Source organism: Lepus europaeus, chromosome 22, assembly GCF_033115175.1.
Source record: "Lepus europaeus isolate LE1 chromosome 22, mLepTim1.pri, whole genome shotgun sequence".
Lineage (NCBI taxonomy): Eukaryota > Metazoa > Chordata > Mammalia > Lagomorpha > Leporidae > Lepus > Lepus europaeus.
In genome coordinates this window covers 31,949,298-32,018,991 of record NC_084848.1, presented here as the reverse complement: position 1 = coordinate 32,018,991, position 69,694 = coordinate 31,949,298, and the positions used below count along the sequence as shown (strand labels likewise).

General features: G+C 52.7%; 2 protein-coding genes across 3 annotated transcripts in view; both read left to right on the top strand.

Moving 5' to 3' along the window:
* SLC39A9 (solute carrier family 39 member 9) overlaps positions 1-14,043 on the top strand; it is a 52,955-nt gene extending 38,912 nt beyond the window's left edge. Inside the window, exons 4-7 of one of the 2 annotated variants that reach the window (XM_062181769.1) lie at positions 2,355-2,423; positions 3,673-3,758; positions 6,100-6,229; positions 10,155-14,043. In XM_062181769.1, coding sequence (XP_062037753.1) covers positions 2,355-2,423; positions 3,673-3,758; positions 6,100-6,229; positions 10,155-10,366 — 497 coding nt within the window. In that variant the 3' untranslated portion in view covers positions 10,367-14,043. Of the gene's footprint in view, positions 1-2,354; positions 2,424-3,672; positions 3,759-6,099; positions 6,235-10,149 lie in introns of both variants that reach the window. The other variant, XM_062181768.1, reaches the window with a different exon arrangement.
* Positions 14,044-30,231: 16,188 nt separating this feature from the next.
* Positions 30,232-67,866, top strand: PLEKHD1 (pleckstrin homology and coiled-coil domain containing D1). The gene is made up of 13 exons (XM_062181299.1): positions 30,232-30,448; positions 46,600-46,693; positions 46,891-46,980; positions 47,122-47,198; positions 47,855-47,946; positions 48,841-48,893; positions 59,701-59,795; positions 61,514-61,607; positions 63,426-63,577; positions 63,939-64,071; positions 64,364-64,508; positions 64,901-65,050; positions 65,353-67,866. Exons 1-13 carry the CDS (start codon positions 30,300-30,302, stop codon positions 65,523-65,525), a joined length of 1,497 nt encoding a protein of 498 aa, XP_062037283.1. The 5' UTR covers positions 30,232-30,299; the 3' UTR covers positions 65,526-67,866.
* The last annotated feature ends 1,828 nt before the right edge of the window (positions 67,867-69,694 follow it).

Below are 69,694 nucleotides of genomic sequence, written 5' to 3'. Positions count from 1 at the left end.
GGGCCATAGCAGAGCTGGACAGGAAGTGGAGCAGCCAGGTCTCGAACCGGCGACCATATGGGATGCTGGCGCTTCAGGCCAGGGCATTAACCCACTGCGCTACAGTGCCAGACCTGGAACAAAATTTTTAAAAAGGGAATAAAAAAGGATTAAATGCCCTGGAATTTATTTGACTAATGCCCGTCTGTCGTTTGACCTGGCTTTTTGATGTCCCCTTCATTTCACATTACATCATATGTATATTATTTACTTGCTTATTAAAATCTTCATGTGATACTTATAAATATTAAATCTTTGTACCCTCCAACAAAGATTTGGTAAGCAGCATTGTTGGGTGCTCTGTACTGTGCTATATTCTGTAAGACATGATGGAAAGAAAAGTACAGTCAATCTGGGAATCTAAGACATATTTAAGTAGAAATGATGGTGATAAAGAAGAACCACTGGACTGCACAGAGCGTTGGCAGGGGGAAGTTGTTTTTCATTTTTAAAATTTATTTTTGTTTTGTTTGAAACACACAGAGAGAAATCTTCCATTCACTAGTTCACGCCCCTCAAATGCCTGCAACAGCCGCTGCTGGGCCAAGCTAAAGCCAGGAGCCTGGAACTGTGTTGGGATTTCCTACATGGGTGGCTGGGACCCAGTACGTGGGCTGTTACCTGCTGCCTCCTGTGATGTGCGTTGACGGGAAGCTGGGATTGAGTGCAGAGCTGCGACTGGAACCTAGACCCTCCAGAATGGGATGCAGGGTTCCCAAGCAGCACCTTTTTTTTTTTTTTTTAAGGTTTTATTTATTTATTTGAGAGGCAGAGTCACAGACACAGAGAGAGAGGGAGAGACAAAGGAAAAAGGTCTTCCATTTGCTTGCTCACTCCCTAAATGACTGCAATGGCCAGAGCTGGGCCAATCCAAAGCTTGGAGCCAGGGGTTTCCTCTGGGTCTCCCACACGAGCTCAGGGACCCACGCACATGGGCCATCTACTGCTTTCCCAGGCCATAGCAGAGAGCTGGATCAGAAGGGGAGTAGCTGGGACTCGAACAGGTGCACATATGGGATGCCAGTGCTGCAGGTGGCTTAGCTACTACGAGTGCCACAGTACCACCTCCCCAAGCAAGTAAGTGCTACACTGAACCATCATCTCAAGGGGAGTTGTTTTGAGTTGGGATTAATCTTTGATTCTGTCTTAGGGATGGTGGTCCTAGGATTAGACTTGGAACAATGTCTAGGTTTTGGATCTACCAGATGGAACACTGAGTACATGCCAAGAATTAGGGGTGAGGCGATTTGGGAAAAGGAAAATGAGATTGTTTTGTAAGAAGGTGTTAAACTGGTTTAACTGGACTGGGTAGTGAAAAGCAAGGTGAAATGAGTTGATAAAGGGATTAAGAACCTACCTAGTAGAGCAGTTGGGACTGAATTTGAAAAGTAGCAGATTCTTTTGTTTGTTTTAAAGGTTTATTTATTTCTTTGAAAGTCAGAGTTATACAGAGAGAGGAGAGGCAGAAAGAGAGAGAGGTCTTCCATTTGATGGTTCACTCCCCAGATGGCCACAATGGCCAGAGCTGCATCAGCCTGAAGCCAGGAGCCAGGAGCTTTTTCCGGGTCTCCCATGTAGGTACAGGAGCCCAAGGACTTGGGCCATCCTCTACTGCTTTCCCAGGCCATAGCAGAGAGCTGGACAGGAAGTGGAGCAGCCAGGACTCGAACCGGCGACCATATGGGATACTGGCGCTTCAGGCCAGGGCATTAACTTGCTGTGCCACAGTGCCAGCCCCAGCAGCAGATTCTTAACTAGTTAACTGACACATCACAAGAGTGGGGTTCTGAAAGATGCAAGTGACAGGGATGTGTAGGATGAATTGGATTAGGGAAAAATAAGAGGAAACCCAGGGGAGCCTACTGCTAATTTAGGTTTGAGTTGATGAAAATTTAGGTTAGGATGGTGGCAATCACAAGAAGAAAGGCAAATATGACAGATTTTAGAATAAAAGTTTCGGGATACTGGAAAAGAGGAAGATGTAGACTGACAACTAGATTGGTTGAGGAGAAGTGGTCTGAGGCCACAGAGCACCTTCACTGGAGAGGAAGGAGACCGTGGGTCTGAGGGAGTTGCCAGCTGGGTTATGCATCTCATGAGTTTATTTGCTAAAGGAAGATTGGGTCGAATGAGTTCCCTCTTGCCCTCCTCTTCAGAGCAGGGGAGAGATCTAAGTGTTTGAAAGAGAAAGGAAAGAGACAGCAGTAAGGAAAGTAATAATCTACTTTAAGAGCTTTCAGAGAATTCTTCCAGCTTCCAGACCGACGTTCAGTTTCTGTCTCACATTATTGCTGTTCTTCTCATTTTCACTCCAGATCCAGAAACCCCAAGGCCTAGCACTTCCAAAATCACCACCACCCTGGGTCTGGTCGTCCATGCTGCAGGTAGGCTTGAATTACAGTGAAACCTTGCGGGGTTTGGTCACCGGGGAAGGCTTGTGTTTGTATTACAAGGACCATCCACAGTGAATGCTCTTGGGCTAACCTTGGGAAACGCTGCTTAATGAAGTCCTCCAGCACAAACCCTGTGTACCCAGTGTCAGAGTTTGCAAGCTAAGAATAGTTTCTATTATTTCTGTTGGTTAATTTTTAAAAAAGACTGTTTCATAATTCAATAATTAGTTTTATTGGAATACAGCTAGGTCCACATGTTTGTGTATTTTTTAGAAACAATTTATTCTTTGGCTCATCCCCAAATGTCCATAATGGCTGGGCCTGGGCTGGGGCCAAAGCCAGGAATTGAGAAGTCAATCCAGGTCTCCCATGTGGATAGTAGGCATCCAGTTACTGGAGTCAGAAGCCCAAATGGGGAATTGAACCCCGGCACTCTGGTTTGTGACAGGAACTTACCCACGAGGCTAAATGTCTGCCATTGTGGCTGCTTTTGGGCAGCAACAGCAAAGGTTAGTTGCAAGAGACCAAGCAGCCTCACAAAGCCTAAAATATTTACTGTCTGACCCTTCAAGAAGAAGTGTGCTGCCTGCTGCTCTAGAACCTCGTGGCGCTGCGATTCTTGGCACGTCAGTGCTGAGCAGGCCCGCTGCCCAGTGCGTGCCTCCAGCTGCAGTTTAAGCAGAGGAGGTCTGTGAAATGCAGACGTCTCAGCGTTGCTGATGGGACACAATTCAGAATGTAACTTGAAACTTAGCCCCAGGAGAAAGACTGTCTCAGTGAGTGCCAAGCAAAGGCGTGTGAAAGGCGGCACACTGGTGTCCTGACGTGTAGAGTAGCACGCTTCCCAGCCAGCTTCTTCCATTCAACCAGCATCTGCTCACTGCGTAGAGATCATCTTTGCAGGGTCCTTCAGTGTTTATTTTGTCTCATCCGTAGCATGAAGAGATGCTGCCTTTGAAATCCTTCTTTGGCATTGTTGTTACAATTTAGCCATGGATTTTTGAGCATCATACTTTTTCTGTTAATGACACAGAAGTAACATATGGGAAACTCTGGGCCAGGTGCTGCGCTCTTTACATATGAGACCTCATTTAACCCTCATGAAAACCCTAAGAAATACATGCTTTGTTGAACCCAGCTTTCCAGAGTCAAATCCAGCTGTACCTGACCCTAAGCCTGCACACGCAGCCACTAGACTGTTGTTATTTACAATATTTTGTTTCACTTTTTCCAAATTCAGCTGATGGTGTTGCTTTGGGAGCAGCAGCTTCTACTTCACAGACTAGTGTCCAATTAATCGTGTTTGTGGCAATAATGCTACATAAGGTAAGCAGAATTTGGTGGAAAATTTATTAAATGAATTTGTTCATAATTAAAACTTCTCTTGGTCTTTAATGTTTTTCTAGATGGGAAAAATAGTTTTGTAATTGCTATCATTTTGGTGAACTGACTAAACCTATTCTTTTTTTTTTTTTAAAGATTATTTATTTGAAAGTCAGAGTTACACAGAGAGAGGGGAGGCAGAGAGAGAGAGAGAAAGAGAGAGAGAGAGGTGTCTTCCATCCAATGGTTCACTCTCCAATTGGCCGCAACGGCCAGAGCTGCATCAATCTGAACCCAGGAGCCAGGAGCCTCTTCCGGGTCTCCCACGTGGGTACAGGGGCCCAAGGACTCGGGCCATCTTCTTCTGTTTTCCCAGGCCACAGCAGAGAGCTGGGTTGGAAGTGGAGTAGCCAGTACTAGAACTGGCACCCACATGGGATGCCAGCGCTTCAGGCCAGGGCATTAACCTGCTGCGCCAGAGCACCGGCCCCTAAACCTATTCTTAACTATTTTTTTTTTTTTTTGAAGATTTATTTATTTGTTTGAAAGGCAGAGCTGCAGAGGGCAGAGGCAGAGAGAAAGAGAAAGGTCTTCATCTGCTGGTTCTCTCCCCAGTTGGCTGCAACAGCTGGAGCTGAGCCAATCTGAAGCCAGGAGCCAGGAGCTTCTTCCAGGTCTCCCACACAGGTGCAGGAGCCCAAGCACTTGGGCCATCTTCTACTGCTTTCCCAGGCCTTAGTAGAGAGCTGGATGGGAAGTAGAGCAGCCAGGACTCAAACTAGCACCCATATGGGATGCCGGCACTGCAAGCGGTGACTTTAACCGCTACCCCACAATGTCAACCCCAACTGTTTTTTGCTACTGTTCTCAAGCTTTTACTTGAGGAGTTTTAAGTATTTTTTGGCCATATATACAAACTGTTAAATTGTCTATGGATTTTTGTATTTCATAGTAATTTTTGTCCACAAGGATTTTTCTTCTCCTGACTGTTTCCCTTGTCTACCATCCAAGAAATACTCACAAACACATGCGCGCGCGCACGCACACACACACACACACACACCATAGGATCTTTTCTTAGCTTTTAATTCCTAAAAGGCAGAGCTCAGTCTGGGATACTGGGCCTGGCTTTTTGGTTTGAGAATTCAGTCATATAGCTTTTTCCTCTCTTTTTTTTTGAAGAGATTTATTTATTTATTTGAAAGGCAGAGCTACAGAACACAGAGGCAGAGTGAGAGCGAGAGAGAGAGAGAGGTCTTCCATCCACTGGTTCACTCCCCAAATGGCCACAATGTCCAGAGCTGGGCTGATCTGAAGCCAGGAGCCAGGAGCTTTTTCCAGGTCTTCCTTGTGGGTGCAGGGGCCCAAGGATTTGAGTCATCTTCTCCTGCTTTCCCAGGCCACAGCAGAGAGCTGGATCAGAAGTGAAGCAGCCAGGTCTCAAACTGACGCCCATATGGGATGCCAGCACTGCAAGCAGTGGCTTTACCTGTTACACCACAGTGCCAGCCCCTGTTCCTCTCTTTTTTAAAAGATTTATTTATTTACTTGAGAGGTAGAGTTACAGAGAGAGAGGTCTTCCATCTGCTGGTTCACTCCCCAAATGACTGCAATTGCAGGAGCTGGGCCGAAGCCAGGAGCCAGGAGCTTCTTCTGGGTCTCCCACACAGGTGCAGGAGCCCAACCACTTGGGCCATCTTCTACTGCTTTCCCAGGCCCTCAACAGGGAGCTAGACCAGAACCGGAGCAGCTGGGACTCAAACCAGTGCCTCTATGGGATGCCAACACTGCAGGCAGGTGTTTAACCTTGTACACCACAGTGCCAGCACCCCCCCCCCTCCCCTTTTTTGGTAACTTACTGTTTGTGAAGTTGAACTTCTTCCTTGGCTATGCTACTCGCTCTGCTCATTTGTAATGTCTTCTAGCTGGATGACAGGAATTCTTTTTTTTTTCCCCTTTTTTTGTAAGATTTATTTATTTGAAAGAGTTACAGAGAGAGAGAGAGAGAGAGAGAGAGAGAGAGAGAGAGGAAAAAGTGATCTTCCATCTGCTGGTTCACTCCCCAAATGGCCGCAGCCGCCAGGGCTGGGACAGGCCAAAGCCAGGAGCCAGGAGCTTGTTCCAGGTCTCTCAAGTGGGTGCAGGGGCCCAAGCACTTGGGCCGTCTTCCACCATTTCCCAGGCCATAGCAGAAAGCTGGATCGGAAATGGAGCAGCCTGAACTCAGACTGGCACTACACCACAACACCAGCCCCGACATGTTCCTCTTGATATAGAAACAACCCATATTTCTAGAATGATAATAAGGGATAATTTCTTTCTTTATTTTTTTTTTTATTTCCAGGCACCAGCTGCTTTTGGGCTGGTTTCCTTCTTAATGCATGCTGGCCTAGAGCGGAATCGAATCAGAAAGCACTTGCTGGTCTTTGCACTGGCAGCACCGGTTATGTCCATGGTGACGTACTTAGGACTCAGTAAGGTAAGTCTGAGCATCCCCAGCCTTTCTAGGCGAGCTTGTCCTTCATTCTGTGGTCTATGGGAACTTAATGATTTCTTTTAAATTATTTATTTGTAGGGCAGAGAGAGTAGACAGAGACCTCCCATCCGCTGGATCACTCCCTCAATACCCACAACAGCCAGGGCTGGGGTGGGGCCAAAACTGGGAACCAAGAACCTAATCCAGGTTTCCCATGTGGGTGGCAGGAACCTGGTTAATTTAAGCTGTCAGCCCTGCCTCTCAGGGTCTGCACTGGTGGGAAGCTGGAGTGGCAAGCTGAAACCAGGAATGGAATCCAGGCATTCCAGTGAGGGACAACAAAGGTGTCTTAACTGCTAAGCTAAATGTGCACTGCTTGTGATCTCTGAGTGCTGATTTTTTTTAACAAAATTACCCTCTTAAAGCATCAAAGTAAAACCTCTGTGAGGTATGTGTCTTCATTCCAAGTCAATTCTTTTCATTAAAATTTAGCATTTCCTTATTTTTTATTAGAAAATTTCTTCCTTCTCATTTCCAAGAATATACAAATACATGATAATATTTATAATAATATTTATCCAGTTTTGTTCATTTTATTTGACACATGTGTAAGTCACAGCCACCCATGCTTATTGCTGATTGAGGTGGGCACATAAAGTGTTAGTTGCAAGAGGTCGGGTATGAGCAGATGGTGGCATTCAGCTAAGACCCAGGTTGCTCTGCCAGCTCTCCCATCGTTGAAAATCAAAAGTACAATTCTTTATCATGGTCCTGAACCTAGCTGCAGACCTGGTGTGACTTGTGTCATTTGTCAGCACAGAGCCTGGGCGATCTGTTGTTTCTTAGCAGGGCCTTTCCATGCCTGGTAATTCTGTCTACCTGGGCTGCTGTGTAGCAGTAGCCCTGTTCATTTTTGCCTTAAGGTCACCTGGCAGGAAAATCTTAGAACCACACTGAGAACTGTATTTCCACATGTCCTTTCTGAAGGTCATCGACCTCTGAGTGTCAAAGCAGTTCAGTATTTGATAAAATAAAACTTGCATTAAAAAGGATATATGGGCCGGCGCCGCAGCTCACTAGGCTAATCCTCTGCCTTGCGGCGCCGGCACACCGGGTTCTAGTCCCGGTTGGGGCACCGATCCTGTCCCGGTTGCCCCTCTTCCAGGCCAGCTCCCTGCTGTGGCCCGGGAGTGCAGTGGAGGATGGCCCAAGTGCTTGGGCCCTGCACCCCATGGGAGACCAGGAGAAGTACCTGGCTCCTGCCATCGGATCAGCGCGGTGCGCCGGCCGCAGTGCGCCAGCTGTGGCGGCCATTGGAGGGTGAACCAACGGCAAAGGAAGACTTTTCTCTCTGTCTCGCTCTCTCGCTCACTGTCCGCTCTGCCTGTCAAAAAAAAAAAAAAAAAAAAAAGGATATATGACACAGGAGATGGTTAATTTCCTGTTAATCAAGGGGTTGTTGATCTCAATTGCTAACAAATGAGTTGCTATGAAACCCTTTTCCATTCACCTCAAGTGCTCTGCCATCTGTCAATCAAAGAGCATTATATAGTTCCTTTTAAAATATTACTGTGGCTGGTGCTGTGGCGTAGCGGGTAAAGCTGCCACCTGCTGTGCCGGCATCCCATATAGGCACCGGTTCGAGTTCCGGCTGCTCCACTTTCAATCCAGCTCTCTGCTATGGCCTGGGAAAGCAATGAATGATAGCCCAAGTCCTTGGGCCCCTGCACCCACATGGGAGACCTGAAAGAAGCTCCTGGCTCCTGGCTTTGGATCAGTGCAGCTCCGGCCATTGCAGCCAAATGGGGAGTGAGCCACTGGGGGAAGACCTCTCTCTTCTCTCTGCCTCTGCCTCTCTATAATCTGCCTTTCAAATAACTAAATAAATAAATCTTTAAAATAAAATATTACTGGCATTGCTTCTCAGCCCTTTGGCTAAGATCAAGTGTAAAATATTACTCTGGGGCCTGGCGTTGTAGTGTAGTGGGTTAAGCTGCTGCCTTCAGTGCTGGGCATTCCACATGGGTGCCCATTTGAGTCCCAGCTGTGCCACTTCCAATCCAGCTCCCTGCTAATGGCATCTGGGAAAGCAGAGGAAGATGACTCAAGTCCTTGTACCCCTGGGGTACCCATGGCACAGCCCCAACTATTATGGCCATTTGGGGAATGAGCCAAAAAGAGAAGACTTTCTCCTTCTCTGTAACTCTGTCTTTCAAATAAATAAATCCTTTTAGAAAAAAAAGATGATTTAAAAAATATATTAATCTGGCCGGCGCCGTGGCTCAACAGGCTAATCCTCCGCCTTGCGGCACCGGCACACCGGGTTCTAGTCCCAGTTGGGGTGCTGGATTCTATCCCAGTTGTCCCTCTTCCAGTCCAGCTCTCTGCTATGGCCCGGGAAGGCAGTGGAGGATGGCCCAAGCGCTTGGGTCCTGCACCCGCATGGGAGACCAGGAGAAGCACCTGACTCCTGGCTTCGGATCAGCGTGATGTGCTGGCCGCAGCGGCCATTGGAGGGTGAACCAACGGCAAAAAGGAAGACCTTTCTCTCTGTCTCTCTCTATCCACTCTGCCTGTCAAAAAAAAAAAAAGTTAAAAAAAATATTAATCTATTATTTCATAGTTCAGTGTAAGTTTTTAGAACTTCTTTTTTTTTTAGTATTTATTTATTTATTTGAAAGACAGTTAACAGAGATAGGTCTTCCATCTGTTGGTTCACTCCCCAAATGGCCACAACAGCCAGGGCAGGGCCAGGCCAAAGCCAGGAGTGTCTTCTAGGTCTCCCACCTGGGTGCAGGGGCCCAAGCACTTGAGCCATCCTCCAGTGCTTTCCCAGGCACATTCACAGGGAGCTGGATCAGAAGTGGAGCAGCCAGGACAAACCAGAGTCTCTGGCAGCACCTTAACCCACTATACCACAGCGCCAGCACACCCACCCACCCACGCCCCTCTATTTTCTGAAAGGCAGAATCAGGGAGAGACAGGTCCCACTGGTTCACTCCCCAAATGCCCATAGTGGTTAGAAGCCCGGAGCTTGGGAGGTGGGGTATGGACCCAGTTAGTTGAGCCATCACTGCTGCCTCCTGGGGTCTGCATACCAGGAAGCTGGAGTCAGGAGCCAGAGGTGGGTTGAACCCACGCAGTCCAATGTTGGTCACAGAAGTCCTTAACCTCTAGGCTAAACAACCTTTTTGCATGTTCTTTTCTTAAATTTTGATCAGTTGTCTTATCCATAAGTCCACTTATTTAAGAGGAAAAGTTGAAATCAGTTGGATGATTAGGTTATGAAGTAGATTTAAGCTGTGTGAGAGCAGTTACTACGTCTTGGTTGCCTCTATGTCTCAAGCACCTGGCCTAGGGGCTGGTGTGGAGGGAATGTTCGTTAACTGTAAGCATGCATGAGTTCATGTCTGAAATACAACATCCACGTTAGTATGTTGTTGATTCCCTCTCCAGCGTCATGCAGGCCAAGCCTGTTCAACTAGCCCTTGAAGTTTGTTTTAAAAGACAATTGCAGTAAAAATGGTTCATAATGGTATGTTATTACATACTTCAAGATTGCAGAAAGAAGAAATTTCATGTTTTTATCACAAAAAAAGTGTACATATTTGAGGTGATAGGTTTGTTAATTAGGTTGATTTAATTCTACATTGTATTCACAAGTCATAATATTACTTTCTGTACCCCATAAATACTCATATACACAATGATAAATTGTCAGTTTACATAAAAAATTTTAAAAAGCACTAATATTCTCCAACCCTTATTTGGAAGCTTCTTTCCAGTAACATAAAATCACTGTGAGTCCAGGAGCCCCTGTGTCCCAGGCGCCCCAGGTGTGAGCGTCGCGTGTGTTCCATTGAGACTTCCTCCCTGAACTCATTGACTGTTTGCCTCTTTCTCTCTTGTAATTCACAGAGCAGTAAAGAAGCCCTTTCAGAGGTCAATGCCACTGGAGTGGCCATGCTTTTCTCTGCCGGGACCTTTCTTTACGTGGCCACAGTACATGTCCTCCCCGAAGTGGGCGGAATGGGGCACAGCCACAAACCGGACACCAGCGGAGGGAGAGGCCTCAGCCGCCTGGAAGTGGCAGCCCTGGTTCTGGGTTGCCTCATCCCACTCATCCTGTCAGTAGGACACCAGCACTAAGTGTTCAGGCGGCAGCCCCGGCCCGGGGCTCCTTGCCGTCCACTGAGAACAGCCCAGCACGTGACAGCTGCTCGCCTCCTCAGTCTTGTCTGGCCTTGCCCATCTCCACCTGTATTCCTAGAGTCCAGAGGGAGGTGAGATGAAAACCTGGAGACATGGGAACGCTTTTAGAGTAGAAACAACACATTACAATTAGGTGTAGACATTCCATTGTGTTGTCTTTTAAAGGGCCCTTGGCATTTTGAGTTTTGATGTTTCTCTTAACCCTATTCTCAGGGAAGATGGAATTTAGTTTTAAAGAAAAGTGGAGAACGTCATACTCACAATGAAATAGTAATTATGAAAATACAGTATTCTGTAATTGAACTGAATCTCCTTGTTAGTGTAGAGGCTCTGGCACCTTGCCCATTGGTGTGTGACATGGCTCTCGCCGTGTAAGCCTGGTGCTCTAGCATCCGTGCCACATGCCTTGATAGAAGGTCACAGCACCCACTCTTCTTAGATGCTCACGGTGACTGCAGTCCACTGGGGGTTGGAGTCGGGAAGATGATGCGGGCCACACTGACGGTGACTTTGTGCCCTGGAGAGGGACATCTACAGAGACGGAAAGAGCTCTCTCTGCGTGGGCCTCTCACAGCCTGCCATTCCAGTGCGGGAGCAGCTGGCCTCCAAACGGGGCAGGACCAGCCTCTGAGGAGTGACTAGGCCTTTGTAGCATTTCTATTCAAGTTTTCCTTTGCAGAATACCTGCCCCCAACACATTCTTACAGAGGAGCCAAGTTCTAGTCGGCTCAGGCCTAGGCTTCCTTTAAACAGATCACAAAGTATCTTTGGAAATGAAGGGATACATTTTAAGGGAATTTGGGTAGTTATTGACATCTTTGTATAATCTTTTTAAAATAAGACTACCAAAATTCGTGGGATTTTTGTTGTTGCTGTTTCTTTCACATGTTTTTCCCTCTGGCTAAATACTTGGTCAGCTTGGGGTGTGCTGTGTCTGCTCACATCAGCACCTGTAGCAGTGAAGCAAGTCTGTGTGTGTCATAGTGGGCAGTGTTGGCCTGTTGATTTAAAGCTTGTTGAAATCATGTGTCTTGTCCCGTCCTCTCTCCCATGCTTCTCCCTAACTTTTCCCTCCAGCCCCTCCTCCTCACACTTTGCTGCTTACTGCCGGTGGTGATGCTAATACTTGTGTGAGAGGAGTTCTCTGAGGACAACCACTTCTTGAACTGTGATGATGAAGATAACAGTGTCTCTATCCTCTGTTCCATTCAAAGAAGTTACCTTTGTGTCAAGTGCAGCTTTGTTAACCCCTTAAGATATCACCCCCTGGTGTGTGAGTTGACTCAGTCACCTATTCAAACAGCTGAGATAGCAAAAATGTTTAACAAGCTAGGGTGATTTTTTTCATATTTGCCAAAATCTGCCTAAGCCCTGTTTTGTCAAATAAGTGTATAATATTGTATTATTAATTTATTTTGATTTTCTGTACCATTTCAAAACACACCGCATCAAGAGGGAACCAAGACTAATTTCTTCAGGGCAGTGAATTTAGTCATTTGTAAAAATGTTTTATAAAACGTGATGCAGAAGCCAGCATGCCTGTGATTGCTTTTTGTTCTTTTATAGATTTCTCACTGAGTCAGCAGCTGTGGAAATAAAACTTGTGAGCCCCCTGCTGGCCGCAGTGGAGGAAGCAGCATAGTAGGTTGTGGTTCTGCATAGCGTCTGGCAACCACTGCACAGTTTTCAAATCAAGAGGGACAGTGTGGAAAGTCTCAGTGACTCTCCTGTGTAGATGGCCACAGCTGGCTTATGAGAGGCTTGGGGTCCCATCTAGGTTCCGCCACGGGTGCCTTGATTCTCTCTGGAAACTGACTTTGTCACATAATCGCAGATTTTAGTGTCTGGTTTGGTTTGGATAGTAGTGTTTTCTATAATATTGACGTGTGCAATGGTCAGAAGTTTGTTCTGCTGGCCAAAGCCTCCCGCAGCAGTGCCTTGCCATCCTGCTTAAAAGTTTGGCTAGAGTATCTTGCAAGAATTAAAACATCTGACTTACAAATTTGCCTTCCCCTGTGGACCTTACTATTAACAAGCAAACCTTTCAAGGCCCTTTCAGCTCTCGGAAGCTATGGGCTTTCCCCGATTTTGTAGCTGCTGCCCCAGGAACTACTCATTTTCTGTCCTGGGCAGCAGGCAGAAATAGCCATATAAATCTTACAGGGCTCACATGCAGCTGCAGGCAGCCAGGAGGCCAGCAGCACGGCCGAGGCCGCCTTCCTGGAGGGAGCACCCGCTCATGCGCAAGAGGCCACATCCGTGTTCACTCGGGCACGTTCCGGTTCCTTCCTCCGGTTTCAAACTGCCTCCTGAGATGTGGATGCCTTAACGTCCCAACACATTGGAAGACACTGGCAAAACTGAAGTCGCTGCCATGATTACAGAAGGAATTATTGGCTACCAAAGAGACGCGGTTGATGGGGAAAAGCATGGTCCTTCCTCAGAACCAAAGTTAATGAATTGCAGTTCCACTCCCTCTTCCTGGTAGAGATAGTCTTCAGGTTCCAAGTGCTCTCCTACAGGCCAATGAAGTAGAGCTGTGTTAACCCGCCCCCTCGCTGCAGCTGTCCGTCTCAGCAAAGCAGTGATGTTCCGGGTTTGGTCCAGTTTTCCTGTGCATGCTGTTGTCAGCTTTCTGTGTTTTGGGCAAAGTTTCTGCACCAACACATAATGCTGGAAATGGTACTACCTAAGAGGCTGTGTGTTCTCCCCCCCCCCCCCCCCCCCTTGCCTTTTTATTTCCCAGCTCAAAGTAGCTGAGTCCGCCCTGTTGGAGCATTGGGAATCATTAGAAAAAAAGAGAGGGGCTGTTTGGAGGTGCCATTTCTTTGTAGAAAGGAAAGTGTAACTTTTTGGTAGCAGCCTACTTCTTAGTGTTTTCTACCCAATTTTTCTCCTTTTCAAGGTGTAGAACTAGGAGGACACACCAGCACTGGAGTGTATTAAGCCCCTGACACACGGTAGCTAGGTACTGAACATGGGAACTCTATGTCAACAGCACAAGCCCCCAAAGAATGTTCTGCCTTTCGGACCCCTTGGAGAGACTGAGAACAATGACCAGATTCACCCGCCACTGCTGCAGTTCCAGGAGAGAGCCCTCCTCAGGTGCTCTGCGGGGGAGCTTCCTCACGTCCGAAACTTTCTGCCCAGTATAGAACGGCCCACGTCACCCACGAGCACTGTTGGAATTGCTGTGAACTGAAGACTCAGGATGTAACCTGTTTATACCGGAGACTCCCAGAGTTACCTGGGAGACCTGACGGAAGTTGTGGCTTGTGAGAAAGGACTAGACAAGCACTAGGAGATCTCTGCGTGGGCTTAGCCTAGCGCAGTTGCCCCACACGGGAGGCTGGCGTTGGCCTTTTTTCTGATGGCATCTTCCAGCAAGTTGGAGTCTCGTGGGATAGCGGGATAACGCGCAGTTCCCCTGGCTCGGTGGCCTGGGCAGTGGTTCTAAATGTCCCTTTTTCTGGATCCTTTGTAAACATGAAATCATTCCATGGATGGCTGCCTTATAATTTTGTCTCTTTCCACTTTAATTGTGAATGGTTACAAAAATTGCTGTTTTCTGATTTGTTTTATGATATTAAATTTTTATTAGTGCATACCTTATGTGACTGGCGTATTACTTATCCTGTTAGCAGTTTTTCTGTTTGAAGACCAGCCTGGACCTACCTTTGAACATTATACAAGGTAGTGAAACGCTGTGGAGGCGGAAGGATGTTTCTACTACACGCACATCCTTCAGGGGCGAGAGGAGGGAGGCAGGGAAGGAAAATTCAGGATGCAGTACAGCATCTGTTCCCAGAAGACACAGGTCATTGTCTTAGGTTTTACCTTGGCATATATTTTTTTTAACTTTTGACAGGCAGAGCGGACAGTGAGAGAGAGAGCGAGACAGAGAGAAAAGTCTTCCTTTGCCGTTGGTTCACCCTCCAATGGCCGCCGCGGCTGGTGCGCTGCGGCCGGCGCACCGCGCTGATCCGAAGGCAAGAGCCAGGTGCTTCTCCTGGTCTCCCATGGGGTGCAGGGCCCAAGCACTTGGGCCATCCTCCACTGCACTCCTGTGCCACAGCAGAGAGCTGGCCTGGAAGAGGAGCAACCAGGATAGAATCTGGCGCCCCAACCAGGACTAGAACCCGGTGTGCCGGCGCCGCAAGGCGGAGGATTAGCCTGTTGAGCCATGGCGCTGGACTTGGCATATTTTTTTAAAGATCGGCCGGCGCCGTGGCTTAACAGGCTAATCCTCCGCCTTGCGGCGCCGGCACACCGGGTTCTAGTCCTGGTTGGGGCGCCAGATTCTATCCCGGTTGCTCCTCTTCCAGGCCAGCTCTCTGCTGTGACCCGGGAGTGCAGTGAGGATGGCCCAAGTGCTTGGGCCCTGCACCCGCATGGGAGACCAGGAGAAGCACCTGGCTCCTGGCTTTGGATCAGCACGATGCGCTGGCCGCAGCGGCCATTGGAGGGTGAACCAACGGCAAAAAGGAAGACCTTTCTCTCTGTCTCTTTCTCACTATCCACTCTGCCTATCAAAAAATAAATAAATAAATAAATAAAGATTTATTTATTTGACAGGCAGAGTTATGTAGAGAGAGAGATCTTTCATCTGCTGGTTCACTCCCCAGATGGCTGCAATGGCCGGAGTTGCGCTGATCTGAAACCAGGAGCCTCTTCCAGGTCTCCCATGTGGGTGCAGGGGCCCAAGGACCTGGACCATCTTCTACTGCTTTCCCAGGCCACAACAGAGAGCTGGATCAGAAGTGGAGCAGCCGGGACTCGAACCGGAGCCCATATGGGATGTCATATAGAGGCGGCAGCTTTACCCACTATGCTACAGTGCTGGCCCCCTACCTTGCCATTTTAAAACAATATTTATTAACAGGAAGGCAGAGAGAGAGAGTTCCATCTGCTAGTTCACTCCACAAATGGCTGCAACAGCCAGAGCTGGGCCAGGTCAAAACCAGGAGCCAGGGACTCCAGGTAGGTCTGCCATGTGGTTGGCAGGAACCATCTGCTGCCTCTTGGGCGTATTAGCAGGACGCTTCCAGCACAGAGTAGCTGGGACTTGAGCCAGGCACTCTGACACGGTATGCGTGTGTCCCGGGTGGCAGCTTAACCTGCTGCACCGTGCTGCCTGCCCCCTGGCCATTGTTAGCAGATGCTATTTATGAAAGGAGCTCTCCCAGAAAAGACAAGCAGCATATGCCAATCAAAGTGGGTTCACTTGAAAGGGCAGAGCTATCTATGTCTTTATAAATGCTGTGAGCAGCTGACCTTGGACACAGAGATTTAAATAGAAGTATAAGTTGTGAATTTGATAAATGTTTTCTCCCACTGTGGACTTTAGTGCTGGGGCCCCTTTCTACTTAAATATAATATGTGCTAGATGTGACTGTGTGTCATAGAAACAGGTAATTTTTAGGTTCAGTCATTAGATTTTTTTTTTAAAGATTTATTTACTTGAAAAAGTTGCACAGAGAGAGGAGAGTCGGGGGGAGAGAGAGAGAATCTTCCATCTGCTGTTTGACTTCCCAGTTGGCTGCAGTGGCCGGAGCCAGGAGCCAGGAACTTTCTCCAGGTCTTCCCATGCGGGTGCAGCGGCCCAAGGGCTTGGGCCATCTTCTACTGTTTTCCCAGGCCATAGCAGAGAGCTGGATCGGAAGTGGAGCAGCCGGGACTTGAGCCGGCACCTATATGGGCAGCAGTTTTACCCACTATGCCACAGTGCTGGCCCCTCAGTCGTTAGATTTCATGAATTATTACTGGCCTGCTTTATGCCACTTTTCTGTATGTCAACACGCATGCTACAGCTGGTTATATATTCTGCCCTGGGCATTATATCTTGCTTGAAAACCTTGCTTCATGGAGCAAACCAGCAAAGGAGTAATGGTATTTATGATTCCTGCCATCTCCTCAGAAGCCTTCCAGCAAAATGCTGCCTCCGTCTTCTGCCTGGAGCAGTGGGCTCTGACATCTCAGGAAGTCCGCGTTATGCCCATTCACACCGCTGCCCTGAGATCAGAGTGATCACGGGCATTGAGCCCAGAGGTTCTGGGTTCGAGTACCCGCTCCTCTTCCAGTTCCAGCTTCCTGCTAATGCACACACTAGGAAACAGGTGATGACTCAACTAGAGGGCCCCTGGCACCCTCATGGGACACCCGGATTGGGTTCCCCGCTCTGGCGTCCTCCTGACCCAGCCCAGCTTCTGCAGACATTTGGGGAGTGAACAGGTGAGTGGAAGATCTTTGCCTTTTTCAAATAAAGTGGAAACATTTAATAGGGGTGGGAGAAAGGGCTTCACTAGGGTTGCCAGCGGTTCTTCACTTTGTGTTGCTTTTGTAGCGTAAGAAGCAAGCAGCCCCTGTCTGCGTTGTCCCTGTATCTGGCTTGCTCTTCCCCTGCCTCCTCACCTCCTTCAGGTCTGGATCCAAGGTCTAATTGAGTTAGGCCTACTGTGGCCACCCTGCTTGAAACTCTAATCCTGTAACCTCCACCCTCCTGCTCCTTACACTGTTGTGGTTCTTTTTCTGTAGTGTTGATTACTTTCATTTAAGATTTTATTTGAGGGGCTGGCGCTGTGATGTAGCGGGTAAAGCCACCACCTGCAGTGCTGGCATCTCATATGGGTGCCAGTTGGAGTGCTGGCTGCTCCACTTCTAATCCAACTCTCTGCTGTGTCCTGGGAAAGCAGTAGAAGATGGCCCAAGTCCTTGGGCCCCTGCACCCACATGGGAGACCCAGAAGAAGCTCCTGGCTCCTGGCTTCAGATCAGTGCAGTTCTGGCCGTTGCGGCCATCTGGGGAGTGAACCAATGGATGGAAGACCAACACTCTCTCTCTCTCTCTCTCTCTCTCTTTCTCTCTCTCTGCCTCTCTGTCACTCTGCCTTTCAAATAAATAAATACATCTTTAAATTTTTTTTTTCTTGAAAGGCAGAGTGACAGAGACAGAAAGATCTTCCATCCACTGATTCACTCCCCAAATGCCTGCATCAGTCAGAGCTAGGATGGGCCGAAGCCAAGGGCCAGGAGCTCCATCCAGGTTTCCCATGTGGATAGCAGGAACCCAAGGACGTGAACCATCATCTGCTACGTCCCAGGCATATTATCAGAAGCTGGATCAGAGGTGCAGAGTGGCTAGGGCTAGAACCAGGCACTCTGAAGTGGTGTGTGCATGTCCCAGTCAGTTGCCCAACTTGCCCCATGTTTTTTACTTTATTCCTCTTCCCCTCTAGGGTATCAGCTCCAGACAGAGAGGTTCTGAACCCATGTTGTTAAATGATTTGGTCCGCTCTGCGGGGCCACTTTCTCTCATTTCTACCTCGCCTTTCCCTAGCTGCTGCCCTGACCCCCGGCAGAACCCCCCACTGGCCTCTTGGGGAGCTCTGCCTTGGCCTCACACTCGCGAGTTGGCTATGGAAACGGGCATCAGAGAAGTCAACGGGGGAGGGGGTGCCGTGGCGCAGCGGGTCAGTCGCCACTGGCGATGCTGGCGTCCCGTGTCAGGACGTCAGTTAGGTCCTGGCTGCCCTGCTTCTGACCCAGCTCCTTGTTAATACACCTGGGAAAGCAGTGGATGATGGCCCAAGTGCCTGGGCTCCTGGCTTCCACCTGGCCCAGCCCCAGCCACACAGCCATCTGGGGAATGAATGTCCAGGTGGGAAATGAACCGGCTTCAGGTTCCTAATCTAGTATGAACCGCCCGTAGGTTGTGTTGGACTGATTCGGGCATTGGAAGACCTGGATCCCATTTTTGGCTCAGCTACTGGTCTCTGTTGCAGCATTAGCATTGCCCAGTTTTACAGTTTTTGGATGGGAATGTGAGGAAAACATGTGTCTCAACTCACTCTGGCTGCCACACTCAAGAGGGGAACCCTGACAGATTCAGAAGCCTTGAGAAGAGAAAGCCCCCAGGCGAGGGGGGTGAATGAGGTTGGAAGGAACTGGATTGCTTGCCTGTGACTGGAAGACTGGGGCAGGACTTGATAACCAAGGTCCCACATTGTCCAGAGGGTGGCCGGGGCTGGAGGCTGGGTCCCGTGCCTCCTCCATTTCATTCAGCAGGGCTCAGCGAGTCCTTTTAGGGACCCAGCTGTTAGGTGGTGAGTAAGTCACTAACAGCCCTCAAGGAGCTGGTGGCTCAGGGATTCACAGGAAAAACACGGTGCGAAGCAGTGAGCAAAGTGCCAAGACAGGCCAGCTCAGGGCCCCGCGGGCTGTGTGGGGTAGGGACTCAATGCGTGTCCAGGGGGCTGTGAGACCTGGGCTGGATCCCAGGGTTGAGCCCAGTGGGCAGGAGACCCTTCATGGGCTAAGGCCTAATGGCTGCCGGGAACATGGGCTCTGCGCAGGTGATGCCGCTGGCTGCAGGAGGTGGCCTAGAGGCAGACATGAGTCGTGTCAGTTCCTTGGAGGACTTCTAAGCTTCCGGATTCAGCTCATTGGATCTAGCCTCGGTCTTTGTAATCCCTGCCGCAGCTCTGACCAGCATCACTTCTCACCTATGGTCCTGTCATCGCACGGGAGACTCAAGGATGTGAGGATCAGCAGGCTCCAAGTCCTTGCCCGCCAGGGGCTCCCCCGACCCCTAAGGTGGAGCTGGCTCGTTGGGCCAAGGATTCCAGGTTCTCTCTGGCACATGAAAGAATTCAGGGATGAGATGTAAAGGTGAGCAGTAGCAGGGGAGTATGATTTATTAGCAAAGCGAAAGTACACAAGAGGAAATGCAGGCAGGCTCAGAAGCGGGCTGCCACCTGTGAGGTTTGGGGTCATGCCTTTATGTGATCTGGAGACATGGGTGCTGCTTTGGGTGGGGTTTCAGGAATTTGGTGACTTCCCATTTTCTGGCCTTTTAGGAAGTCTCAGAAGTGTCATGGTAGGAAGTGCATGATGGGAGTAGGAGTGTCAGCCATGGTGATTTTGCTATAATGGTATCATGGCAGGATATAGGTCATCACAGGATGTGGTCAGCACCTTTGCCGGATATTTTCAGCTGGTGCCTCCCAAAGGTGGTTTTGCTACAATAGCAATTTTCAGGTTGCTGGCTGTGGGAGGAAGAGGAGGAGTGTTTTTGTTTTTCTTTTACAGATTTATTTATTTTGGGGCTGGCGCTGCAGTGCTGGCATCTCATATGGGCACCGGTTCTAGTCCCAGCTGCTCCACTTCTGATCCAGCTCTCTGCTATGGCCTGGGAAAACAGTAGAAGATGGCCCAAGTGCTTGGGCCCCTGCAACCACGCGGGAGAACTGGAAGAAGCTCCTGGCTCCTGGCTTCAGATCAGCCCAGCTCCAGCCGTTGCAACCACTTGGGGAGTGAACCAGCAATGGAGGATCTCTGCCTCTGCCGCTCTGTTACTCTGCCTTTCAAATAAATAATATAGGGGCCAGCGCTGTGGCGTAGTGGGTAAAGCTGCCACCTGCAGTCCAGCATCCCATGTGGGTGCCAGTTCAAGTCCCAGCTGCTCCACTTCCCATCCAGCTCTCTGCTATATCCTGGGAAAGCGCTAGAAGATGGACCAAGTGCTTGGGCCCCTGCACCCGTGTGAGAGAACCCAGAAGAAGCTCCGGGCTCCTGGCAGCTCCGGCCATTGCGGCCAACTGGGGAATGAACCAGTGAATGGAAGACCTCATTCTCTCTGCCTCTTCTTCTCTGTGTAACTCTGCCTTTCAAATAAATAAATAAGTCTTTAAATAAATACTTAAATAGATAAATTTTTAAAAATAAAAAGATTTGTTTGTTTGAAAGTGTGTCAGAGGGAGAGAAACAGAGAAAAAGAGAACCTGCATCCACTGGTTCATTCCCCAAATGGCTGCAACAGCTCGGCCTGGGCCGGGCGGAAACCAGAAGCCAGGAACTCCATCCTGGTCTCCCACGTGAGTGGCAGAGACCCAAAGTACCTGGGCCATCTACTGCTGCCTTCCCAGGCACATTTGCAGAAGCTGGATTGGAAGTGGAGCAACTGGGACTCAAACTGGCGCTCCAATGTGGTATGTGGATGTCTCAAGCTGTGGTTTAACCCACTGCGCCACACCGCTCCCCCCTGGCTGCTGCAGGAGGAGTTATAGAGGCAGCCCCAGGGGAGGATGTTGTGACCTCACTTATCTTCCCCACTTTTTGGTTGGGGCCTGAGGCCCCTCATCCCACCCTGGACATCTGTGTTGTTATGTACAGAGGACCAGCCTCGGCTTGGAGAGGTGCCCACCCTACCTCCCATCCTTTGGTTCTCTCTCCCAGCATTCCTGTACCCTCTGCTCCTGGCTTAAGGGAACACGCCTTGGATCGGGAAGTGTCCCTGCCCACCACCTTCCGACACTCCAGCCTCCACCACTATCTCCCCAAAGCCTCCACTCCCACCTGTGTTTCCTTCTGCTTAGTGTCTGAATTACATTTTGCCCCAGGGCCAAGGGTGCAGCAGGAGTAGAACTTGTGTTACATTTTCTCTTCTGGCTCTTGTTCATCCTGCTCAGTACTTAGAAAAACCAGAGGGCCAGTGCCATGGCTCACTTGGTTAATCCTCCACCTGCAGCGCCGGCATCCTATATGGGCGCCGGGTTCTAGTCCCAGCTGCTCCTCTTCAGCTCTGCTGTGGCCCAGTAAGGCAGTGGAGGATGGCCTGAGTGCTTGGGCCCCTGCACCCATGTGGGAGACCAGGAGGAAGCACCTGGCTCCTGGCTTCAGATCGGTGCAGCGCCAGCCGTAGCGGCCATTTGGGGGGGGAACCAATGGAAGGAAGACCTTTCTGTCTGTCTCTCTCACTGTCTAACTCTAGCTGTCAAATAAAAAAAATTAAAAAAAAAAAAACAGAAAAATAAAAACAAAAATGTGCTATTGGGCCTGGAAGAAATATTCCAAAATAATACAGAGTTGGAAGCCACAAGAGTTTCAAAGTCCACGGCCTTTTCACTGAGCGGAAATGGAGTGAATGCTCATCCCCTGCCTTTGGCACCTGATCCCACGAGTTGCACTTCTGTCCTGGATGAGGGTCCAGCACCCTGGCTCTCCAGTAGCTGTTGTAGGAGGGCGTGTGACACTGGAACAACAAATGGCTATGGGTTTATGGGCCAGATTCAGCGCATCTGTCTCCCACCCCAAATAGAGGACTGTACTTGCTGCTAGAAGCCAAATTAAGGTATCTGTTTTAATGCACACATCTCCCACAAGAGGGCGCACAGAGCCTTCCGAGTTTCCGAGCCCTGGGCGGCTCACAGCTTTGCCCTCAGACACCAAGAACCCACATCAGTGCCGTGAAGCGGCTGGTGGCTGGTGGTAGGCCAGGAACGTCCTCTTGTCAGCCCCAGAAACACCTGCAGCCTTGGGTGTGAGCAGTTGGGCAGGGAGAGGGCAGAAGCCCAGCAAAAGGCTGACCCTGCTGCTGAGAACAGAACCTAGTAGGGGTCTTTCAAAAGTTCACGGGAAATGCATACTATGTAAACACTGGACATGGATTTAAACAAAATTTTGCAGCAAAATAAAGTCTTTTAATTCCATTATTCCACCAGCTTTTTGAAGTCCCCTTGTATCTAGTCTAGTGCAAGGGAGCCCAAGTGGAGAGAAGAGCTGTCTCACCTGGGGCCTTATTGATCTATTTCTTGCTACTGTAACAATGCTGGAGGCAGCCCAGCTTTCTAGGTTCATTTAACTCCCTGTTTGGGATCCTGAAAATCCAAGCAGCACGGTGGAGGCCCTGGCCAGCCCCTCCCCCTGGCTGTGTCCCTCATGGCAGGTGACAAGGGCAGCAGCGTCACAAGGAGGGGTCGTATCCACCAGACAGGAGGCCACGCCACCTCAGGGCTCAGGCTCGAGCTTGTACACCAGCTCGGTCTCACAAGGACTCAGGATTCCCACGAAAGTGCCTTAATCCCTTCCTAGGGCAGCTCCCCCGGTGAACTAAGGAGCTCTTCCTAGGCCCACCTCTTAAGGGTCCCACCCCACATGGAGAGCGAAAACTCGAACCCAGGGGCCTCTGGGGGCCACACCATAGCAGGGGCTGCCGGTGTGGCTCCAGCCGGGGCTGACCGCTCTCATAAGATTGGGCGGCACTGAGCCACTTGATCCGGGGCCCTGGGTTAGCACACTGCTTGTTTGGCCTCCTGCAGAGCTATCAGCCAGACATTCAGCGCCCCCACCAGCCTGGTGGAGAACACAGGGGGCGCAGAAGCGGCTTCTCCCAGGGCTGACCTGGCGCCACCCAGAATGTTTCATAGAGGGAGACAGAGGCACCCAAGTGCCCATCAGACTTGCACTGCTGACTTCAGGGCTACCTTAATCTCGGGTACCAGGGTCTGTTCAGGCGTCCGGCACGTGGAGGGGGCAGGCAAGGATTGGGATATCATTGCCACTGGAGAAAAACCCTTGCCCATTTGCGCCATTGGAGGCCCCCAGCCTTTCCTGGGATCAGGTGGACTCACTCGCTCCATCTCTCCGGCAAGGACTTCTTCCGGATGACGGCGGGTACCCTGCCCTCTCCTCCCGTTTTCCCCACAGGTCTATGCTCATTGCTAGTTCTCACCACAAGCAGCCCAGGCTGCCACTGACGTGATTCAGCAGAAAAGGAATGAATTTGCTTAAAAGGATGGGGCAGGGGAGGGTGGTGCAGGCCTGCAATGAAGCTTCCAGGAAGGACGCCCAAGAGCAAGAGCAGGAAGCCGCAGCTGCCACCGGGCACTTCCTGCTGCTGTTCCGGGGCTGCGGGAGCCCGTCTCCCCGTGGCTACACTGCAGCCGGAGCCAGGGCTGCCGCTGCACCAGGAACACAACCATGCAGCCACAGCTGAGGCCAAAACAAGTCAGATGCCTTTGCCACCGCCTTCCCTTGAGAAGCACCTGGGCTTTCCTTGTGTTTGTCGCCTAGGACTCCAGTACTGCCCCCGTGTCCGTGATGAGAAAACTCCACCCACAGGCCCAAGCTCCGGAGACCCAGGAGCTCTGAACTAGAAGGGTTTATTGAGCTCACAGAGATGCTAGCCAGATAAGGGCCAGGTCCCCAGACAAGTTCCCGCAGCTACGAGCAGCAAGGCTACAACACATGCCCTGTAAGCCAAGAGCGTGTATAAGGAAACTCAGGGCAAGGAACGCATTCACTGTTTACATTCACGCTACACTGGCTCTGGATTAGAATGGTGAGAGGAGGCTCTGGGAAGGCAGGGGGTGGGGGGTGGGGTGGGGTGGGGGTGGGTACAGTCCCTAGAGAAACACGTGCACTCCTGGATTGACTGGGACTGTAACTGGGACATGGGGGCTGCCTGGGTTTGGTGTCTGCATACGTTCAGAAATGTGAAATAGTTCTTTTTTTTTTTTTTAACTTTTATTTAATGAATATAAATTTCCAGTGTACAGCTTATGGATTACAATGGCTTCCCCCTCCCATAACTTCCCTCCCACCCGCAACCCTCCCCTCTCCCGCTCCCTCTCCCCTTCCATTCACATCAAGATTCATTTTCAATTCTCTTTATATACAGAAGATCAATTTAGTATAAAGATTTCAACAGTTTGCACCCACATAGAAACACAAAGTGAAACATACTGTTTGAGTACTAGTTATAGCATTAAATCACAATGTACAGCACATTAAGGACAGAGATCCCACATGAGGAGCAAGTACACAGTGGATCCTGTTGTTGACCCAACAAATTGACACTCTAGTTTATGGCGCCAGTAACCACCCTAGGCTGTCGTCATGAGTTGCCAAGGCTATGGAAGCCTTCCAAGTTTGCCGACTCTGATCATATTTAGACAAGGTCATAAAAGACAGAGTGAGGATAGTAACCAATGATCCTAAGAGTGGCATTAACCAGGTCTGAACAATTATACAGCATTAAGTGGGGAAGAGGACCATCAGTACACACAGGTTGGGAGTAGAGCCATTGGTGGTAGAGTAGAGGTTATGATTACAAAGGAATGAGGCCCAAGTGTGCTAGACAGGGTCTAGAACAAAGGACAGAGTCATTATTAGAGGAGCTAAGAAAGGTGCTGTCTAAGCTACAATTAAGTTTTCTGATTGAGAGGCAAATAGAACCTGATAGAAGGGGCTTGATAATAATCTGGTGGGCTTTAGGCCTTGTAAGTTAAGAGGCCCAGACCTATCTATCTCTTCACATGGGGTATATCCTAAGGGAGGTGTGAACCTCCTAGGGGAAGGCACTCTGTTGACTTTCATTACTTGGCTGGCCTGGGAGGAGAGCTGGCCAGGTAAAGGCAGGTGGCATCTCTAACAAGCAATTTACAGTTCTGCCTGCAATGTTGCTGACCCTACTTGACCATCCCCTCAGCTGCAGTGGTCACTTTGGAAGTTGGGCTGAGTGAAGGGCTTTTCAGCTTAGAGCCAATAAGATCTGTGGCTCTGACCTGGGCATCCTTCGACTCCAGGGCAGGTCCATTTCCAGTGATCCAACTCTTGGCAGAGCTGCCAGGGCTCTTCACAAGCTGACTTCTGCTGAAGCCCAGGCTTACCACTTTGAAAGCCACTGCAGTGGACTGGCCTGTTGGGTCTCCTTGAGGGCAGATCACTGTACAGATCAGCCATTAATAGGCCTGCCACCCATTGCTTCTGATGCCTAGCTTTCTTTTCCTCCTGGTTTGTGTTCAAGCAGACCAGAGGATGCAAGTCAAAGGAGTGCCCGTATCCCATCTCTAATCTTCGGTGGCCTGAACTACAAGTCTATAGTCACAGGCTTGTTCTGTAGTAGTTTTTCTAAGGTAGACAATGCCCATGAGGAAAATTATATTCTCACTTTAAAACTTTCTTTCCCTTTGGTCTGAAAGGGAGGTTTTTTTCTACTTACTGTATTCTTGGCTGATGGCGAAGTGAATCTAGCTGTGAGATTATTATTTAAGTTCTTATTTTGGCTATGCTATTCCAGAAAAATGTTAGCCATCTCTTTTCTAAGGTCTAAAGATTAAATTGTGCGTCCTACAGATTCCTTCATAATAGAATTAGTTTCCTACCTTGAAGAGAATAGAGAAATGAAAGAACAAGTTGGGCTTAGAATAGAGAAATGAGGGAGCAAGTCCTAGATCGCTTGCTGACAATAGCAATATCACATGAATACTTAGCAAACCGTTTCAACCATTAGATAACAACTTAAGAAAACATGTACCAGAAGGTCCAATGCCTTCTATAAATTTTAAGAATCATGTATTTGAAAACACCTCTTAAATATCTAACATGGTGTAGTTTGTTTAACCAGTAAACTTAAGCACAACCATATAAAATGTTTTTAGTTTCTTTCTACCAACAAGTTTAAAACATATGATACACAGATTCAGGTCACACAAATTAAAATGTATCTTTGATTGATTTTAGCAGCTTAAATTTATGGACAATCTTATCTATAAGCCATTTAAAATAAAACTCTTAATAAAATTTCCTATGTGGACATACAATATGTACACACATATAACATAGCATAATAGACCAATATAGCAATTTTAATAATAGCTTTTAAAATCTTTAACTCTTTTTGTAGATTGCCAATTGATTTGAATTGCTTTTTGTTTTTAGATTACTTTAACACATTGCTTTAACAGAGCATCAGAGTTTAATTCTATGTCAAAGAGAAATTGAGCTTCCTGTGATCTTTTGCTGTGAGCTTTCCTTCCTTTACCTTCTTTCATATTGGTGATCATGTTTCTGTGTTTCTGTGTGTAACACTTCTTTAAGCATCTTTTGCAGGGCAGGATGAGTGGCAACAAATTCTTTCAGTTTCTGTTTGCTATGAAAAGTCTTAATTTCACTTTCATTCACAAATGAGAGCTTTGCAGGATATAATATTCTGGGCTGGCAGTTTTTCTCTCTTAGTACCTGGGCTATATCTCGCCATTCCCTTCTAGCTTGTAGGGTTTCTGATGAGAAGTCTGCTGTGAGTCTAATTGGAGATCCTCTGACAGTAATCTGACGTTTCTCTCTTGCACCTTTTAGAATCTTTTCTTTATGTTTCACTGTGGTGAGTTTGATTACAATGTGTCGTGGTGAGGATCTCTTTTGGTCATGTTTATTAGGGGTTCTATAAGCTTCCTGTACTAAGATGCCTCTGTCCTTCTCCAAACCTGGGAAATTTTCTGCTAGTATGTCACTGAAAATGCCTTCTAATCCTTTCTCCCTCTCCATGCCTTCAGGAACTCCTAGAACCCGAATGTTAGGTTTTTTAATAGTATCCTGTAGATTCCCGACAATATTTTTTAGATTTCTAATTTCTTCTTCTTTTCTTTGGTTTGCCTGTTTCCTTTCCTGTTCTCTGTCTTCTAAGTCTGATATTCTCTCTTCTGCTTTGCCCATTCTGTTTTTAAGGCTCTCTAATATGTTTGTCATTTGATCTATTGAGTTCTTCATTTCATTGTGGTTTTTTGTGACTATCACAGTTTCATGTTCTACTAGTTGTTTCATTTCATTTTGATTCCTCCTTAATATCTCATTTTCACGAGAGAGATTTTCTATCTTGTCCATGAAGGATTTCTGTAGTTCAAGAATTTGTTTTTGAGAACTTCTTAATGTTCTTATCAATTTTTTGAGGTCTGCTTCTTGGATTTCTTCTATCTCATCATCTTCATAATCTTGAATTGGGGTGTCTTTTTCATTTGGGGGCGTCATAGTGTCTTCCTTGTTCTTGTTACCTCGGTTTTTGCGTTTGTTGTATGGCATGTTGGAGATATTTGGTTTCTTCACTGTGGTGTTTTTTCTTGTTACACTATGGCTCTATATTAAGTGGACTGTCTGCTTTCGGTGGAGCCTTACAGGCTTGAGATAAGTGTGGACTGAGAGCTGTGTTTGGTTCCTCAGGGCTGAGGGTGTGTCAAAGATGACACTCCCAGGTTAGGCGTGGTAAATCTCTCTTTCTTTTTTTTTTTTTTTTTTTTTTGATTCAAAAGGGAAGTAATTCCGCACAGCTGAACGTAATTGGAGGTAGTTAGCAGGTGAATGATATACCCACAGGAGCCAGAGATCAGAAGCTCTTTCCCAAGGACCACACAGGGAATCTGTGCTGCCCTCGGTGTGGGCTCCAATTCTCCTGCAGTCTCCCACTGGATTGCCAAGTTAGATGCTAATCTCCTGTTATTTCAGCCCTCCCCCCAGAGTCAGGTTTTTCTGCTAGGCTCAGGGCCGGTGCAGACCTGAGGTCGCCCTGCTTATGACGTATGTCCAAAATGGCGCCTGCTCTGTCTTGCTTGCCTTTGAGAGGTGAGCGGAGAGAGAGAAACTTGTGTCCGTATTGGTCGCTTTTTAAAATTTTTTTCCTCTCTCTCTTCTAGTTAGCCTGGTGAACTTTTCCCCACGGAGTTTCAAGCCTCGTTCCCTCTAGTCTCCTCTTTCCGCTTGCCCGCTGGTGTCTCGGGCTATTGAGGTTCGGCTCACCTCGCGTTCCAGCGCTGGTGCGTTGAGTCTGCCGCTGGTGTCCCGAACTCGGGCTTCCACGCTCTCCACGCAGGTCCACTGTGAATCACTAGTTCCGGAAGAGTTTCTGCTGCTGTTTCTTCCCCTACTCTTCCTTGACCCTGCAGTATCTCCACTTTTATTAACCTGTGTGTCTTGCTGAACTATCAATGTGCTCCCTTCCTATTCCGCCATCTTGCCGCTCTCCGTGAAATAGTTCTTTAGGTTTGGCCCCAGCTGTAAACTGATGAAATCCTCTTACTCTGCATCACAAGTCAGAATCCAAATATATATATATATATATGTTCATATATATGTATATATGTGTGTGTGTGTATATATATATATATATATACATTTATTTGAGAGGCAGAGAGAGAGCAAGAGATCTCCCCATACCCTGAGTTACTCCCCAGATACCAGTGACAGCCAGGAGCTGGGAACTCCATCCAGGTCTCCCATGTGGGTGGCAGGAACCCCAGCACTTGAGCCATCGCCTGCCAGGGTGTGCATGAGCAGGAAGCTGAATCCAGAGTGGAGCTGGGACCTGAATCCAGGACTCCGACGTGGCATGTGGGTGTCCCCAGCAGGGATTTACCTGCAAGGCCAAGGGCCTGCCCCCCTCCCCACCACCCTGGGGAATTTTTTTTTTTTTTTTTTGCATCACTTCTAACAGATTTTAGCTTCCATCTTGGAAAAAGCAAGACTGGGAATTTTCTAAGCATTAGAACATGTGTCAAAAATAGGCAAAAACATGCAATATCCTCTTCGTACTCTACCCCTGCGCCCTCATCATCACCTTCCTGCTCCTGGCTCCTCCCACCTGATGCTCTCTGCCCTGGGCCCTGTGCACAGCCAAGACCTGAGGTGTTCTAGAAGCCCAGGGAAGGCAGGTGGGCTCCTCTGGGTGGTGAGGAGCCAGCAGGAGGGAAGGCTGCCAGGGCGGTGACAAAGGAAGCCCCCCCCAGGCCCCCTTCTTAACTACATTCATAACTGAGACCTTGGGTGGCCCCCAGGGAGGGGTCAAACCGTAAGGCCTGTGGGGAGGAGCCAGACAGGTTAGACAGCAGGCTGTCTTGCACAGTGTGTTCATAACATGCATTTTTCATACGTGCGTTGAAGAAAACCTTGTATGCATGGTTTTCAAAACATTTTTGCACCAAAATAAATGTAACTTAATTATTTTCCAGGAACTGTTTGCAGTAGTGTAGAAAGTACACCTCAGTTCTCTTACTTGGGACAAGTGAATAAAGTGACCGGGCTACCTGTTCGCCAGCTTCGGCGCCAGTCTGATTTCAAGTGGCTGCCCCAAGGGCACAGGTGCGTCACCGCAGCCAGCGACGGCCTGCGGCTCCCGGCTTCGGAACCGGGTGACTGCGGCGTGCTCCCGTAGGCGGTCTCTCGCCTCCGGAACGGGCGCGCGCAGCGGGGCTACCCTGGCGCTTCCAAGCTGCAGAGGTGAGGGAGGTCCCCAGGGATCTGAACGTGGGCCGGTCGGCAGACCCCAACCCAAGAGGGAGGCGGGGAGCCGAAGGGGACGGAGCCCCCGGAGCCGCGGAGCGAGGCCCAGGCGCGCAGAGCACAGATCAGGAGCGCAGACCGCAGTGACAGTAGCAGAGTGCCAAATGCCGACAGTCAAGTTCCAGGAAAAGAAATCCGATCCCGGCCAGGCGCGGGGAGGGACCGCTACCTTGACGGATGGAGCCTCCCCTTGGGGCGGCATGTGGGCACTTACCCAAATCTACCCGAGGCCCCCGCCCGCTCCAGGGGCCACAGGGCGGCTCCACTTCCACCAGGGAGCTACGCGGGCAGCGAGCTGGGAGTCCAAGCCTAGTGCTCCGACCCCACACCCTTGCGCCCTCCTACCCCCGGCCCAGCGGCGAGTCGGGATCTGCAGGAATGACTCCCGCGCACGACCCAGCAGACGCGTCCTCCGTCCCCCAGTGGGCGCCGCACGGCCAGAAGGAACCCGGGGGTAGGGCTGGACACCCGGGGTGGGGGCGGGGAGGCCTGCGGCCAAATCCCCGGGCCTGGGGGACCCGCCGGGACCTTCCGGGCGCGCGGAGCCCGGCCCCGCAGCCGGCGCCCGCCCTGATTGGCGCTTGAGGCCGGCCTCCCGCCGGCTCACCTGCCACTCCCAGCCAATCGGGGCCACCAGAATTGGGGCTGTCACGGGGGTGGGGGGGTGAAGGGAGGGAGAGATGCTGCCCGCCCGAGGCTGAGCCGCCCTCCCCGGCGAGTTCCCGCCGGGCCCGCCGCAATCTCCACCCCGAGTCCGAGCCGCCGGCTGCGCGCCCCGCGCCCCCTCGAGCGCGCTCGCCGCCCCGCGCGCTTTGATGCAGCGGCTCCGGGCCGGGGCCGCGCGGCGCCTCAGCTCTCTGGGACGCGCCCCCGACGGCGCCCAGAAGCCCCTGCAGAAGCCGCCTTCCCACTGCCACCAGCCGGCCCTAGCGAGGGGGCGGGCGGCGCCGGGGGCAGCCCCGCTGAGGCAGGATGTTCACCTCCAAGTCCAACTCGGTGTCACCGTCGCCGTCCCTGGAGCAGGCCGACTCGGACGCACTGGACATCAGCACCAAAGTGCAGCTCTACGGGGTGCTGTGGAAGCGGCCCTTCGGGAGGCCGTCGGCCAAGTGGTCCCGGCGGTGAGTGTGCGCCCTGCTTGGGCCTCGGGGAAGGAGCCCGGGCCCAAGCACCCCTGCAACGCCATCCGGTCCTCGCGCTGCCTCTGCCTTCCCCTGTGACCTTGACCTCGCTCCCGGCTGGCTGTCCCTGAAGATGTGGATCTTAGTCTGGGCTGGGGTCATCTTTGCTCGAGGGAGGATTGGGAGGCGCGGGGTGGAGGCCACTGACCTGGAGAATGAACTTGGGTCTCACATGGGCAGCTCAGGAGAGCTGAAGACATGAGGGTGGCTGTGACTGGGGCCCAGCCGGGTCAGGCCGGGCCAGAGTCTGCCGCGGTGGGAGAAGTCCCACCTTCCAGTCAAAGATGGGATCCTCCTGGGACACCCACTGCCAAGTCCACCCTCTCCCAAGGCCCCCTTCCCCAACCGTAGAAGCTGGATTCCTGTGGGAAGGGCGTCTTCCTTCCCCACCCGGAGCCAGCCCTGGGCTTGTCCTTTTGCAAGGCTCGTTCCCGGGGCCCAGGAAGGGTCCATGCTTCCGCTGAAATAAATAATATAAATGAATAAGTATATGTACATGCAATTACAGGTTATATGTAATCCGTATGTATAATTACTGGCTTATTTATGTTAGTTGAATGGCAGAGGTCTTCCATCTACTGGTTCACTCCCCAAAAGCCTGAACAGCCAGGGCTGGGACAGACTGAAGCCAGGACTTTCATCCCAGTCTCCCACATGGGTGGCAGGGACCCCAGCTCTGGAGCCATGGCCTGCTGCCTCCTAGGGTGCCCATGAGCAGGAAGCTGGAGTTGGGCGTGGGGCTGGGACTGGAGCCCTGACACTCCAGTGTGGGCTGCAGGCATCCCAACCACCCAAATGTCCCTCCTATATGTATGCTTGCAATGTGGGCCAAGAGAACAGAGATTCCAGCACTTGGGGCAGAGGAATACCGAGAGCGTGGGGGAGGGGACACACTGGTCCTGTCAAGGATGGCTCCTTGGAAGGGGGTGGGGGTGGGGTGGGGGGAGCCAGAGCAGCCCCTGCCGTTCACCACCAGCTTCCTGGTCCCCAACTCTGCGGAGACTCTCAAACAGTCAGTAAGGGCTGAGTCTGCAAGGTGCTGGAGGAGAGGGAGCTCACAGACCCCAGACTTGTGGGAAGCGGCCAAGGCCAGCTTCGGGGGCCCTCGGCCATCTCCTGGCCGTTCTGAGGCTGGCCTCGGGAGCCCAGCCCCTGTCCCTGCCTCCCAGCTCACCCAGGAAACCAGGGGTTCATGCAGATGCCCCAAGTTCCCCATCCCACCCACACCGTGAGTCTGGCCCTGAGTGGGAGTTGGGGTGGGGTGGGGTGGGGTCTTAAGATCATGTGGGAGTGGGAGCGGTTACTTCTGTTCTGATGAATAATTGACTATTTCTGTGAGACCGCAGAACAAATGGAGCTGTGGATTGCGTTTCAGATTTTACACAGCGGGTGTGTGTGCTTTTGTTGCTTCCGACAGCTTTCTCGCTGGGATTTAATGGGATACGGGTTCCCTGAGTGCCTCCCAAGTTAAGCTTGGCTCTGGTCTTTTCCATGGAGGCTGGAGCAGCGTGAGGAGCCCGTGGGGCACATGCGGGGTTGTGCTCGCAGAGCTGCAACCTCCAGGGCCAGGGCCAGCCTCCTCTCTGTCTATCAGGGCCAGCCTCGTCTCTGTCTATCAGGGCCAGCCTCGTCTCTGTCCATCAGGGCCAGCCTCGTCTCTGTCTATCAGGGCCAGCCTTGTCTCTGTCTATCATCAGGGCCCTCCGCGGGAGTGGGAAGGCAGCCGTTAGACCTGTAGGCTAGAGGAGCTCCAGCAGAGTATCTGCCCTCCTCCTGCCCTGGCTGCCCCGGGTAGCCAGAGCTCCTTCTCCACTGGGCCGGGCTGCCATCACTGGCATCGCCTCTGGATCCTGTCCTCAAAGACTTCTCTTTCCAGGCATTTTCGCTTAATTGCTAAGAGTGCCTGTGGCCCTCAGCGTACCCCTCCTGTCTTCCCCCACCATGCAGGCACAGTGGGAACCTGGCCCCGCACCCACCGTTGATTCCAGGGCTGGGAAGTGTCAGGGTAACCCCTCCCAGCTGAAGGCACACAGGTGGAGGTGAGGGAGTTTGGAGAGCTTTAGGACCCCCCTCCAGCCCAGGAATCTCCATCAGGGGTCCCCACAGTTACCCCGGAAACCATCCAGCATCAGCAGTGTGCTTGTTCGCAAACATAGCTACAAGCCCAGTCTCACAGCCCCCTTCCAAAGGCTGTGTCTCCTGGCTTCCCCTCCTTTATGGGGACTCTGGAGCTGTCCCTGGGCGGTGACTCCCCCCACCCTGCTCCCTGGGGCTCAGGAAAGAAGTGACATCACACATGGCCCCTCTAGGCCTGTGTCCATGTCCCCAGTTCTGGGAACTCACACAAGCACCATCAGAGCCAGCCAGAGGCTCCGGCAGGTGTGGCGGGGAAACCCATGCTCAGTCCAGCCCCCTCTTGCTTCCCAGCAGGGCCCCCTGGGCCCCAGTTGCCCATCTGTGAAGAGCAGTCTCTGGACCTCAGCTAATGAGAGCCACAGGAAAGCCTGGGGACAGGACAGCTCCGGCCCGCCACTGCAGAACCTCGCCATTAGGGCGATCGATGCCTGGCTGGGGTGGCCCAGGCGAGGGGGCCAGGAAACGCTCAGTGCTGCATAAATAGCCAGCCGGCAAGATAGAACCGGCTGCGGCCAGCTGGGTTCCATAAAACCTCCTCCCCTCAGGGTCTGTCTTAGGACATCTGCCTCCAGCCCCTACCTCCTCCCCCCGGACTGGGGCTGGGAAGGCGGAAGATGCTTCTGCTCCCAGCAGAGCAGTGTTTCTGACCCAGGGCAGCCAAAGGGGAGGGGAATCAGAAGCATTGATTAGCAGAGGTGAGAGAGCTGGGGAGAGAGATGCAGGGGCGGGGTTGGTGACTTTCCTCTGAAAACAATGGAGATGCAGGTTCAAAACCCTGGCAAAACCCTACTCAGCCCTGAGACGAGGAGCAAAGGAGGCCAGCAGCCAGGCTAACTCTCTCCTGAGAGCCAATACTTTCTGGGCTCTAGCAGCTTCCAAAACCCCTGCCGAACACCTTCCAAGGCCACAGCCCCTGACAAGGGCCCGGCCAAGTCCTTCCTTCATCAAGGACACCTGAGGTCCTTACCCGCCCTCTTCCCCACCAGGTGCCATGGCCATTGGCCCCTGAGCTCCACCCAGCAGCAGTTCCTTCCTGCAGAATGCTGGTGGGTCCCTAAGATTCACAATGTCCAGCAGGTGCCCAGAGAGCTGTGGAGACAGTGGCCACGTACTCCCAAACTCAACCCTGCACAGGCTGAGTATCTGTGCAGATGGTTGTCGCTGTGCCAAAAGGGTTGTGGGAGGGCTTTCTTCCCAAAGGGGTTTGGAGTCAGGGTTTTGTCTTAGGCTGTGAACAGCACTTTTCAGAGGTCATGGGTTACACCAGGCTTCCCAAAGGGAGAAGCCTAGCACATCAGCTCCGACACCAGGCTCAACCTTGCCCTGGTGACGCTGGGGCTTTGTCTCATTTTCTGGCTCCTGTGGCATCCCCACAGCTGACTTATGAGGTGTCCCACAGACACGGCTGTGGCTAAATCATCCACCTGCCAGGCTGGGGAAATGTGTTTCCCACGCTTCTACCAGAACGGCAGTGGGTCAGGTAGCAGCCCAGGGGCAGGGGCTGTCCTGCGAGTGTGTATGGGAAGGTGGGGGTTGGGGACACTCCTTCGGTGGTGACACCAGGGGCCCAGTGTCTCTGCCCCCAGGAAACAAGTAGTGACCGAGGTACTTTGTTCTGCAAATTGCGTGGTGTTTTTCACTCCAGCTCTACCTTCTCCTGTTCCAGAGCTACCCCCACAAGCCCAGATGTTAGAAAACAGGGCACAGAAGCAGGTGGGAAGGGGTCTTGTCTGGGTCTCCCCAGAGCCCTCTGCTCTCTGAGGCGGTGGCACCGGTTACACAGGAGCCCTTGGGCAAAGGAGGTGGCCAGGATGTCCGGATCACACCGGCACCAAATGAAATCAGGCTCACAGGGTGATTTGCCCAGACCGAGGTCTGCCAAAGTGAGTTAACTGTGCGAACGAGCCACTTGTCTTTCCTCTCCCCTTCCCCAGAGCTGTCCACGATCTGTTTGAAAATGAGTCTCAGCTGCGTGTGTGCGCCAAGCTTCAAGCTTGCAGGCAGTCCAGATTCCTCGTGGCCAGGACTCGAAAGGAAGAACCCCTGTGGCAGGCATTTGGCTTCACAGTTAAGATATCTGCGCCCCACACCAGAGGGCCTGGGTCTGATGCTCTGCTCCTGACTCTAGCTTCCTGCTAATGCGCACCCTGGGAGGTAGCAAGTGATGGCTCAAGTGTTGGGACCCTGCCACCCACATGGGAGATCCGGATTCAACTCCTGGCTTTGGCCTGGGCCAGCCCCGGCTGTAGCAGGCATTCAGGGTTTGAATCAATGGAATGAAGATTTTTCTCCGTCTCTGTCTTTTTTTTTTTTTTAATTTTTTTTTTTTTTTGACAGGCAGAGTTAGACAGTGAGAGAGAGACAGAGAGAAAGGTCTTCCTTCCATTGGTTCACTCCCCAAATGGCCACCATGGCCAGTGCTGCGCCGATCCGAAGCCAGGAGCCAGGTGCTTCTTCCTGGTCTCCCATGCAGGTGCAGGGACCCAAGCACTTGGGCCATCCTCCACTGCCTTCCCGGGCCGCAGCAGAGAGCTGGACTGGAAGAGAAGCAACCGGGACAGAATCTGGCGCCCCAACCGGGACTCCGCGGCGCCGCAGGCGGAGGATTAGCCAAGTGAGCCGTGGTGCCGGCTGTCTATCTTTCAAATAAACTGAAAACAAATAATCTTTTTTAAGAAAAGTAAGTGATCTTTTGAGAGCAGCTGTGGGTATGGGCAAAGTGAGCCTAGGCTTATAGACAGGTGCCCCAAGTTCAAGGTCTGGCAGGACCCAGGTTATACCAGGTCCCTTCACTGGCTTGCAGAGTCTCACTTGCAAAACAGGGTTGGTGTGGATTGAATTGTGGTTTCTAAGCAGATAATTCTAGAAGGGTCTTGAGTGTACCACCAGGCAGTGGACATCAGGTTGTGCAACTCCAAGAGATTCAGCTGTGTCTACCAGTACTTCTGTGCTGTTGTCTTTGCCATATTGTTTAAGGAATTCTGCTAACAAAAATTTTTAACCCTCTTGGGCTTGATAATCTCTCTGTGAGCTCATGTGTTTCACCGGTGGCCATCCTGCTGTCCTACCCATTTCAGACCTGGTGCCAGACACGTAGCCTGGGCCAGGCTGATCGGACACTGGGGCTCCAGGAACACAGTGGGCTATTGTTTGTGTTTTCCTTCTGAAAAGGACACATCTGATAAGCTGTCCTGCCCCAGCGCCAACCCCACCCACCCATTCACCACCTGCCGGGCTCAGAGATCCGGGAGACAGGGTGCCGAGCCTCTTCTGGAAGTTTCTGCCTGGGGAGAGAGGAGCCCAGGCTGGGTGACCTGGGAGAAATTCACGCATCCTCTGTGTCCTTGCTGCCCTCCTGGGATGAGAGGCATTCAGTCTCAACATCAGTTCTCCTACCCAAGAAGGTTGTATGGTAACGTGGGGTTTCCACCAGTCCCCAGGAGGTCCTGAGCTCTGGCGCCTCCTTTATGCATGGACCTGCTGTCCACGCGGGCCGGCCTTGTTGCACTGCCCCCGGTGGGCTCACCGCCATCACTCACCTCCAGGGAAGAGGGCAAAGGGGGCACAGAGGTGCTTTTAGATGACCGAGTCTCAGCTGGTTGTGCACAAACACCATCAAACTGAGCCTTAGCTCCCTGGCTTCCCAGCTTTCCAGGCCCTGGAGATGATGATGCAGTTGGGACTTAGACTCTTTTTTCTTTTTTCTTTTTTCTTTCTTTCTTTCTTTCTTTTTTTTTTTTTTTTTTTTTTTGACAGGCAGAGTGTATAGTGAGAGAGAGAGACAGAGAAAAAGGTCTTCCTTTTTGCTGTTGGTTCACCTTCCAATGGCTGCTGCGGCCAGCACATTGCGCTGATCCGAAGCCAGGAGCCAGGTGCTTCTCCTGGTCTCCCATGCGGGTGCAGGGCCCAAGCACTTGGGCCATCCTCCACTGCCCTCCCGGGCCACAGCAGAGAGCTGGCCTGGAAGAGGGGCAACTGGGATAGAATCCGGCGCCCCAACTGGGACTAGAACCCGGTGTGCCAGTGCCACAAGGCTGAGGGTTAGCCTGTTAAGCCACGGCGCCAGCCTCTTTTTTTTTTTTTTTTTTTTTTTTTTTTTTAAGATTTATTTATTTATTTGAAAAGCAGAGTGATAGAGAGGCAGAGATAGAGAGAAAGAATGAGATAAGTCTTCCATTCGCTGGTTCACTCCCCATATGACTGCAACGGCCAGAGCTGGTCTGATCCGAAGCCGGGAGCCTGGAGCTTCTTCCAGGTCTTCCACGTGGGTGCAGGGGCCCAAGCACTTGGGCCATTTTCTACTGCCTTCCTAAGCCATAGCAGAGAGCTGGATCAGAAGAGGCACAGCGAGGACTCGAACCAGCACCATATGGGATGTTGGGACCGCAGGTGGTGGCGGTTTTACCTGCCACACCACAGCGCCGGCCCTGGGACCCAGACTCTTAGCTCTTCCCAGCATCGTCCCTCCTCTGCACACCATTGCCCTCCAGAATTTCCCTCAGCTTCAAGTTTCTCTCTCTGTTATGCCAAGCCCTTTCCAGCTCCCACTCCCAGGTTCGGCATTTGCATCTGCAAACATGAAAGGCCTTTCTCCAACACGACCTGCCCATGGCCCAGTGGCATCTCCCTGGGGCTGGATCTGTCACGAGGCCAGTGCCGACCATCAAGCCCTGGTTGAGCCCTCATTGCCTTCAGCACAGTAATGGGGGGAGAGGACTGGCACTGTGGTGCAGTGGGTTAAGCCGCCGCTTGTGATGCCCACATCCCATATCAGAGCACCAGTTCGAGTCCTGGCTGCTCCACTCCCAATCCAGCTCCCTGCTAATGCACCTGGGAAGACAGTGCAAGATGGCCTGGACCCCTGCCACCCATGCGGGAGACCAGAGAGAATTCCTGGCTCCTGGCTTCAGCCTATGCCAGCTCTGGCATAGCCATTTGAACTAGCAGGTGGCCGATCTCTTTCTCTCTGCGTCACTCTGCCTTTCAAATAAATTAATAAATCTCTAAAAAAAACCACACATACACACAACAATAATGGTGGAGAGGAAAATGTGGGGGCCAAGGTTAAGAACCCCAGGGGGGTCATTAACTCTTGTTGTAGACCACTCATGTCCATCCTGTCACCCAAGCCAGAGTCTTGGCCATCGTGTCATCCCAGACTGTTCACCTTGCCCTTGTCTAATTATTCCGTAAAGCCTGCTGATTTTTACCTCCCAATAGCTATAATTTGCCCCTCTTCCCCCTCCCTCCATCTACAACTATGATTTGACGTCACACATGCCCTGTTTAAAACCCACCGATAGCTCCCCCACCCCACCCTACCCCTCCAGAAGAAACCCAGCCTCCTTGCAAGGACCTCCCTCTGCCCTGCTCTGGACCCTGCTTTGCTCTCTGGCCTTAACCCCCTCATGCCCCTCCCCTGCATATTGACCACCCCTTTTGCACTTGTCAGCAGTAAACCTGTTGTATCTTCGTAATCTCGAACATGCTATACTTCACATATGCTGTTCCCACTGTCTGGAATATATCTCTCCCTCCCACTCCCTTCCAAATTCCCAAAATACTCCTATCCATTCTTCAAAACCTCACTCAGCTGTCCCCTCCTGTCAGAGAACGTCCTTGGCTGATCTCTAAACCACTCGTCCGGCCATCATTCCTTTGGGTGCCTCGTACAAATGTACAACGCTACGAACTTGCTGGTGTCTCACAACGTCACAGTGCCCGTGGTGCCCTGCAGTGTTGTCCCGAATCCCGGTGCTTTCCAATCATGCTGGCTTCTCTACTTGTCAGCCACGCAATCTGGGGCATAACACTTACCTTCTCTGTGCTCCTGTCCCCCATCCCCACCCCCCACCCCCGCCTCCTATGAGCAATGAATGAGTTAACACATACTGTTGGAGCTGGTTCTGGGGTGCAGGGGGTCAAGCCACTCCTTGTGTCGCCAGCATCCCATTTCCTAGTACTGGTTCAAGGGCCAGCTGCTCTGCTTCCAATCCAGCTTCCTGCCGATGCACCTGGGAAGGCAGAGGAAGATGGTCCATGTACCACCAAGCGTGGGAGACCAAGATGGAGTTTCTGGCTCCTGGCTTCAGCCTGATCCAGACCTTACTGTTGTTTCCATTTGGGAATTGAACCAATGGATGAAAGATCTCTCTCTCTCTCAGGCTTTCAAATGAATAAACAAATCTTTGCATTTTTTTTAAGGTTTATTTATTTACTTGAGAGGCAGAATTACAGACAGAGAGAGAGGTCTTCCATCCTCTGGTTCACTCTCCAAATGGTCACAACAGCCAGAGCTGGGCTGATGTGAAGTCAGGAGTCAGGAGCTTCCTCTGGGTTCCCCACATGGGTGCAGGGGCCCAAGCACTTGGACCATCTTCTACTGCTTTCCCAGGCCATCAGCAGGGAGCTGGATCAGAAGTGGAGCAGCCGGGATTTGAACTGGTGCCCATAGGGAATGCCAGCACTGCAGGCAGAGCTTAACCTAGCACATCATGGCGCTGGCCCCCACAAATCTTTTTATAAAGTGCTGTTCCTGTAACAATGCCTGGCACCAAGATAAACACTAGCTATTTGTTAAATTCTTGATGCCTATCTTCCTCCCACATCCAGCTAGGAGCTCCCTGAAAGCAGAGGATCACTAAACCCCAGGGCCTGGCATCGAGTGTGGCTGCACCAGGTGATGTAGTCACTTGGCAAAGACAAGCTCTGGGAAGACAAACCTTTCCGGGTCCGAGGGAGGAAGGGGATGAGGATGAGGAGGAAGTGGAGGGGGGGAGTCGGCTGTCCGGCACACAGCTGTTGAGAACTTGGGCTTTGCCTGTGGAGATCGCTGAGTTCCACCCTTTACCACTTCCTAGCTGCTTAATCTCTCCGTGCCTCATTTTCCTCCCCCGGGAAATAGAAAAAACAAAAAAACAAAACAAAACAAAAAAACCCTCCACGCACCCATCTCTTGGAATTATGAGAAACTGAAGCAGGATCATGTCGGTGAAGCACTTAGCAAAGTGGGTGTCATGGCGCCTTGCAAGGGCTCCTTAATCTAAAGGTGAAAATGCTATTTTTTAAAATGATTTATCTGTTTATTTTAAAGACCGAATTAAAGGGAAAGATATCTTTGATTTGTGGCTTCACACCCCAAATGGCCGCAAAGGAAGCCAGGAGCCTGGGACTCTATCCTGGTCTCCCACATGGGTGCAGGGGCCCGAGCACTTGGGCCATCTTCTGCTGCTTTCCCAGGTGCATAGCAGGGAGGTGCATAGAGCAGGCAGGACTGGAACCAGAGGTCATATGGGATGCCGGTGTTGCAGGCAATGGTTTAATCCACTGTAGCACAATGCCAGCCCCACATTCTGTTCTTTAAGGCTAGGGGGAGGGGGCATCCAGGGTCAACCCAGCCCCTTTGTGGACATCACACAGTCTCTCTGGATGTCACCATAGCCCACGGAAGAGCCTAAGGTCCAGAACTGACAAGGCTTCTCCTGGGAGTAATGTGGGACCTGGGAAGAAGGGTGGGCTTCCAGGGGAGGGCAGACCCAGGAATGTGCCTGGTGTTTGGAGGACAGGGAGCTGTCCAGCTGGGCTGCAGCCCAGAGCTCCCTCTGGTAGGCGCTGTGACAGTGCAAGTGGGAAAGGAGGCGGGGCGGGGGGATGGGGAGGAGCTACAGGGAGCAGGTGTGGAACCTCCTGATGATAAGGAGGAATGGCAGGGATAATAAAAGTCAGTGGGGTGGTATTTTCCCTAGTGGTTTAAATGCCAGTTTAGATGCCCACATCCTACATCGCAGTACTGGGTTTGACTTTGGGCGCTACTCCTGACTCCAGCTCCCTGCTAATGCAGACCCTGGGAGGCAGCAGTCAGTGGCTAAGTTCCTGCTGCCCACGTGGGAGTCTTAGGTTTAGCTCCTGGCTCCTGACCTTGGCACCTGCTCAGTCCTGATCATTGTGGGCATTTGGAGAGTGAATCAGTGGATAGGAGCATTCCTTGTGTGTGTCTTTTTTTCCTCTCTCTCTAATATTTTTTATCTGAAAGACAGAGACAAAGTGTGGTCTTCCATCCATTGGTTCAGTCCTTAATGTCTATAACAGTTGGGGCTGGGACATGTGAAAGTCCGGAGCCCAGAGCTCCAGCCGGGTCTCCAACATGGGTAGCAGGAACCCAGGTACCTGAGCCATCATCTGCCGCTTCCCAAGGCTCACATTAGCAGGAAGCAGAGAGCCACAACTCACACCAGGCGTTCTGACATGAGATGCTGGTGTCCCAAGTGGCGACTCAACTGCTGCAGAAGCACCTGCCCCTCTTCTGGGTCATTACGTGAGCAAACTTGTTATCCTGACGACCCTGAGCTACAAGTCTCATTATAATCCTTGGGTTGCATGTGTGGGACCCAGGCCTCAGAAGACTGGGTAGCTTGCCCCGTCACATGGCTGGGAAGTGGCAGAGCCCTGGCCCTTGGCCAGCTGGCCTTAGTTACTTGCACTACCTCTGGCCCATCTGTCTCCCCTGGATGGAGCAGCTTGCCAGGCAGTGTCTGTGAGGAGCAGGAGTAGGGACTGTGGTCCGTGCATTCCAATACCAGCTCCCTCTCTACCCTGGATGTGATTTGTACATATTACTTCACCTCTAAACTTCACTTCTCTCATCTGTAAAATGGGAGTGAAGAGCCCTGCCCAGGATTATTGCACAAATCAACTACTCCAATGCATGGAGAACACTTAGCACGGGAACTGATTCATGAGAATGGCCTAATACAGAGAAATACATGGGCAGGTGTTGTGGCACCGCTGGTTAAGCCCCTTCTTGGGAAAACCAGCCAGAGCAGCAGTGGTGGCAGCGGCAGGACCGCTGTGGTGCCGGGGGCAGCAATCTGGAGGGAGCGGGGGTGACACTGGCTGTCAGGACCCAGTGACATCATGAGAGGGAGCCACAGTCTTTAAATTGGTCAACCTAATGTTATAACTACTTGGAGGAGGCCAAGCATAAAGGAAAAGCCTTAATTAAAGTGGTGCAATTTTGTATAACTTAGCATCCGTAGTTCAATAAATTTGGATTGCCATGAAAAAAAAATCCTTCTTGGGACACCCACATCCTATACTGGAGTGCTAGTTCAAGTCTTGGCTACTCTGTTTCTGATCCAGCTTCCTGTTAATGCACGTGGGAGGCAGCAGAAGATGGCCCAAGTACTTGGGTTCCTACCACCCACCTGGGAGACCCAGATGGAGCCCCAGGCTCCTGGCTTCCACCTGGCCTAGCACTGGCGGTTGTGGACATTTGGGGAGTGAACCAGCAGATGGAAGATCTCTTCTCTCTCTCTCTCTCTCTCTCTCTCTCTCTCTCTGTCATTCTGCATTTCAAAAAAATTAAAAAGTCTTTTAAAAACATAGTACTAAACCATGACTGTCCCAGCCCTTGCACATCCAGCCCAGCTGTGCCGGGCTCAGGAGTGGCCCCTGGCTTATAGTCAGAATGAGAGCAGCTGGGAAGAAGGGAGCTTTGGGCCAGCACCACGGCTCACTAGGCTAATCCTCTGCCTGCGGCGCCGGCACCCCAGGTTCTAGTCCCGGTCAGGGCGCCGGTTCTGTCCCGGTCGCTCCTCTTCCAGTCCCGCTCTCTGCTGTGGCCCGGGAAGGCAGTGGAGGATGGCCCAGGTCCTTGGGCCCTGCACCCGCATGGGAGACCAGGAAGGAGGCACCTGGCTTCGGATCAGCGCAGCACCAGTTGTAGCGGCCATTTGGGGAGTGAACCAATGGAAGGAAGACCTTTCTCTCTGTCTCTCTCTCACTGTCTAACTCTGCCTATCAAAGAGAGAGAGAGAGGAGCTTTGGAGGAAAGGGTGGGAAGACAGGTTTCGCTCTGGGCGGGGTCTCTGGTCCTGGGTCCCCACTGCAAGGAAGAAGCTGAGAAGCATCAGCTGGAGCAGTGGCATCACAGAGACAGGTTTTTAAGCCACACTGGCCCTCTGGGCCCTCCAAGTGTGCTGCCCAATGAGCCTGGACAGTGACCTGTCTCCTCCAGGTCCGTGCGCCAGCCCCCTCTGTTCACCCCCACTTCACCCAAGCCAAGCTGAGCATAGCTGGAACTGGGCCCAGGTGTGGTATGCACGCTATGTGTGGTGGGCAGGTCCGTCCACTCCCTGCAGCCCTCAGTGGTCCCTACTGCCGGCACAGAGCAAAGACTGCCCCGGACGTCCATCTGCCCCGGCCTCTCTCCGTACTGCCCTTCAGAGGACAAGAGGAGATGCAGGGGTGTGGCATCTGGGGACACATCCTGTGTGCAGGCAAGTGCTGAGGACTTCACACGCCTCCACCCACGGGCTCGGCTCTTGCTCCCTAACCGGTGGCACTAGCTCACAAGGAACCCCCTCTCCTGCCTTGGCCTTGCCATTGACCCAACAATCTGTTCTCACTGCAGCGGCCAGGGTGAGCCTTTTGCAATGCAAGTCAGGTCATGTCACTCCTGCTGCCAGCCCCCTGGGGCTCCTCTCTAGCTCAGAAGAGGCCAGCCTGGACCAACTAGCAGTGGGACTTCGGGCAAGACACGCCACGGCCCTGCTTCATTTTGCCTGTATAAAATGCAGAGCCCTTAATGTCCCTTGTGAGTGTCGAGTGCATTAGCCGCATTAACGGATTGAAGCGCGGCTGTGGGCAGCGCTAGATAAAGGTGAGCCTCGTTGTTACCGGTATTGCAGCCGTCACAGGGCCTGGCATGACCGGGCCAGCTGCTACCGGCTTTACAGTTCCTTCTAGAGACAAGCACACTTCCTACCCCAGGACCTTTGCATCTGTGGCTCCTCTGCCTGGAACAGCACCCCTCTCTTCAAAGGCCGTCTTCTTAACCAGGCTCTCCTGACCACCCTGTCTCATGTCAGACCCCTACCTCGTCGCTCCCCATCCCCGCTCCTGCTTTGTTTTCCTCCATGGCATCTATGAGCGCCTGGCACAGGCCCTCTCGCTCTCTTATGCATTTACTCTCCGATCCCCAGTGCACACTACAGTGTCAGCTATATGCAGCTTGGGGCTTTTATCTCATGCCCACACCCATGTGTCCAGCACCGAGAGCAGCGCCTGGTGCAGAGTAGCAGCTCCATGATGATTTGGGGAGTCAGTCAAAGCATCTTCAGGGCAACCTTCCAGGTCATCAGTGCTCCTGTCTTACAGAGGCAAGGGGAAGGCTCTGTGAACCTGGGCGTGCACCTGCAGCTGCAGCATGAGGAGCTGGGCTCCTCCCTGCCCGTGTGGGTACGGATCGCCGCTGCTCTGCTGAGAGTGGAGGGGCTCCGGAAGCGGCAAGAAGCCAGGCAGGTGTCTGTCTCAGGCAGCCGGGACCGCCAGGATACCGCACACATGAGGCTGGGAGTCTGAGATTGGCCTGGTGCAGGCTCTCTTCCCAGCATGCAGACAGCGGCCATCATGGTATGTCCTCGCGAGACAGGGGGAAGTGGGGAGACAGAGCAGAAGAGAGAAGGAGGGGAAGGGAGAGAAGTAGAGAGACACAGCCCTGTCGGATGATGCTGTCCTCTAACATGGTCCCCCAAAGGTCCTCTCCCCAGCACAGTCCCGTTTGGGGGTGAGGCATGGATGTATGCATTCTGGGGGGCACAGTTCAGCCCACAGCAGGATTTCAGAAGCCACGGAGGGGCCGTGGAGGGCCCAGGAGGCAGCCTCGTGATGCCCGTCCTTGTCCCCTAGCCCTTTCCCGAGGGCGAAGTGTGGGAGTGGCCTGTGCAGCCCTGTCTGGGAACTGCTGGAGTGATGAGAAAGTCGCACTTGGTCCTCATGCTGCCTAGTGACGGTGGGTGCTGTCACCCCTCTTCCACCGGTGAAGAAACCTAGGCACACAGAGGTGAGCTGGCGGGTCCAAGGTCCCCTCTGCTGGAAATGGCAGGTCTGCCTGGCACCAAAGCCTGTGCTCCGAGCTCTACCATAGCTCCACGGGGCAGGCAGGGGTCACCCAGCTCAGCCCACGTCACTGAAGTGGCACAGGCCCCGCCCTCTAGAAGCCTAGCACCTCTTCAGGAGGAGACAAGCACACAAGGTGTGGCAGTGGTGCCTGGTGCCAAGTGTCCAGACCCATTGGCCTGTGCAGGAGGAGCTCAGATGTCCTGGGGCTGGGCTGGTGGCCAAGGGCGAGCAGGGTTCAGCCAGATGGAGAGCAGGAGGGAGGCTGTTGCAAATGGAGCAGCCCAGTCTCCATTTGCTGGGTCCTGCATACATGGTGGGGGGAGGCAGCGAGCCAAGCACTTGCTTGGAGCTCAGACACACGAGGGGCAGGAGCGGCCACCTTGGCGGGTGGGCAGAGGCCAGGTCCCCGAGGACCTAGAATGCCACTGTAGCTCTGCAGCAGGTGGACTTCAAATGCTCTGACCACCTAGGGCTGAAAGGCCGGCAAAGGAGTTCGCATTTGCAGGGTGTCACCCCCAAGTGGGGTCCACGGGGCTGCATTTACTGTGTGCCTGGGCAGAGAGGGTCGGTGCCAATGAAGACAGTAGGTGGGCATGAGGCTCAGACCAAAGCACAGAGCCCAGCAGAGGAGAGAAGGCAGCTGTCTGGGGCCCCAGGCCTGCAGCTGTGGCCTTGGGGAAGAGGACGTGGGGGTGGGGGGCCTTTAGGGAGTCTCTGACTTCAGGACTTTTCCCCTCCCAAGAGGGCCGTTCAATGCAGTATCCTGGTAAACGTTTGCCAACTGGCCCTTGTTTTGTAGAATTTGATTTTCATGATGAAAGTCCTCCCACCGTGGCCAATAGCAAGTTACTGAGCCTTGGCACTGAAGGCGGGGCAGGGGAGAGGGTCACACCGTTGGCCCTCGTGAGCCCAACCTGGCTGGCTCCAAAACATCTTGCTTTGAACTCCACACCCTGCCCCCTCCTCACTCAACAACTTCCAGGAGCACCACATCTGCTCCCTTCCCATCAGTGTGGCACTAGCAGGGGCCCTGGAGGAAGGAGATGGCCACTGCAGGTGGCCCCTGAGCTCTCGGGCATGGACGCTCCCGGAGGCCGTGTGGTCTCTCATCATGGTCAGCGCCAGTCATCAGCCTGGTGAGTCCCCTGAGCCGGCCAAGTGCCCCAGCTGTGGATATCAAGGATGCCACAAACCTGAAGTCACAGAGACCTGAGTCCCAGAAGAGAGCTGTGAAGCACTCAGGGACACAGCGGGATTCCGGGGTCACCCTGTCGCCCTGCAGTCCTGACCTCGCCAGCCTGGGACCCAATGCTCTTTGGTAACAAAACCTTCGTGATTGCACCAAAAGGCCCAGTTTGTAGGGGGCCATCGCAGAAGGCTAATCCCCCGCCTGCAGCGCCGGCATCCCATACGGGCGCTGGTTCGAGACCCGGCTGCTCCGCTTCTGATCCGGCTCTCTGCTATGGCCTGGGAAAGCAGTAGAAGATGGCCCAAGCTTGGGCCCCTGCACCTGCATGGAAGACTCAGAAGAAGCTTCTGACTCCTGGCTTCGGATCAGCCTAGCTCTAGCCATTCAGCCCATTTGGGAGTGAACCAGCGGACGAAAGACCTTTCACTCTGTCTCCCTCTCTCACTGTCTGTAACTCTACCTCTCAAATAAATACAGAATCTTAAAAAAAAAAAAAAAAAAAAAAAAAAGACCGCACTTGCAGTCCTGCTTCTTGCCCCTTCTACCTGCGGGAGACCCTAAGATACAGAAGGTGCTAGCTCGAGGGGCTGGAGGTCCCCGAGAAGAGGGCCACCCGTGCCCAGCTGTGCCCAGGGTGACAGCTCTGGGCCAGTGGGGAGGGAAGGAGGCAGCCAGACCCAGAAGCTGGCCCTGGGTCTCCCACTTCGCCACCTGGTGTGAGAACACAGCTGGCTGCAGCTGTGGGACGTGAGCTGATGCAGAAGCAGGAACCAGTGTCCCCGTGGGCTCCAGCGAGAGTCCAGGGCCCCGAGGGTGTCCTTGCCTGAAGAAACCTCACTCGCTCCTTCCCTGCCCCCCGCTGTAGGTTTTTCATCATCAAAGAGAGCTTTCTGCTCTACTACTCTGAGAGTGAAAAGAAGAGCTTTGAGACCAATAAATACTTCAATATCCACCCCAAGGTGAGGCAGCCCTCCCAGGGGCCACCCTGGGGAGGGCCCGATGGGGCCTTTGGGGGATGGCAGGGGACTGGGTGCATGTGGGCTCTCTGTGGCTGCAGAGGCTGACTTCCGGTCTGGGGCCCTTGACAAGACCTGGCTCTGCCCTGAGTGACCTGAGCTGGACGGGGTGGGGACCGTGTGTTCTGGGTCTCTCTCAGGGTGTCATCCCCCTGGGGGGCTGCCTGGTGGAAGCCAAGGAGGAGCCCAGCATGCCGTACGCCATGAAGATCTCCCATCAGGACTTCCACGTGAGTGGAGCTGTGTTCAGTGGGCACAGAGTTCCCCTAGGAAGGCCCCCTGGGCAGCCTGGGCTGGGAGGGGTGTGGTGCCCGGGGCTGGGAGAGTAGGGCTGGACCGCTCAGTCGTAGCCACGCTCCTCTCCCTGGCAGGGGAACATCCTGCTGGCGGCCGAGTCTGAGTTTGAGCAGACGCAGTGGCTGGAGATGCTGCAGGAATCCGGGAAGGTGTAAGTGTGGGGGCGGGGTGGGGGGGGGAAGGGAAGGGGGATGGGCTTGGTGCCCTTGAACTCCTTGCCCCCTGCCTGGGATCCTGGTGGGCACAGAGTGAAGCCAGGGTTTGAGCATCTGCGAGGGTCGAGGGTCGCCTAAGTGAACCTGGACCGTCTAAAGCCACAGGTGGCAGACGTGGACCCCACTGGGGGTGACTCCAGCGTGACAAGCTCGATTTGGCACCTCCCAGGGCCAAAAAGTAACTGGAGCAGAGGCCTGAGCTACACTTCACAATTAGGGTCCAGATCACGGAAAACCCCGGCCCTGCCCCCACACCTGCGGATTCTAGCAGGGTCGTGCTGTTCATCCAACAAATAGACTGAGTGCTGGCTCTGTGCCCTGTGCCTGGCCTTGTGCTAGGTGGGGGCATTCAGCTGTGCAGCCAGACGTCTCTTCCCTGCTTTGCAAGTGCTCGTGGCCCACTTTGCAGCCAGGGCCAACCTCCAGTTACCGTAAGTGATCGATGCTGGTGCTGTGCCCAGACCCCTGAGTGCCCGAGGTTCAGGCCTTAAGAAAAAGGATGGATGAGTACAGAGCAGGTGCATCCTTTGACTTCAATGATTTTGTGTTTCTTCCTCTTCTCTCTTCTGTCCCATCTGTCTCCCCTCCCCAGGACTTGGAAGAACGCCCAGCTGGGAGAAGCCATGATCAAAAGCCTGGAGGCCCAGGGGCTGCAGTTGGCTAAGGAAAAGCAGGAGTATTTAGGTTGGCTGGAGGGCTGGACTGGGGCTGGGGCTGCAGCCAGGGGCTTGATGGAGGATCCCAGTGGGGGTGCAGGAGTCTCGGGCAGGGCCTAGCCAGCTGCAAAGAGCCAGGGACCAGGGCAATGCCTGGAGGGCGTTATGGTGCCATAAATGTCCTTTTCGGCCAGGGTGGCTGGAGACAGGAGAGCCCAGTGGTTAGGAGCCTGGGCTTTGGGCGCAGCCTGGTCACTGATGTGTCAGGGTGTGTATGTGTCTTTAGGCAGCTCAGCGTCTAGAAGCCTAAATTTCCTCCTCCTTAAAATGGAGATAAAAATAGCCCATAGCTTTTAGAGGTGGTGCAGGGATCCGCCTAAATAAGAGAACCCCTGTAAGAGCTTGTGTGCAGCACACAGTAAGGGCTCCATAAATGGAGCTGAGGTCATCCTGCTCTGGGCTCCCAGGTCCTGCACTTGCCTCAGCCACACCCCCAGACCACCGTCAACCTGGCCCCAGGGCTGCAAGCCCCTGTGCCCCTGGCTGGCTGGTAACCTGCTTGGTGGGGACAGAAGGTGCTGAGGCTTGGCTATGCCCCTCTACCTGGGACCCTCTCTGCTTCTGCCTGCTTAGACCCCTGGGGCCCAGCTCCGGGCACCTCTCACCCCACCCCAGGACTCTGCCTTCCCACACTGGCCAGACACGAGTTTGGCTGGGAGACAGCTGGTTACCAGCCCAGCTGCTGCAGTGCCAGGGGCTGCCAAAACCTTGCCAATGCCCAAAGTAGGCACCCTGATGGGAAGGGAAGGAAGCAGGGGAGGCCAGCGAGGCTGCTCCTATCACCCAGAGCAGCCCCTGCCATCTCAGGGCCCAGCTCTGGAATGAACCCTTCATGAATGTGTGTGTGCACTTGCCTTGGCAGACAAACTGATGGAAGAGACGGAAGAACTGTGCCTTCAGAGGGAGCAGAGAGAGGTAGGCGGGTCCCACGAACCCCCAGGACAGCTGCCTCCCCGCCTGCGACCTTTCATTACGGCCATGCTGTTCCTGCTTGTGTTCCTAGCACTCAGGTGTTGAGCTGGGGGGAGCTGGGGCCCTGGAGGACTTGCTGGAAAATCAGATGGGACAGAGCAGGGGACCAAGGAAGCAGACATTGCTTGGGACTTCCTGTCGCTTGCTGGCGAGAAGCCAACCCCTGGGAAAAGAGTACAAAGGTTGGATGACCACCTTTTAGAGAACGCCACCCAAAAATGTCATCGGTGGTGTCAAGAGGCAGGGAGCTGGTTGTCAGTGGTGGTCACGGGGGCTGCGCTGGCCTCTGCCCACGCAGGGGCTTCTGGACCATAAGCGTGGCTGATCTGGTTTGATGATCTCAGACGTGCTTTGCTTCTGTCAGTGTCAACATCATGAATGCAAGTCCCGAGCAGGCCACGTGTTGGCGTGGGGCACCCGTGCGGGTCAACGAGACTCTTGCCTCCCCTGAAGGTGGAGAACCGCTGTGGCGCTCTTCCCTTTGGATCTGTGCGCAGTGCAGCCTTGTCTGCCCTGAGGCATCATTGCCACTCCTGAAGGGCATGGGCCGCAGTGGTCAGCCTTCGTGCTCTGGAGCAAGGCTGCCTCTGTGTTTGACCTTCACTGCCTCTTACTGTGTGACCTTGGGCAAGGTTTTGTGTGTGTGGTTTGTGGTGTTTTTTTTTTTTTTTTTTTTTTTTTGCATTGTTAAAAAAAGATTGACTTAGGGCCGGCACTGTGATGTAGTGGGTAAAGCCACCACCTGCAGTGCCAGCATCCTGTATGGGCACCAGTTGGAGTCCCAGCTGCTCCACTTCCCATCAAGCTCCCTACTAAGGTGCCTGGGAAAGCAACAGAGGGTGACCCAAGTGCTGGGGTCCCTGCAGCCACGTGGGAGACCTGGAAGAAGCTGCTGGCTCCTGGTTTCTGTCTGGCCCAACCCTAGCCATTGTGGCCATTTAGGGAGTAAACTAGTAGATATAAGATCTCTCTCTGTGTCTCTTTGCCTCTGCCTCTCTGTTACTCTGCCTATCAAATAAATAAAGACCATATTTTTTTTTTAAAGATTGACTTTATTTGCTAGGCAGAGCAACAGAGAAATGAAAATATCGAGAGACAAAGAGATCTTCATCTGTTGATTCAATCCCCAAATGGCCAAAACAGCCAGGGTTGGGCCAGGCCAAAGTCAGGAGCCTGGAATTCCATCTGGGTTTCCCATGTAGGTGGTAGGGTCCCAAGCACTCGAGCCATCCTCTGCTACTTTCCAAGGCACATTAGCAAGGAACTGGATTGGAAGTAGAGCAGCTAGGACTTGAACTGGTGGTCCGATATGGAATGCTGGCATCGCAGGCGGCCACTTAATCCACTGTACCACAATGCCAGCCTTGACCTCGGGCAAGTTACTTAACGTCTCTGAAGATCTATATTCTCATCTGGAAAACGGAACCAATGATGTGCGGGATACATGTGACATTGCACATAAGTGCTTGGGGCCCAGGATGGCACTCAATGAATGTTTGTTAGTGTTCTGATCTGTTATCATTAATGATGGACCTGTTCGGAGGAGTGCACAGAAGGAGGGCCTGATTCAGTCTACTGCTCTTTGCCCACTCACTTGTCCTTGTCCTCCTCACGGCTAGCCACAGGCAGGGGCCACTGGCCTTGGCTCAGCGCCTGACGGTGACTTTGTCTCTCAAGAACCTCTCACCCTCCCATCTACCCCTCACTGGGCTCTGAAGCAGCCGAGAGGCATCACGTCCCCTCCACACCCCAAACACTTCCAGGGCCTGGCACAGCACCCAAGATGAGATGCATGCTTGAGCAATGTTTGTGGAATGAATCAGTGTGTAAACAGAAAGAGAGAGAGAACTCTCATCTCCTAGTTCACTCCCTAAATGCTCACAATGGCTGCAGCTAGGCCCAGGGTCAAAGCTGGGAGCCAGGAACTCAATGCAGGTGTCCCATGTGGGTGGTGGGGGCCCGGTTACTGGAGCCATCACCACTGCCTCCCACGGTCTGCATTTAGCAGGAAGCTGGAGTCGGGAGCCTGAGCCAGGAGCCAGGCGTCTTCATTGTTAGGCTAAAAGCCGGCCCCAACGCACAGGTGTGGTTCTCGCAACACATTACCTCCTGGTTTTAATCTGGTGGAGTGATCCACCCTCGTTTTCCTTCTTCCCAAATACTGTCAGTGATTCGTGCCCATTTATTCTGGCTGGGCTTCTGAATCCTTCTGTTGATTACGAAGCGGGAAAAAAAAAAAAAAACAACCCAAAGATTGAGGATTTGTATTTGGGGGCCTGGATTTGAGGACTGGCACTGAGCTACCACGGAGTGTCGTCCTCCCCCTGCCCCAGTGTGGGCCTCCCTGTCTGTCATCCAGGTCCCACATCCCAGTTCTGGGGTTTTCTTCACGCATTTCCCGTGGGACTCCTTTTGTAGGCTCCGCAACCCAAAGACAGGTGCTCCTGGAAGTCCGGGGGTGGACTGAGTGACAGACCCGGGCACCAGTGAGGAGGCGGATAGGCTTATCCATCGGAGAGGCCAAATCTGGGGCAGCTGTTCGGCTGGAGGAAAATTTAGACACTTTATCTAGGTCTTTAGCCTGGAAATTAGGACAGCGGACACCCACTACGCACAGGCCTCACTAATGCCACAGCCCGTGGAAGGAGGAAGTCGTCGACTGTGGGCTTCTTCTTTTTTTTTTTTTTTTTTTGGGTACAGAATACGAGTGAGGCTGCAGCCCAGCTGGTGCCTGTAGTGGAGGCCTTGTGGGTAGGCAGGAGGCAGAAAAGTGCTCCCCGGCTCTCATCCCCTGTGCCAGTGTTTCCGCCTTGTCCCTGGTGGTGTGAACTTGGTCATGGCGGTTGACTTCCCTGGGCCTCAGTGTCTCTGTCTGAGAGACTGTGGTGTGTGAGCAAAGCCCAGCTTGTTCCCGCCCCGCTCCTGGGTTGCCCTGCGGCTCAATGATGTAGGGCGCAGAGAAACGTTTGGGGCACTGGCGAGGCCCGTGTGCCGTGTGATGCTGCAGCCCTGGCATCCCCCGTAAGCAGGGAAGGGCCAGCCCTCTGCAGGCATGGGCAGAGGGTACAGGGCGAGCCGTCCTGGACTCATCTGCCCAGGGTGCCCTTCCTCAGGTACACGGCGCCCAGGGTCCCTACTGTGGCCTCATCTCTCACCTCCCCCGTGGGCCATTTGGAAAGTGAACCAGGAGATGGAAGAGCACTTTCTCTCTCTCTCTCTGTCTCTCTCTCTGTCTCTCTCTCTCTCTCCCCTCCGTAACTGCCTTTCAAATAAATAAAAATAAATCTTTAGAAAAATACCTTTTTTTGGCAATGTAATTTATATCCCAATGTAATGTTTCTCTCCATCCCTGATAACATTCTTTGACCTAAAGTCAGCTTCCTCTGAAACTCACAGAACTACTTCCTCTTTCTGCCAGTGTTAGTGTGGCACATCTCGCTTCCTCTTTACTTTTAATCTAAATATCTTTATATTTAAAGTGGTTCCCTTGTAGACAACATATAATTAGGTCTTTTTTTTTTTATTCACTTTGATCTGGTCTTGGCTTTGGATCTATACGCTCTTTTTTTTTTTTTTTTTTTAAGATTTATTTTATTTACTTGAAAGACAAAGTTACAGAGAGAGGTAGAGATAGAGACAGAGGTCTTCCATCCGATTCACTCCCCAATTGGCCGCAATGACCAGAGCTGCGCCGATCCGAAGCCAGGAGCCAGAAGTTTCTTCTGGGTCTCCCATGCGGGTACAGGGGCCCAAGGACTTGGGCCATCTTCTACTGCTTTCCCAGGCCACAGCAGAGAGCTGGATTGGAAGTGGAGCAGCCGGGTCTTGAACCGGCACCCATATGGGATGCTGGCTCCGCAGGCAGAGGATTAACCTACTGCGCCACGGCGCCAGCCCCTGGATGTAAGTTTCTGACCTGTTCTTTTTTTTTTTCTCCCTGAAGTTTCTTTTAACATTTCTCTATCTCTCTAAAACAAACAAACAAAAGCAAAAAACAAACAGAAACCCACTTCATTTTTTTGAGAAGCAGAGAAATAGAGACAGACAGGCTGATCTTCCATCTGCAGTCCCACGTCCCAAATGCCCAGCACAGCCCGGGAAGGGCCAGGCGGGAGCCAGGAGCAGGAATTCAGTCCTGGTTCCCACGTGGGTGGCAGCGACACAACTACCTGAGCGATCTCCTTCCTACCCTCTCCCTGTGGGGTGCACATTAGCGGGAAGGTGGAAACAGGGGTGCAGCTGGGACTCTAGCCCAGGCACCAGATATCGGATGTGGGTGCCTCAAGCGGTGTTGTAACGGCTGCACCAAATGCACCAGATGCCGCCCTTGTCTCAGTCTTTTCCTGAGCCTGGCCCCTTGACTGTGAACTTCACCAATGCTTGTCAGTGTTCTCCCCGGCTTGGGTGGGACAGGATAGCTTGAGGGGCTGGCGTTGGGCACCCTTCTTCTTCCAAGTAGACTAGTCTCTGGTCAAGCAGTATCTGTTCATAGCAGGCTTGCTAAGAATAGAGTGTCCTGTTGTGTTTAAAATGGTTACGTTTCCAGCCAGAAGTGGGAGGGACTTTTCTCTGATGTTCTCTGTGAGAACCGGAAAGGACCCCTAAAGGTAGAACTCACAGATGTGTGAGGAGCACCCCAAGGCTGGGACCCCAGAGTCGTTACCTCCCAGACTTGTCCACCTGGGTGGCAGGGGCCCAAGCGCTGGAGCCATCCATCATCTGCTAGATCCCAGGATGCATATTAGTGGGAAGCTGAATTGGAAGGGACTCGCACCAGGCACTCTGTCTAATATGGGATGCTTAGCTGCTGCCCCAATGCCCACCTCACTCAGTAAGAACTTTCCAGATGCCTGATCCAGTTGCCGAATTGCTTTCCGGAATACTTGTACCAGTTGACACTCCCACCAGCAGTGCCCGGGGCTTTCCATCCTGGTTTATCTCACTGTCTGTGTGTTGAGTCCCTCCTTCATCATTCCTGGCTATGTGACCTGAACAAGTGACTTGCCCTTGAGACACTGGCGGTTTTCCCATCTACAAAGTGAGGCCATACTTGAAGTTGTTGCAAGGATTAAATGAGTCAATGCATGTGAAGAGGGGCTGGCATTGTGGCCATGATAGGTTCAGCTTCCGCCTACAGCGCCAGCATCCTGTGTGGGCTCCAGTTTGGGTTCCGGCCAATCCACTTCTGGTCCTGCTCCCTGCCGATGGCCTGGGAAAGCAGTAGAGGATGGCCCAAGTGCTTGGGCCCCTGCACCCACATGGAGACCTTAAACAAGCTCCTAGCTCCTGGCTTCAGATCGACTCAACTCCGGCTGTTGCAGCCACTTGGGGAGTGAACCAGCAGATGGACGAGCTGTCTCTCTGTCTCTGCCTCTCTCTGTCTGTGACTCTGCCCCTCAAATATATATATATAATATAATCATATATAAATAATATTATATATAATAATATAAAATAATATAAATATATATTTTATATATTTATATATATAAATATATATATATATATAGAGAGAGAGAGAGAGAGAGAAGTAGCCAGGTGTGGGCTGCTGCCCTTGGCTTTGCCAGTCTTCCCTCTGGCTAGGAGCTGTTTTCTGGCTCTGCTTTTGCAGACTCGGGGAGGGGATGGCACAGGCTTCACAGCTGAGGAGGGGGCTACACAGAAAGGCGTGGCAGAGACTGAGGGAAAGGCCAGGGGCGAGAGGCAGCTGCTGAAGGGAGAGGAAGTTTGAGTAAGGACAGAGATGTCTTAGTGGGCTTGGGAAGGAAGGGCTGCTCCCTCTGATGGGAGCCCCGCAAGCTTCACCCCACTCTTCCTTCCCATCCCTGCGTTTGTACTTTTGGCTTTCGGAGACTGACAGCGCTGAGCCTGGCAGGGCGTTGAGCCTGTAAGGGGGACTTCCGTTGTTGTGGTTACTTATTTATTTATTTTTGAAAGGCAGATATGTCCACGCTGCTGCTCACTAGGCTAATCCTCCGCCTGAGGCGCCGGCACACCGGGTTCTAGTCCCAGTTGAGGCGCCGGATTCTGTCCCGGTTGCTCCTCTTCCAGGCCAGCTCTCTGCTGTGGCCTGGGAGGTCAGTGGAGGATGGCCCAAGTGCTTGGGCCCTGCACCCCATGGGAGACCAGGAGAAGCACCTGGCTCCTGCCATCGGATCACCCTCCATTAGAGGGTGAACCAACGGTAAAGGAAGACCTTTCTCTCTGTCTCTCTGTCCACTCTGCCTGTCAAAAAAAAAAAAAAAAAAAAAGAAAGAAAGAAAGGCAGATAGAGAGAGAGAGATCTTCTATCCACTGGTTCACTCTCCAAATTCTCCACACCATCCAAGGCTGGCCCAGGCTAAAGCCAGGAGCCTAGAACTCTATCCGAATCTCTGGTGTGGATGGCAGGGATGGGACGAAGGGAGCCATCACCCGCTGCCTCCCAGGTGCACATTAGCAGGAAGCTGGAATTTGATGTGGAAAAGCTGGCCGAGGACCAGGCGCTCTGAAATGGGATGCAGGCGTCCCAGGCGGCATCTTAACCACCCCACCAAGTGCTTGCTCTGGCAGTTTTGTAACCAGCTGTTCAGAGTGAAATGGGCTGTCTTAAGAGGAGAATTTCCCAAGAGCCTTTCAAGCAGAGTTCGGGCAGTCTCTTGGCAGCAAAACCACGCAGGGAGCTCAAGCGTCTGATGAAGGCGGAATTGCCTTCCAAGTGCCTTTGACCACGGAGGGCTCTGAGTCACAGGCACTTGTTCCTCTGCCTCTTTCATGCAACAGGTGTCACGCAGTTACTGACTTGGGTAGAAAATGCATCTGTGAATGCGCCTGGCTGGAGGGAGAGAGCGGAGAAGAGAGGCCATCTGATTGCTTCCAGGTGGACTGGCTTCCCTTTCTTGTTCTTAAGGGCTTTGTAGAGACCTGCTGGCATCGTGAAACATACAGAAGGGGACTTTACGGGGCTGGCGTTGTGGTGCAGTGGATTAAGCTGTTGCTTGCGACCACGGCTTCCTGTGTGGGAGTTCATAGTCCCGGCTGTTCCACTTCTTCTCCACCTCCCTGCTAATGCTTGGGAAGGCAGCAGGGGATGGCAGGTGCTGGGGCCCCGTAACCCATGTGGGAGACTTGAATAGAATTCCTGCTCCTGGCTTTAGCCTGGCCCAGCCCTGGCCGTTGCCGCTGTTTGGAGAGTGAACCAGCAGATGGAAGATTTCTCTCTCTGTCTCTGTCTCTCCCTTTCTCTCTCTAACTCTTTCAAATGAGTAAACCTTTTTTTTTTTTTTAAAAAAAGTAGTGGTAAGATTTTTAAAAAGATTTATTTATTTATTTTGAAAGTCAGAGTTACAGAGAAAGAGAGAAAGATATCTTTTATCTACTGGTTCACTCCCCAGATAGCCGCACCAGATGGGGCTGGGCCAGGCCAAAGCCAGGAGCCAGGAGTTTCTTCCAGGTCTCTCACGTGAGCGGCAGGGACCCAAGTATTTGGGCCATCTTTAGCTGTTTTTCCCAGACCATCCACAGGGAGGTGGATCAGCAGTGAAGCAGCTGGGACATGAACTGGTGTCCATGTGAGATGCTAGAATCACAAGCAGTAGCTTTACCTGCTACACAGTGATGCCAGCACCTCAAATAAGTAAATCTCTTAAAAAAATAAAGAAAGAGAAATAAATAAAAAGAAGGGAAAATTTGTAGAAAATGGAACTGAAGAAGTTTATTTTGGTGCAAAAATAATTAAATCAATGCATAAGAGGAGTCTTTTAAAAGTTCATGAAAAATGCATATTATGAAAAAACTATACATGAATTCCAAAAATTTTTTTGCACTGAAATAAGCTTATTGTTGAATTCCATTTTTCCACAAACTGTTTGAAGCACCCTCATAAATGCTGGCCAGAGAAGGCATATTCATCATTAACCCTTCCCTACCTTCGCCCACATAAAGAAGCCCAAGGTCCTGTTAAGCCGAGAGAAATGATTGCGAGTTGGGGCATTGGAGCAGGCATTCCCCAGGGGGGTAGCAGCGGAGGAGGTGGGTGGGGTCCTCCAGCTGGCTCCTGGGTGATCGTTTCGAAAGCAGCAGAAGCCTGGGGACCTCTGAGACCAGGTGCCTTTGTGGTTTGTCAAGTCCCAGGCTAGGGAGGTTTGCAGGCCCCTAAACAGCTCTGCCACAGCAGGCAGAGGCCACCAAAGGGAATAAGGCGACTGTGAGGACTCAGGAGGAACCAGACTCACATAAGCGAGAAACTCTCCCAACCTCCTTTGACACCTGCGACGTGGGCTTCCCCACCCACGAAGCAAGCAGAGCCGCAGCAGGGGACAGCAGCGGGGTGGTCCCGCGTTCTGGTCCATTCTGGCACAGTCTACCTGGGCCCTGTAGCTTGAGGGCTTGGTACCATAACTGAGCTAGGCCCAGGCTGCCCTGGACGCTGGACAGGCCACACACAGAGAAGAGAGGTGATGTAGGCAGACAGTACCTTTGTTAGAGGGGCCTCCAGGTCCCAAACATGCTCTCTCCCATTCACACTTCTCTTAAAGGAGAAAGGGTAGTCGTGGGGGCTCAGGGAAGACAGTGCGTCCTGAAATTTCTAGGCAAACTCTTATGTCCCCAGACCAGCCACAGGATACATCACAAGACACAGGTAAGCGGTGGCTAGCTTTTGTTAGTGCAAATGTACACAGGGAAGGGGAGATGCACTTGTTACGGTCACAGACTCCGTTTTACAAGCCCGCCCCACCTCCCAGCGGCAAGACTGGGCTTTGAGACATTCTGCCAAAAATTGGGAATCCCATGACCCCCTCCTTGGGTGTGATTAATTTGCCAGGGTGGCTTATAGCCCTCAGGGAAATGCACGTCTCAGCGTATTACCAAGGATATCAGAGGACAGGGGAAGAGATGCAGAGGGCAGGGTGTGGGGAAAAGACGTGGGAATGCCACCCTCTAGGATCCTCCACTATTCTGGAGCCAGGAGCCAGGAGCTTCTTCCAGGTCACCCACATGGGTGCAGGGGCCCAAGGACTTGGACCATCTTTTGCTGCTTTCCCAGGTGCATTAGCAGAAACCTGGAGCGGAAATGGAGTAGCTTGGACTTGAACTTGTGCCCACTGGGGATGCTGGCATCACAGGTGGCAGCTTTACCCACTACACCACAGCACCAGTCCCACTCACTGTCTGTTAAAGGCATCTAGTGGAACTATTACATGTCTGCTTACATTCCACTGGCCTCAGACAGTCCCCTGGCCCACCCAACGTTAGCAGGTGCACGGTGGCCATGCGGTGCGTCCAGCTACAGCCTCCGACTATGAACACACTTCAGAAAGTTTGTGGAAAATGGAATGAAAAGATGAGGTACTTTTTTCTTGGTGCAAAAGGTTTTGAAATCTGTGTATGGTATTTCCAAAATGCCAGTGAGCATCTTTGGTGATGACCACATTTGGCAAACTGAGACCAGTTCATAATGAGTGAGCCATGCCCAAAATGCCAATAATGGTTAGAAAGGAAGGGAATGGTGACTGTTAGGGGAAGAAGTTTAGGGGTGGAGATCAGGGGCAAGGGGTTCGAATCAGACTCTTTCCTCTCCTTCACTTTTTGTGCCTCCTCTGCATCTTGTGCCAACGGCAGCCCTGCTCCCTGGCTGGTCTCCATTGTACTTGGGCACAAAGGCCCCCCTGAGGATGAACTGCATTTTGGAGCTGCAAAGTGAGAAAGCACATGTAGGGACAGTGTCCCTGTCCCGTGTGAGATGTGGAGAAACAAAGCTGTTGTCCTAAAAATGCTTTAAGCCAAACCTCCCAGGAAGTGGACCTCCTATCGAACCCCAGGAAAAAAAGGGTACAGTCCAGCTGAGCAACACTGGGCTTGCGCCATGGGGCCTGTCCTGGGCTTTCCGGCACCTTCCCCACTCTTAGGACTGAACAGAGGAAAAGTGCAACCACTCACACTCATTGCCTGCCAGATGCCTTGGGAAAAAAAGTCCTTATTCCCCAACTTCTGGGTTGGGAATGGTTTCTGTCTGCCACTTCCTTTTTTTTTTTTTTTTAAGATTTATTTATTTTTTATTTGAAAGTCAGAATTACACACAGAGAGAGGAGAGGCAGAGAGAGAAGTCTTCCATCCAATGGTTCACTCCCCAATTGGCCGCAATGGCCGGAGCTGCACCGATCCGAAGCCAGGAGCCAAGAGCTTCTTCCAGGTCTCCCATGCGGGTACAGGGGCCCAAGGACTTGGGCCATCTTCCACTGCTTTCCCAGGCCACAGCAGAGAGCTGGATCAGAAGAGAAGCAGCTGGGACTAGAACCAGCGCCCATATGGGATGCTGGCACTTCAGGCCAGGGCGTTAACCCACTGAGCCACAGCACCAGCCCCTTCTGTCTGCCACTTCTAACAGAGGGATGCTTCGTGGAAATACAGGTTGTCCTCTTTTTCTTCTGCAGGCTGCAGGGCCAGCCAGTCCGCCTTAGGTGCTAGGATGTTAGACCAGAGCCCACAGTACAGTAGACATCTGGCATTGCAATCATATCCAGCCACAGGAATCATGGGGATCATTTCTAAGTCCTGCCTTCAGCATGCTACAGCCCTTATGCCAGCCAAGTTCATTGCAGACTTCGGGTTTGTGAAGACTGTGTCTGTGCGTGGTGCCAGGGCTCCTCAGGACTTCATGGCCAGTGTGGGCCAGCCGATGCCCCAGATGGTGATCGAGTGCAGAGGGTCCCGGAGGTCCTGATCTCAGGGCCATGGCTGCCCATGACTCTGCCTCTCTGGTTCTCTGCAGGAGCTGGAGCGCCTGAACCAGGTGCTGGAGGCTGAGAAGCAGCAGTTTGAGGAGGTGGTGCAGGAGCTGCGGATGGAACAGGAGCAGATCAAGAGGTGCCGGAGGTGCCTGGGAGGGGGGCAGGGAGAGGTGTGTCTGAGTTAGGGCATGCGGAGCCCCCCGTCGGGAGAGGCTTCCACCCAGGAGATACCACCAGATTGGGTCTGTCTTTCCAGTGCTTGGGCTTTTGGGGTGCCCAGAAGGGATAGGCCCCCTCCCCAACAAGTGTGTCATTTCTGCCCCTAGAGCTTGTGGCATGGGGGAGTGCAGGCATCCATCCCTCTGAGCAACAAACCCCTCGCGCCTTCCTGGGGCCAGATGGGAGCAGGCTGGTGCAGGGGCGCTGTTCGCCAAGCCAACCCCTACTTCTCTGTTTTCCGTGCACAGTCTTTCACACCTTGTCATTGCAAGCCTGCAACTGTACTTCAAAAAGTTCTTGGAAAATGGAATTAAAAGATGTTTATTTCCGTTTCTCTATAACAAGTACTTTCCATGAACTTTTTGAAGTCCCCTTGGGGCTGCCTGTTATAATCATCTACTGAATTTGAACCTCTTGAAGGTGGTGCCCAGTAATCAATATTTTTTTAAAATGCACCTCAGGTGATTCTGAGGCAGTCTACCCAGGAATTCAATGAATATTGCTTTAGGTGGTATTGATGGTCATCACCTTCACCACCATCATCACCATCATCACCATCACCACCATCACCACCATCACCACCACAACCATCACCACCATCACCATCACCACCATCACCACCATCACCACCATCATCATCACCACCATCACCACCATCACCACCGCCATCACCATCACCATCACCACCATCACCACCGCCATTGCCATCACCATCACCACCATCACCACCGCCATCACCATCACCATCACCACCATCACCATCACCATCACCATCATCACCATCACCACTATCATCATCACCACCATACCATCATTACTATTACCACATCAATGTCATCAAAACCATCACCATCATCATCATCACTATTTTTCATCAATGATGAAAATTTTTCTTGCAACAGCCTCATAAAAGGGAGTCAATTAGACATGTATTTGGAGAGGGAAAAGCACAGAGGATCTTCCTACATAAATAGCTCCCAGAATCGTGCCAGACCCTGAAATAGAAGATAAATCCCCTTGAGGATCATATGGTCTGGTTGGGGAAACCAGGCTCAGTCTCGGGAAATGTCAGTGCAACACTACGTAATCAGGTGCTCGAAGGCACAGAGCAGCTCTTCCCTGGTGCAGGGATTAAGATTTACACATGACCCTCTGCCCATAAATAGATGTTAGATTGAGCTGGGCCTGGAGAGTTGAAAGGGCTTTGGAAAATTGGGTAAGAGAAGGAAAAACCTTCCAAGCAGAAGGCGGGGAACTGGCATGAGAAGCTGAGATAACCAAGGCTTGTTAAGAAGGCAACATGGAGTTTGTTAGCAGAGGGGCCTTGGCCATGTCCAATGTCAGAACGCGTCTGGGTATTGCATGTGCTGTCCAGGGAACTCGGGGTTGCGGCCGGGACCTGCTTTGTTCTCAAATGCCTCTCTCTGCCCAGGGAGTAGCCTCAGGTTTATCACACTGACAGGTGTGTGTACACCTGGAGCAAGTGACTCCAACCCCACCTGGCTGGGGCTTCGTTCTTTCTGTTGTTGGGGCTGGCCATCCAAGGACACTTGTGAGCCATGTTGGGAGGAGACGTGGAAGCAGAGGAGGTCGGAGGGAGGCAGGCACAGCTTTACCCAGCCCTCTGCCCCACAGGGAGCTAGAACTGACCGCAAGATGCCTCAAAGGTGTGGAGCAGGAGAAGAAGGAGCTGAGGCAGCTCACGGAGTCCTTGCAGCGCACACTGGAGGTAAGAGCGGCCGCCAGGCCTGTGCGGCTGCTTGGTTGGGCCACGGGCTGCTGGTTTTCTAACGGTGCTTCCCCACGGGTTATCTGCAAGGCAGGTGACACCAAGGGGTGCTGAATGAAAGGCCCCACTTCTAAGCATCACAAGTTAAGTTTCCACTTTATTGATTTTCTTAAATGTTAGATTATTTATTTTCAACTACTTGGAAAGCAACGTGACAGAGAGACAGACACAGAGACAGAGAGAGAGAAAGAGAAAAGAAAAATCTTCCAAATGTCTGCAACAGCTAAAGCCAAGAGGTCAGAACTCCATCCGGGTCTCCCACATGGGTGGCAGAGGCCCAAGCACTTGAGCCATCCTCTGCTGCCTCCCAAGCCTCGTTCGCAGGAAGCTGGAGCAATTGGGATTTGAACCAGCACTCCCATATGGGATGCATGCATTCCTAGAGGCAGCTTAACCCACTGCACCACAGCACCTGCCCCTCCACCCTCTTTTTTTTTTTTTTAAGTATTTTTTTATGTATTTGAGAGGCAGAGTTGTTACAGAGAGAAGGAGAGACAGATCTTCCATCCGCTGGTTCACTCCTCAAATGGCCGCAATGGCTGGAGCTGAACCAATCCGAAGCCAGGAGCCAGGAGCTTCTTCCAGGTCTCCCGTGCGGGTGCAGGAGCCCAAGCACTTGGGCCATCTTCCACTGCTTTCCCAAGCCATAAGCACAGAGCTGGATCGGAAGAGGAGCGGCCAGGACTTGAACCAGTGCCCATATGGGATGCCGGTGCCGCAGGCAGAGGCTTAACCTACTACATGGGTTCTTTTTCTCCACAGCGCCAGTCTTGTCTTTTTAAAAATATATTAATTGTTTATTTGAGAGACAAAGAGAAACAGTGAGAGAGAAAGAGAGAGAGAGAGCCTCTATTCATTGGCCTACTCCTCAAATGACTGCAACAGTCAAGGCTGGGCTGGCTGGAGCAAGGAACTCAGCACAGATCTCCCACGTGGGTGGCAGGAACCCAACTACTTGAGCCATAACTGCTGCTTCCAGGGTCTACACTGGTAGGAAGCTGGAGGTAGAGCCAGAGCCAGGGATTGAACCCAGGCACTCCCATACAGGACCCATCCTATTAATAACCTTATGACGGTGAGGAGCAGGGATTCAATTTCAACACACAAAACCTTGGAGGACAATCAAGCCATCAGACTGGGGCCAGCTCTGTGGCACAGCTTGTAAAGCTGCTGCCTGCAGCAGCGCCAACATCCTATATGGGCGCCGGTTCAAGTCCCAGCTGCTCCTCTTCCAATTCAGCTGCCTGCTAATGCACCTGGAAAAGCAGCAGAAGTGGTTGCACCTTCATGGGAGACCCAGAAGAAGCTCCTGGCTCCTGGCTTCGGACAGCCCAGGTCCGGCTGTTGTGACCATTTGGGGAATGAACCAGAGGATGCAAGATCTCTGTTTCTCTCTCTCTCTCTCTGTAACTCTGCCTTTCAAATAAATAAATAAATCTAAAACACACACAATTAAAAAAAAAAAAAAAACACTATGAGACCATAGCAGTGCCATCTTGCCAGAAGCTGGACACAAGAGTGAAGAGTGCCCTCCCTGACACTTGCGATGGTGGAGGAGCCGTGTCTCCTGGTGAGGAAGCCCTTGACCTTGTACCTCAGGAGAAGGATACATTTTAGGTGTCCATCAGGGAGACGGATAGGAGAGGGGGCCCCTCCCAGGAAGCAGGGCGTGGGAGGAAGGTGGGGGCAGCCACGGTGTGCGGGGTCGGAGACTCTCACTCGGGCTCTTTCTCCTGCCCCTCTCCGTTCTCCGTGCAGGAACTCTCCATAGAGAAGAAGAAAACGCTGGAGATGTTGGAGGAGACCGAGAACCAGCCGCCGCCGCCCAGCGCGGGGCTTCAGAACAACCTGCGGCAGATCGAGGAGAAGATGCGGCAGCTCTTGGAGGAGAAGCTCCTGGCGGAGAAGCGGTGAGGAGCCCGCAGCCCCCGGGCCGTGGCCAGCTCCCTCTGCACTCGGGTTCTCACTGTCCACACCGGTCACTTAGTTCCCCTGGCAGGCGGGGCAGGGTCTCCCAGCCCCTGGTGCCTAGGAGGGAACAGCTCCAGAGAGCTTTTCTGAGCTCTGAAGTGGCAAGGCCTGGGCCCTCAGGCTACACCGAGGGCTCCCGATCACGGGCCCTGCCATCCCTCCCGACACCTGGGTGACAGCCCACAAAGTCCCAGGGTGGCTCGGGGTCTCCCCAGCCGGTTGTCTGGGAGGGGCCGCCCTCCCGTCGGCCTCCCGCTGCGGCGAGTGAGCGTTGGGTCAGCGCCTGGTCGGCCCCTGCAGGATGAAGGAGAACGAGGCACGCTCCCGGGCCCTGGAGGAGGAGCGGGAGTTCTACTCGAGCCAGTCCCAGGCGCTGCAGAACTCACTGCAGGAGCTCACGGCCGAGAAGCAGCAGGCTGAGCAGGAGCTGAGGGTGCGTGCAGGGCCCTCCCCTCCCCGGGGACTTCCCTCCGCCCTTGCACCTCATAGGTGGGCTGCCCGAACCACCTGGGCCCACCTGGCCGGAGGGTCAGGTCCAGGAGATGGAGCCACGGGGTAGGGGTGGGGGTGGGGGGCAGCCAGTCAGTCTGCTGCCCAGGGCAGCCGGTTCAGGGCTCAGACACAGAGGATGGTTCTAGTAACTTCCATCCAATCCCACTAAGCCAGGGGTGATCGGGAGAGGCTTCCAGGGACCCAACCCTCCCCCTGCCTCGCTGTGCACTCAGGCGGAGGTGAAGGTCCGTATGGACCTGGAGAAGCGCCTGCGGGAGGCGGAGGGTGCCTTGCGGAGCCTGGAACAGGGGCTCAACTCCAAGGTGCGGAACAAGGAGAAGGAGGAGAGGATGCGGGCAGACGTGAGCCATCTGAAGAGTAAGCCCCGCCCTCCTGGACTGGCCCTGGAGACGCCCCAGCCCGGCAGCTCCGCTCTGGCTGGAGCCGAGGCCCCAGAGCTCCATGCTGGGCCCGGGGATGCAGGCGGCATCCGTGGGTCTTGATGGGATGTCTCCCGCAGACCCTGCCTACGGGCATTCGGCACTGCTTCCTTTTGGCTGGTGGTCGGGGTCGTGGGAGGGGGTAGCCTGCAAAGGCTCAGAGCTCTGGCCTTGGCAGACCCGGCCCCCGAGATGGCCGAAGGAGCAAAGGGGGCCCCTTCAGCAGGTGGCTCTGGTCTCTCGAGGGGTGGGGTCAACCCCACCAGGGTCTCTGGGAGGGGAGCAAAGGAGGCAGTGGCACTTGCGCCTCCCGGCCTCGCCTGCCCGCAGGGTTCTTTGAGGAGTGCATCCGGAACGCAGAGCTGGAGGCCAAGATGCCCGTCATCATGAAGAACTCCGTGTACATCCACAAGGCGGCCACGCGCCGCATCAAGAGCTGCCGCTTCCACCGGCGCCGCTCCAGCACGTCCTGGAACGACAGTGAGTGCGGCCGTCTGGGTGGCCTGGCGGGGCGGTGACCAGGCAGGGAGAGGGCAAGGTGACCAGGCAGGGAGAGGGCGGGTGGTGCGCGAGAGGAGCAGGCCCAGCTCCAAGGCTGGAGAGCATGGCCGTGAACTTGACTCAAGCAGCCTTGGGCAAACAGGGGGGCATCCCAGAGACCAGAGGCCTGTGCGACAAGGAGAGGCTGGGAGAAGCCCAGCTGCTCCCGGGCGGGGTGGGGACAGGGCCGGCCTGGGCGGAGGGAGGGCCATCACGTGACTGGCCCGGCCCTGTCTCCCCAGTGAAGCCGTCCCAGTCCTTCATGACGTCCCAGCTGGAAGCCAACAACATAGAGGAGCTAAAGGAGGTGGCCAAGCGGCTCAGCCGGGACCAGCGCTTCCGGGAATCCATCTACCACATCATGGCCACCCAGCCCGGAGCCCCCTCTGTGCTCCCCCGTGGTGGCAGCAAGTGACTGGGGCTCTTCTCCTGCCTCGGGGGAAGGGGAAGAGGATGGGGTAGCCCAGGGAGGGAGGCCCGGCTCCACCTGGCTTCTCTCCACTCTGGCCTGGGGCCAGCCTCGCTCTTGCTCGCTACCCTGGCTTCTCCACTGCACCCTTGCAGGCCCAAGCTGGGGGAGTGGAGGAAGGGGTCTAGCCATGTGATGTCGCTGGTCAGGGTTTGGGTTTGTTCATCCCAGCGACAGGCAGGGCCGGCCCACAGGTTCTCTGTGGCTCCTCCTGGTCCCTGGTCCTCACGGGTCAAGGCATCCCTTACCCAGGGTGGGTCCTACACACCTTCTGGGACACTCCCTCCCCTTTTGCTTCTGACCTCTAACCTCACAAAGACATTCCTCCTCTTCCCCACCTCCCCTACCCCCAGCCAAGGGCTTCCCTTATACCACATGCTAGGGTGGGGAGGAAGACCTTGGGACAGCAGCCTTGGGCTCATGGCGCACACACACACACACCCCAAGGCTCGCCACAGTCTCACCTTCCCTGGAGTTGGGCCCTGGCTGTGGGATGACCCACCTGGAGCCCTGGGCCCTGGCTGGGAGCTGGGGCCAGCGGGGACACTGGGGTCTCTTGCCTGGAAGACAAGTCACAAGCTCAGGAGGGAAGAATGGCTCCTGCATTCTCCACTCTGGCCACGGCGGTGCTGCTGGGCGTGACCTAGCAGATGGCGCCCTCCTTGGAGGCCTTGCTGCCTCCTGTCCCTCTGAGCCTTACCCCGCTGAAGCGGTGAGGCCACGAACCCCAGCAGATGGACCAGTGACAGGGTCTGCTGGGCTCACAGAAGAGGGATCCATTGGGGATCAGGGCACTCCGGGACACTGGTGGCATTCGAGGTGCTAACTCTCTGCTGCTTGGAAAAGCAGGATGTTCAGAGATGGACAGGTGGTGGCAGCAGGGAGGGCCCAGGGGAAGGAGCAGGCACCCAGGGGAGCCTGCAGCAAGAGCAGTGCTGCTGCCTGGGAGAGCGCACGCACGCCGGCCCCCAGCTGCCGGACGCACCAAGGCCGGGCCACGCTGTCCTGCTCCGGCTCAAGGCTCCTTGGTGATACTGGGCTCCAAGGTCCCCTTCTCAGGGGGTAGCGTCAGCCAGTGTGCCGGATCAAGGTGGGGGCAGGGTTGGGGTGCCTGGGCGGCAGTGCATTTGAAAGGGCTCTGTCTGGATGTAAAAGCTTTAAACACATAGAAACCTGGAATATTTATCTGCTAGGGGGAAGAGTCACAAACCCAAGCTCCTGTTTTTGTTTGCTTCCAAAGACTTATACGAATGGTGGCTCGCCCTTGGAGAAAGACCTTTCGGGAAATGTTTCCAATGCATGTGTTTTGCCGGAGGGGAAAGTGCACATCTTGGTCTGGTTGGTGCTGCTGCACCTGACACTGGGTCGTTTGTGCAGGGCAGCAATGCACTGGCTCGGAGCTGTGGAAGCTGGGACATCTAAGATCGGGGTGCTGGCATCTAAGGAGGGCCTTCTTGTCTGTCTGTTTGTTTAAAGATTTACTTATTCATGTGACAAGCAGAGTTACAGACAAGCAGAGGCAGAGAGAGAGAGAGAGAGAACCTCCATCTACTGGTCCACTCCCCAAATAGCCACAACAGCCGGAGCTGGGCCGATCTGAAGCTAGGAACTTCTTCCACATCTCCCACGCGGGTGCAGTGGCCCAAGCACTTGGGCCATCCTCCACTGCTTTCCCAGGCCATTGCAGAGAGCTGGATCGGAAGTGGAGCAGCCTGGACTTGAACTGGCGCCCATAGGGGATGCCGGCGCCACAGGTGGCAGCTTTACTTGCTAAGCCATAGCGTGGGCCCTGGGAGGGCCTTCTTGCCTCGTCACCGCACCGCGGGAAGGCAAAGGCTGCAAGAGGACCCATTCCTGCAATAATGGACCCCCTCCTGTGCTACCAGCACTAACCCACTGATGAGGGCAGAGTCCTCTCGGCCTCATTACTCCTTACACAGTCCCACCTCTTAATGCTATTATAATGACAGTTCAATTTTAACACGAGTTTGGGAGCGGACAAGCATTCAAACCATAGCGGTACAGTTCCAAGCGGATGCACAAGTCCCCCCTTCCTCTCCTTCCCCCTGTTCTCACCCTGCACTTTCCATACCTCACGCAAATCTGGGTTACCGTCAACCAATGGCTCAGTCCAGAAGTGTTTATTTGTTAAAAGCTTACTAAGTATGTAGCACAGTGAATAAAAAAAGAGCAGCATCTCTATGTGAAGATAGGTAGGGGTGGCGATTGCTTACTGGAAGTATATGCACCTGATTTTCTTTTTAAATTTGTTTAATAAACTCTTATTTCTTAGCCAATTAAATGTTTCCTGCAGTATTTTTTAAGTACGCAGTGCAGTCATTGCTAGAGAGCTGCTGCCCCCTGCAGGCTAAATGTGGGATTGTTGTCTCGCCGGCTGTACTGCGTCCCTCCTGCCTGCTCCGCAGAGGGGACTCCCCACCGAGACACCGCCTGTACGTGGCTTCTTTAATTAACTGAAAAATCTGCGCTCCCGCCCTGAGGTCCTGGCTGTTCCTGTGTAGCGAGGACAGTCAGCTGGCTTTTCTTCTGATGAGGGCACGGACCACAGGACAGAGCTCAAAGGACACCTATGACCTGCTAGTTCTAGAATCTCCATTGGAAATTGACAGGTGTCACCTCCCCTGATGAGGTGGGATTTTTGCTTTTGTTAGTGATCATACAAGGGGGCTTCAAAGGGCTCATGGGAAATGTGTGTTCTCCTTTTTTAATTTTATTTTTTTGAGAGGCACCGAGAGAGAAACAGAGAGACATGGAGCTCCCGTCTGCTGGTTCACTCCCCAGATGCCTGCAACAGCAAGGGTTGGGCCAGGCCAAAGCCAGGAGCTGGGAATTCCATCCAGGTCTCGCACATGGGTGGCAGGGAGCCAAGTATTTGAGCCATCGCTGCTGCTGCCCAGGGTGTACATTAGCAGGAACCTGGCATCGAGAGTCTCCAACCCAGGTGGCAGAGACTCAGTCATGGGCCATCATCTGCTGCTTCCCAGGATGCATTATCAGGCGGTTGGATCAGAATCAGAACACTCTTAGATGAGATGCGGGTGTCCCAAGCAATAGCTTAACCCATTGCGCCACAATGCCTGCCTCCTTTTTAAAACTTTAAAAAAATATATTTATTTATTCAAAAGGCAGGGTTACACTGAGAGGGGAAGACAGAGAGAGATCTTCCATGTGCTGGTGCACTCTCCAAATAGCCACACCAGCTGGGGCTCGGTCAGGCAGGAGCCAGGAGCTTTATCCAGATCTCCTATGTGGGTGCAGGGGCCCAAGGACTTGGGCCATCATCTACTGCTTTCCCAGGTGCATCGGCAGGGAGCTGGATTGGAAGTGGAGCAGCTGGGACTCAAACCAGTGCCCATATGGGATGCTGGCACTACAGGCAGCAGCTTAACCCACTATGTTATAGCACTAGCCCCAATTTTTTTTTTATTGTAGTAAAACACATCTGACAAAATTTATCATTTGAACCACTTGTAAGTGTGCAGCTCAGCAGTGTTAAATATATTCACATTGTTGTACAGCCAATTTTAGATTTTTCATCTTGCAAAATGGAAACTCTACCCATTAAATAATGAGTTCCAGGGCCAGTGCTGTGGCATAGTAAGATAAGCTTCCACCTGTAGCACTGGCTTCCATATGGGAACTGTTTCATGTCCCAGCTGCTCCTCTTCTGATCCAGCTCCCTGCTATGGCCTGGGGAAGCAGAAGGTGGCCCCTGCACCTGCATGGGGGACTGGGCTTCAGATCTGCCCAGCTCTAGCAGTTACAGCCAGCTGGGGAGTGAACCAACAGACGGAAGACCTCTCTCTGCCTCTGCCTCTGCCTATCTGTGGTTCTGCCTCTCAAATAAATAAATCTTTTCTTAAAGATTTTTTATTATTTATTTGAAATTCAGAGTCACACAGAGAGAGAAGGAGAGGGGGAGAGAGAGAGAGAGAGAGAGAGAGAGAGAGAGAGAGGTCTTCTATCCGCTGATTCACTCCCCAGTTGGCCGCAACAGCAGGAGCTGCACCGATCCAAAGCCAGAATCCAGGAGCTTCTTCCGGGTCTCCCATGTAGGTGCAGGAGCTCAAAGACTTGGGCTATCTTCCATTACT

Excerpts from the sequence above, each read along its gene's own strand:
- PLEKHD1 (XM_062181299.1), top strand. The coding sequence starts at position 30,300 with ATGTTCACCTCCAAGTCCAACTCGGTGTCACCGTCGCCGTCCCTGGAG. Across the intron at positions 61,608-63,425 it reads CCTTGCAGCGCACACTGGAG|GAACTCTCCATAGAGAAGAA; the intron begins GTAAGAGCGGCC and ends TTCTCCGTGCAG. Across the intron at positions 64,509-64,900 it reads AGACGTGAGCCATCTGAAGA|GGTTCTTTGAGGAGTGCATC; the intron begins GTAAGCCCCGCC and ends GCCTGCCCGCAG.